Below are 72,089 nucleotides of genomic sequence, written 5' to 3'. Positions count from 1 at the left end.
TTGGAGTCCCCCGAGGCATGCTCCTGGGGTTCATCGTCTCCGAGCGGGGCATCGAGGCCAACCCGGAGAAAATCACGGCCATCACCAACATGGGGCCTATCAAGGACTTGAAAGGAGTACAGAGGGTCATGGGATGCCTTGCGGCTCTGAGCCGCTTCATCTCGCGCCTCGGCAAAAGAGGCCTACCCCTGTACCGCCTCTTAAGGAAGACCGAGCGCTTCACTTGGACCCCCGAGGCCGAGGAAGCCCTCGAGAACTTAAAGGCGCTCCTTACAAGCGCGCCCATCTTGGTGCCCCCCGCTGCCGGAGAAGCCCTCTTGATCTACGTAGCCGCAACCACTCAGGTGGTCAGCGCCGCGATCGTGGTCGAGAGATGAGAAGAAGGGCATGCATTGCTCGTCCAGAGGCCGGTCTACTTCATCAGTGAAGTACTGCCCGAGACTAAAATCCGCTACCCACAAATTCAGAAGCTACTGTACACGGTAATTCTGACGCGGCGAAAGTTGCGACACTACTTCGAGTCTCATCCGGTGACTGTGGTGTCATCCTTCCCCCTGGGGGAGATCATCCAGTGCCGAGAGGCCTCGGGTAGGATTGCAAAATGGGCGGTGGAGATCATGGGCGAGACAATCTCGTTCGCTCCTCGGAAGGCCATCAAGTCCCAAGTCTTGGCGGACTTTGAGGCTGAATGGGTTGACACCCAGCTTCCAACAGGTCCGGTCCAACCGGAACTCTGGACCATGTATTTCGACGGGTCGCTGATGAAAATAGGAGCGGGTGCGGGCCTGCTCTTCATCTCACCCCTCGGGAAGCACATCCGCTACGTGCTACGCCTCCACTTCCCGACGTCAAACAACGTGGCCGAGTACGAGGCTCTGGTTAACGGGTTGCACATCGCCATCGAGCTAGGGGTTCGGCGACTCACAGCTTGTCAACGACCAAGTCATGAAGAACTCCCACTGCCGCGACCCAAAGATGGAAGCCTACTGCGACGAGGTTCGGCGCCTGGAAGACAAGTTCTATGGGCTCGAGCTCAACCACGTCGCTCGACGGTACAATGAGACTGCGGATGAGCTGGCTAAGATAGCCTCGGGACGGACAACGGTTCCCCCGGACATCTTCTCCCGAGACCTACATCAACTCTCCGTCAAGACCGACGACACGCCTGAGCCTAAGGAGGCCTTGGCCCAACCCGAGGAGGCCTCGGCCCAGCCCGAGGCACCCTCGGCCGCCGAGGGTGAGGCACTGCGTGTCGAGGAAGAGCGGAATGGGGTCACGCCTAATCGAAACTGGCAGACCCCGTACCTGCAATATCTCCACCGAGGAGAGCTACCCCTCGACAGAGCCGAAGCTCGGCGACTGGCGCGGCGCGCCAAGTCGTTTGTCTTGCTGGGTGACGAGAAGGAGCTCTACCACCGTAGCCCCTCAGGCATCCTTCAGCGATGCATATCCATCGCCGAAGGTCAGGAGCTATTGCAAGAAATACACTCGGGGGCTTGCGGTCATCACGCAGCACATCGAGCCCTCGTTGGAAACGCCTTCCGACAAGGTTTCTACTGGCCAACCGCGGTGGCCGGTGCCACTAGGATTGTACGCACCTGCCAAGGGTGTCAATTCTATGCAAGGCAGACACACCTGCCCGCTCAGGCCCTGCAAACAATACCCATCACTTGGCCATTTGCTGTGTGGGGTCTGGACCTCGTCGGTCCCTTGCAGAAGGCACCCGGGGGCTTCACGCACCTACTAGTCGCTATCGACAAATTCTCCAAGTGGATCGAGGTCCGACCCCTAAACAGCATCAGGTCCGAACAGGCGGTGGCGTTCTTCACCAACATCATCCATCGCTTTGGGGTCCCGAACTCCATCATCACCGACAACGGCACCCAGTTCACTGGCAGGAAGTTCCTGGACTTCTGCGAGGACCACCACATCCGGGTGGACTGGGCCGCCATAGCTCACCCCATGATGAATGGACAGGTAGAGCGTGCCAACGGCATGATTCTGCAGGGACTTAAGCCAAGGATCTACAACGACCTCAACAAGTTCGGCAAGCGATGGATGAAGAAACTCCCCTCGGTGGTCTGGAGTCTGAGGACGACGCCAAGCCGAGCCACGGGCTTCACGCCGTTCTTTCTAGTCTATGGGGCCGAGGCTATCTTGCCCACAGACTTAGAATACGGTTCCCCGAGGACAAGGGCGTACGACGACCGAAGCAACCAGACCAGCCGAGAAGACTCACTGGACCAGCTGGAAGAGGCTCGGGACATGGCCTTACTACACTCGGCACGGTATCAGCAGTCTCTGCGATGCTACCACGCCCGAGGGGTTCGGTCCCGAGACCTCCAGGTGGGGGACTTGGTGCTTCGGCTACGACAAGACGCCCGAGGGCGCCACAAGCTCACACCTCCCTGGGAATGGCCGTTCATCATCGCCAAGATTTTGAAGCCCGGAACATACAAGCTGGCCAACAGTCATGGCAAGGTCTACAGCAACGCTTGGAACATCCGACAGCTACGTCGCTTTTACCCTTAAGATGTTTTCAAGTCGTTCATATACCTCGTTCTCTTTATATACACAAATAGAGTCTAACCATCAAGGAAGGGTCAGCCTTGCATCGACAAAGCCCGACCCTCCCTCGGGGGATAGAAGGGGGGAACCCCCTCTGCGTCAAAAATTTCCCCGGAAAAAGTCTTTCTGCCAGAACATTTTTCGCGCTTTTCGACTACTTCGATAGCGGGATCCTGAAAACGACGGAGTACATGTAAGCGGCAAGGCCGACCGAGCCGAGGGACTCCTACGCCTCCGGGATATGGATACCTCACTCATCACCTTCTGCGATAAGTAACTCACGCTCGGATAAGCGATTCTGCTGACCGAACAAGTCTTAACGCTCGAAAACTTTTCTGCCAAAACAATTTTTCGTGCCTTCTCGACTATATCGATAACAGAATCCTGCGGACGAGCAAGAGTACACGTAAGCGGCGAGGCTGACCGAGCCGAGGGACTACTACGCCTCCGGGATACAGATACCTCACTCATCACCTTCCGTGATAAGTAACTCTCGCTCGGATGAGCGATTCTGCTACCGACAAACAAGTCCTGATACTCGAAACAAGAGGAAAAGAAACGCAGCTTTATAACACAACAATGATATGTTTGGGCCTTGGCGGCCACAAAAAACATACGCACACTACAGACAAACTGTTCCTGCAGGTTCAGACATCAACAGAGGGAGCAGCAGCACCCTCGCGTCGACTCCACCTTCGGCGGAACCTGACCCGGCCTCGGACGGCGACACGGGCGGAGGATCTCCACCTCGAAGGAAGATGTCAGCACCGCGCCTGGGCCATCGCCGCCAGGGTCTCCTCCAGGAACCTGGCCCGAGCAGACGGCTTGACCGGCCGCTCCGTAACCTCAGTCAGCTGTCCCCCGAGGACATCAGCCAGGCTCATGGCCTCGGCAGCCCAACTCCGGGGTTGGTCCCGCCAGTGGACGACCTGGCCAGGTTCTAGCCGCCGCTGCTACGCCTCCTCGGCCTGGGAAGTCACCTGCTCCTGGGCTGACGAAGCTTCTTCTCGAGCCAACTCCGCCTCTGTCCACGACGACACCGCTGCCTCCGGCTCCGGCTCATCGCAGAGCGGCTGAGGGTTTCTTTAACTGAGCAAGAGAAGCCTTGGGTGGCAAGGCCGACTGAGCCGAGGGACTCCTACACCTCCGGGATACAGATACCTCACTCGTCACCTTTCGCATAGGGCAACTCACACTTGGTTAAGCGGTCCAGCTAGCCGATAGGCGAGTCCTGGTGCTCGAAATGAGGAAGAAACACGGTATTGCACTCAAATACCTAGATGTTCAGGCCCCGACAGCCACAATGAACAGACACCAGCACTCAAGGTGCCATTACAAACGGAACTCCGGTTCCACTCCCGCGGGTACGAACAACCCCCACATCGGAGGGCCTGCGGGACGACAAACTCCGGGTGACTCACCGGCGACCTCTGCAGCATCAGCGATGGTCCCAGGGCGAACGCTACCGCTGGAAGGCTCTCGTTCTCGTCCCCTCGCGGGGGACGAGAACCAGATATTAAAGCCAAAGAGTCGAAGGCCCAGAACGCAGATGGTGCCAACGATCTCGTCGGCGGAGAAACTTTCTCCAGCTGCCACCACCTTAGCACCGACGACGGCGTCCACCTACCCACCAACACCGCACCAGCGAGCGTCGGCCGCCCCAAAGCACACCGGAAGGTTCTCACCCCCGTTCTCGCCACGAAAACGAGAACGGGACCGTCCCAGAACACGAGTACCGCCCTCGCGACGTACGACGTGTTGTGAGACCCTCCGGTGCGGCCGACCACAGTCGCCCGGCAGAGGACGGAATGCTGCACCATGGCCGGGCAGCAGCAGTTCGCCTTCCCCCGCATGGCTGGAGGACGCCTCCTCCACAGAACTGGAGGATGGTTTCCACCCCTAGATGTCGGAGGAAGAAGCGGGACGATAGCCCACGCGAAGGCAGGCCCCGGCTCACCCCTCGCCCCAGCAAGGATGATGAAGATCCTTGAAGCTGAGGGCGGGGCAGAGGCCACAGCCTGACTTGTTTCTCCCCACCATCGAACTGGTGGTCACCGTCCTTGGTGACCATTGGTGAGGGGAAGTAGCCGGGCTGCCTAATGAAAATCCTTGAAGCCGAGCAATAGCTGAAAGGTGCCAACCTCCACGAAGTTGCGCTCCTCCAACAGCAGCAAGACGAAAGCAACACGGGCGCTCCCCATCCGGGGGCTCGGAAGGAGGAAGGGCGCAATGCATGAGGGGAGTGCGAAGGCGTGGCTACCACCCAGGGGGTCGATCCCTTTTTAAAAGGCGACTCTCCCCACATGCGTCCTCAGGCATCGCGGACTAAGTCTTCACCAACACGCTCCAAGGTCCTCCCCCTACGACACGGGGGCTAGGTCCCACGCGTCATGCGAGCTGGCCCAGGACAGAAGAAGCCAAACCGCCGCGCGTGGAGCGTGTAACCGCCCAGCGGTTACAAGCATTCCTCCATCTTCGCCTAAACCAGTGGGTGAAAGGGCGGACCGCCATGCAGGCGGCATGCAACTGCACCACGGGGATGCACCCTTTCGACTTCGACGCATCCAGCATGGAGGCCCAGGCCCACACGTCATGTAACCGGCGCGCCGGTTACTACGTGCAAAAAACTGCACCGCCACTTACGCCAATGCCGCGCCTTCTCGACTGCGGAACCAGTGCCGCGACTCGAGGCAACCTTGCGCATGGCCCAACAGTGCCAACCGAGCACATCGGTCACAGGTTAGTCAGCCACAGGAGAAGGCGCGACGGTCGATATGGCCAAAAGTGGACCGGCAGTAATGGCGGCGGCAGGCGGGCGGAAGCAGCAGTCAAATCGTCTGCAGGCTCACGTCCTCTCCTGGAGGAGCAGGGGAGCCCTCTCCCACGGTGTGAAGACGACGCACCCGTGTTCCGTCCCTCGAACGGCTCGCGCAATGGCTGCCCCGCGAACCACTCGTCCCATCGCATTAACTTCGCGGCAGGGCAGGCGACACCTTTGGCAGGCGAAGCGGGCGACGCTTCACCTCCGCCATGATGACCGCGTCAAAAAAGGTGCGCCACATCGTTCAATTTCGTATCGTTTTCCTCTTCCCCTTTCTCTCTCTTGCTACAGGGACCGGGAAAGGGGATACTCCGAAAGGGATCCTTCTCCGCGAAGGAAGCGGGCCCCGAGCCCTCCTACTGATCAGGGGTTCGAAGGCTGGCCCCTCGGAAGGGTTCGACAGCCACCCTAGAGCACTCGGGCCCCGCGCCCACTACTGATCAGAGGTTCGAAGGCTGGCCCCTTGGAAGGGTTCGACGGCTGCCTCAGAGCACTCGGGCTCCGCGCCCACTACTGATCAGAGGTTCGAAGGCTAGCCCCTCGGAAGGGTTTGACAGCCGCCTCAGAGCACTCGGGCTCCGTGCCCACTACTGATCAGGGGTTCGAAGGCTGGCCCCCCTGAAGGGTTCGACAGCCGCCCCAGAACACGCAGAGCGAGGGATGACTCTGGGTACGTGGCCGAGGCTCGGGCTATGCTCCCGAGGTACCCTACGACATTTCCGAGATCAGCAGGAGCGATTCTGTAACGGAATCCCATCAGAGGGAGGCATCGAGCCCTCGGACCCTATCAAACGGGACCGGGTCCGGCAAATCACCTGCAGGTACTTTTGGAGCGCGCCTCTGGGCCACTAGCCGACCCTTATCGAACGGGGCACGGGCGTCCACTCGGATCACCCGTTAGCAACTCACTGGAGACACCATGTTCGGCGCCCTCCGAAGGCAACATGGCGCTTTCCCCCCCTCCTCCTTGCGAAAAGGCGACGAAGGGGCGTATGATAAAAGCCGAGTCAGTCCTTGACCGTCCTCACACTCTGTGCGGAAGCTCGGGGGCTGCTCTCGCAAACCTGGCTCCGGCCAAACCGTTGACAGCGTCAACATACCAGCCCGAGAACTCGGAACCTGACCATGCACCCGGGCTACAATCAGATCGCATGAGGGAACAACCAGACCGGACGAGGCGTCACGAAAGGCACTAAGACCTCGGAGGAGTCAAACCACTCCTCCGAGGCCTCGGGGGCTACACCCGGCGGGTGCGCTCGCGCGCACCCACCAGAACAAAAATGTAACCGAGAAAGGCCGGTCCCCTTGCAAAAAAGTGTGACAAAGCCTCCAAGCGAGTACCAACACTCCCTTTGAGGCTCGGGGGCTACTGTCGGGGACCATAATTAGGGGTACCCCCAAGACTCCTAAACTCGGCTGGTAATCACCATCAGCACAAGCTGCAAAAGCCTGATGGGCGCAATTCAGGTCAAGGCTCCGTCCACTCAAAGGACACGATCTCACCTCGCTCGAGCCCAGCCTTGGGCAGGAACAGTAGACCCAGGCGGATTCACGCCTCGCCCGAGGGCCTCCTCAAGCAACTGGCGCACCTTCGACTCGCCCGAGGCCCAGCTCGGGCAGGCTTCACAGTGAAGCAACCTTGGTCAGATCGCCTCACCAACCGACTGTATCGCAGGAGCATTCAATGCAAGGATCGCCTGACACCTTATCCTGACGCGCGCTCCTCAGTCGGCAGGGCCGAAGTGACCGCAGTCACTTCGCCCCTCCACTGACTGACCTGACAGGAAAACAACACCGCCTGCCCTGCTCCGACTGCTGTGCCACCCGCTAGAGTGAGGCTGACGGCAGCCGAGTCCAGCCTCAGGCGCCATAGGAAGCTTCGCCTCGCCCGACCCCGGGGCTCGGCCCCTGCCTAGACCTCGGAAGACGGTCTCCGCCTCGCCCGACCCCAAGGCTCGGACTCAACCTCGACCTCAGAAGACGGTCTCCTCCTCGCCCGACCCTAGGGCTCGGACTCAACCTCGACCTCGGAAGACTGTCTCCGCCTCGCCCGACCCCAGGGCTCGGACTCAACCTCGACCTCGGAAGACGGTCTTTGCCTCGCCCGACCCCAGGGCTCGGACTCAACCTCGACCTCGGAGGAGTCACCGCCTCGCCCGACCTTGGGCTCGGACCGACCACGTTACAGGAGGGTACATCATTACCCTACCCCTAGCTAGCTCAGGCTACGGGGAACAAGACCGGCGTCCCAACTGGCTCGCCCCGGTAAACAAGTAATGATGGCACCCCGCGTGCTCCCATGACGACGGCGGTTCTCAGCCCCCTACGGAAGCAAGGAGACATCAGCAAGGACCCGACAGGCCTGACAGCTGTGCTTCTACAGGGCTCAAGCGCTCCTCCGACGGCCACGACATCACATGCACAGGGTACTAACACCTCTCCGACAGCCACGTCGGCATGTACATAGGGCTCTGGCTCCTCTCTGCCGGACACGTTAGCACATTGCTACACCCCCCATTGTACACCTGGGCCCTCTCCTTACATCTATAAAAGGAAGGTCCAGGGCCCTCGTACGAGAAGGTGGCCGCGCGGGAGGACGAGCTGACGCACAGGCTCTCACCCTCCCTCGCGAACGCTTGTAATCCCCTACTGCAAGCGCATCCACCCTGGGCGCAGGATAACACGAGCCGCGGTTCCCTTTTCTCCCCCTTGTGTTCCATCTTGCGCCGACCCATCTAGGCTGGGACACGCAGCGACAATTTACTCGTCAGTCCAGGGACCCCCCGGGGTCGAAACGCCGACACCTACCAATTAGAGCTATGTGATAGATTATCAGATGTGCATGATGTATTTCATGTGTCACAACGCAAGAAGTGCTTCAGAGTACCGGAGGAACAGTTACCCATGGAAGAACTAAATGTCAATGAGGATTTGACTAATTCGGAGTACCCTGTCAGAATTCTGGAAACATCTCGCAGAATCATGGAGTAAAGTTATTAACATGTGCAAGGTTCAGTGGAGTCATCATTCAGAAGATGAGGCCACTTGGGAAAGAGAAGATGAACTCAGAGCAGAATTCCCTCAATTATTCTCGGAAGTTTCTTAATCTCGAGGACGAGATTCTTTTAAGAGGGGTAGGTTTGTAACATTATAAAAGCCATCAACTACAAATAATATATTTGGTTATTATGTTAAATATGATAATAATTTTTTAGTGTTTAATTATTTATTTGCACTTTGAATCATTTTTTTTGTATGGGCATGATTGATGATCAGATGTTTTATAGCAATTCTTCTTAAAAGAAAATCTTAGTAATTAATATAATAATTAAATAATATAATAATTATTAGTCTAAAAATAAATATTTTATTTATAAATAATTTTGGTGCATTTTTTTATGAAATTTTTTAGCTCTTTCAAAATTCATTTCGAAAAAAAAACAAAAGAAAGACCTAACCTAACCTAGGCCCACTAAGGCCCATTTACCTAACCCTAGTCGCGCTCCTGGCTGGCTCCTAGCCACCGCACCCTCCAAGCCACCGCCCCTGCTGTGTCCCTCTCTCTCTCCCCTAATCTCTCTCCTTCTCTCCCTTGCTTCTCTCTCACTCGACGCGCCGCCAGGCAGCATCGACCGCGCGGTAGGAGGCCACAGTCGCACCCCGAGCCACGCCCAAGAGCCTTCCCCGCCGCGTGCCCCGACGCCGAGGTCCGTGCCCATCCTGCACCTCGCTCCTCGAGCCGACGTCACGACCCGACCGAGCGAAGCCGCGCCTAGGCCGACCTGCCCAGCTCACGCCCGGATCATGATGTGCCCGACCGTTTCCCTTTCTCTCGCTCTTTGCAGCGTAATTCCTTGGTTGAAACCGCCATTAATGAAGGATTGAAGGTGTCGTTCAATGGGCATTCATGCCGCCTGCGTCTCTTCCCATCCCTCTCTGCCTATAAAAGGATCACCTGGCCGAACTCCCTCCTCGCCCGTGCTCATTGTTCTCCCCTGCTCACCGCTCTATTGCCGCGCTCGCCGACGCATCGACTCTGTGTCTCACTGTTGCCTGGTTACTAGCGATCTGTCCAGCGACAAACTCCAGCACTCCCTCCCCTACCCGAGCTCACTCTCATTTCCTCACACTCTCTCGCTCGTCGTTGTTGCTGAAGTTCACCGTCATCGCCGGAGTTCACCGGAGTTCACCGGAGCTCGCCCCGCCGGAGCCCGCCCGACGTCGAGGACCCCTGCTCGCTTCTCTTGCTCGACCGACCTACTTGCCGAGCCTTCTCCATTTCCCCTGCGCAAGCGAGAACCCAAGGTGGAAGACAACCCCAAATTAATTTGTGTATTTTCAAAATACTTTTGATTCAATTCATGAATTGTATATTTAGTTTGTTGTAATATGAACATGTGTGATCCGCAATTCATACGTATGTGCGCTATGCGAATTTTTGGTAGATATATGCGATTATTAGTGCACCGTGATGGTTCATGTTAGTCAATGCGATGATTTTTAGATTAGAGAGAAATATGACGAAGATTTAGTAGTCGCACGTTGGTGATAAAAATACTAGATAGGAATTTTGTAGTTAAAATTGGGTCACAATGAATTTTAGAAACTATTTGGAGAATTATAGTCATAGGTTCATTTTAATGAATTTAGAAAAACTGTATAAAACTCATGTCATATAAACATTATAGGATTTTAGATGATTTATCACTAGGTTATTTTATTAATATTTTCTTTTTATAAAAAAGGGAGAAAATACCACTGGTAGTATGGAAAGTAGATGTTTATTAGCCAAATAAACATGTTCACAAGTATAGCACTTAAATTTTTAGAGTAAGCAAAATACTTGTTTATGTCAAAATAACCTCGCTTGTGTTATAAAAAGTTCAATTAGTAATTTATAGGGATTTTTAGAATATTAAATTCATTTTGGCTATACTCAACAATTCAAGTTAGGAATAAAAAGAATAAAAATTACTAGTCGATTTATTAGTATTAAAGACAATAACTACCATTTATTTTCATTGATGATGTTAATACGAATTAATACTAGTTAAACTATATTTATAACACCGACTCATAATTTCACCATTTATGACTCACAATAATAGCTATAATTGAATTAATAAGTATTTACGTGTTTAGGACGTATTTAAGGTGTGATAAGTGCGATGTATGTTTATTTGTGTAATGTGTATGTTTATGTAATGGTGTATGTTTATTTATTGGCGCATGTTTATTTTGTATGTGCGATGTGCGACTATAATAGAAGCCGATTGTGTGGTAGAAGAACCGAATACGTTCGAAGACGAAACACAGGACACATTTGAGCAAGGCAAGTGGATTCTCCCTCTGCATATTCTTTTTGTACCCAATCAATGCATATAATAATGTTTACTTTTTGATATACTGCATAATTTGATGGGTTTTACCTAATTAAGGATTTCCTAGATTTACCAACTGTATTCCTTGTTTACCCTGGGGAAATTATTAAGCTTTGCAAACTTGTGCTACCGCTCCACTTAATAACTTTTATGTCACTCATTAATTGATATTAATGTTCCGATAATGAAATTGCCAATTATGACATTAACACGATGGTTAAAACAACATTATTTCATATTAATTAGAACATGGAGTGACCACCCAGGATAACAGTGCAACCACGAGTGCTATCATGGCTCTGGCTTTGGTAATTAGCTTTATATGCTTAGTGTCTGGCAACCTTACCTGAAATATGGGCAAGAGGGGGAGCGGTGGTGTTGGCAGCCCACGTTATCATGGGGACGTATTCTTGGCTAAGGTACCTCACCCAGGGGGTCACCACCATCGGCTTTAGAAACCTTAGCGGGTTGCTTCGTATTAAGTGTATTTTGTGAAAGCCTCATAATGGATCCCTAGCCATTCACCTCAGCAGTGTTTAAGGGTCCGATCAACCCGGGCTAGATGGGATACATGGCTTGTGGGTAAAGTTGTACCACCTCTGCAGAGTGTAAAATTGATATATCAGCAGTGCTCCCGGTTAAGAGCGACCTGGACTCCTCACATGATAATTGAACTTGAAGATGGAATTAAATTGAGATCCGACGATCTGCCAATGATTTGCTTAAGTGGTTTCACTTAAGTGTTTTTGTTATATTCATATTCCTTTGTTTAAATGGGATACTTGGGATTCACAATTATTAGTAAGACAGGTGTTGTTACTAAAATGTTGACCAACTAAAATGCTTACTGCTCAACCTTAGCCTCACCTTGTTATAACTGCATTAATTTTTTCCCCACTTGCTGAGCCCCGACCATAAGTGAGCTCACCCTTGCTAATATTTTGATCAGAGGGTCATGCTGGAGACTTTGATGGAGATATTGACGACGATGAATTCTAAGTCTAACGATACGCCGGTCATCTTCGTGTGGGAGATTGCCCCTGTTATTTAAATTCCGCTTTACTTTGATGTGATACTTGTTAAAGATACAATGATTCAGATGATATAATAAAGTATTCTACTCTCTTTACGCCTTTATTGCATTGTCTTTTGATATATTACACTTGTGACGTCAACATATGTGTGGAAATGGATCTTGGCACACATATGGTATGCGCTCGGTTCTATAGAACCGGGTGTGACAACATCGCCTGCTACTCCATCAACCGGTTATATCTTCACTGAATCCTCAAGAAGACATCATATGAAATCCTCACTAGTAAAAAGCCCAATGTTTCATATTTTAGAGACTTTGGGAGTAAATGCTTTATTCTTGTTAAAAGAGGTAGAAAATCCAAATTTGCTCCTAAGGTTGTAGAAGGCTTTTTACTAGGTTATGACTCAAACACAAGGGCATATAGAGTCTTCAACAAATTCACTAGATTAGTTGAGGTTTCTTTGTGACATTGTGTTTGATGAGACTAATGGCTCCCAAGTGGAGCAAGTTGATCTTGATGAATTAGATGATGAAGAGGCTCCGTGCGTCGCGCTAAGGAACATGTCCATTGGGGATGTGTCTCCTAAGGAATCCGAAGAGCCCACACAAGCACAAGATCAACCGTCATCTTCCAATCAAGCATCTCCACCAACCCAAGATGAGGAACAGGCTCAAGATAGTGAAAATGAAGATCAAGAGGATGAGCCACCTCAAGAAGAGGACCATGATCAAGGGGGAGATGAAGATAATGAAGACAAGGAAGATAATCAAGAAATATAGGGTCAAAGACCGCCACACCCAAGAGTCCACCAAGCAATTTAACGAGATCACCCCGTCAACTCCATCCTTGGTGATATTCATAATGGAGTAACTACTAGATCTTGAGTTGCTCACTTCTGTGAACATTACTCTTTTGTGTCCTCTATTGATCCTTACAGGGTGGAGGATGCGCTAAGGGATCCGGATTGGGTGCCGGCTATGCAAGAGGAACTCAACAACTTCACGAGGAGTGAGGTATGGCATTTAGTTCCATGTCCTAATCAAAATGTTGTAGGTACCAAATGGGTATTCCGCAACAAGCAAGACGAGCATGGTGTGGTGACAAGAAACAAAGCCAGACTTGTGGCCAAAGGGTATTCACAAGTCGAAGGTTTGAATTTTGATGAAACTTATGCACCCGTAGCTAGGCTAGAGTCAATTCGTATATTACTTGCCTATGCTACTTACCATGGCTTTAAGATTTATCAAATGGACGTGAAAAATGCCTTCCTCAATGGAGCAATCAAGGAAGAGGTCTATGTTGAGCAACCTCCCGGCTTTGAAGATAGTGAGTATCCTAACCATGTTTACAAACTCTCAAAGGCGCTTTATGGGCTCAAGCAAGCCCCAAGAGCATGGTATGAATGCCTAAGAGATTTTCTTATCACTAATGGCTTCAAAGTCGGAAAAGCCAATCCTACACTCTTTACTAAAACTGTTGCAAAAGATTTGTTTGTATGCCAAATTTATGTTGATGATATCATATTTGGGTCTACTAACAAATCAACTTGTGAAGAGTTTAGTAGGATCATGATACAAAAATTTGAGATGTCTATGATGGGGGAGTTGAAGTATTTCCTAGGATTTCAAATCAAGCAACTCCAAGATGGCACCTTCATCAGCCAAACAAAGTACATTCAAGACATACTTAAGAAGTTTGGGATGAAGGATGGCAAACCCATCAAGACACCCATGGGAACAAATGGGCATCTTGACCTCGACACAGGAGGTAAATCCGTAGATCAAAAGGTATACCGGTCGATGATAGGATCTTTACTCTACTTATGTGCATCTTGACCGGATATTATGCTTTCTGTATGCATGTGTGCAAGATTTTAGGTTGATGCTAAGGAAGTTCACCTTAGGGCCGTGAAGAGAATTATGAGATATTTAGTTTACACTCCTAAGTTTGGGCTTTGGTACCCCCAAGGGATCCACTTTCGATTTAATAGGATATTCTGATGCCAATTGGGCAGGGTGTAAAATTGATAGAAAGAGCACACCAGGGACTTGTCAGTTTTTAGGAAGATCCCTGGTGTCATGGGCTTCAAAGAAACAAAACTCAGTAGCTCTTTCCACCGCCGAAGCCGAGTACATTGTCGTAGGCCATTGTTGTGCGCAATTACTTTGGATGAGGCAAAACCTTATGGACTATGGCTACAAATTGAGCAAAGTCCCTCTCCTATGTGATAATGAGAGTGCAATCCGCATGGCGCATAATCCCGTTGAACACAACCGCACTAAGCACATAGACATTCGGTATCACTTTCTGAGAGATCAGCAACAAAGGGGGATATCGAAATAGCTTGTGTAAACACCAAGAATCAATTAGCCGATATCTTTACCAAGCCATTAGATGAGAAAACCTTTAGTAAACTTAGGAATGAGCTAAATATTCTTGATTCTCGGAATTTTGATTGAAACATTGCACACATAGCTTATTTATATACCTTTGATCATGTCTCTTTCATTTTGGTACAAACGCATACTTCTTATTATTCTTGTACCAAGGCTACGACTAACATGTTTTCAAGTGTATTTCTCCACTAAGTCGTAGATTGAAAGGGAAATGGAGTTTTCGGCAAAGAACAATGCTTCCACTCCACAACTCTGACAATATCATCTACCCTTTGTCGTTGTTCCTCCATTCTCAATTGGTATAATCCTTCACTCTTATTTACTTGTACCAATGGGGAGAAAGTTCGAAAGAGCTCCAACGTTCTGTGTTTGTGGCGATTAATGCCAAAGGGGGAGAAATTATTAAGCCCAAAGCAAAAGGACCGGACCGCACCACCATTTCAAAATTTTCGAACTAAAGTTTTAATTGATGTTTTTCACATTTGTATCTAAGTGATGGTAATTTCTTCAATTGGTACCATTAAAAGTCAATCTTTGAATTAAGTATTTCATTTGGTATCCCAAAACCCTCTTGAAAGCTAAGAGGAGAATTTCATTCAGGGGGAGTTTTGTTTAGTCAAAGGAAAAGCATTTGAAACAGGGGGAGAAATTTCAAATCTTGAAAATGCTTCTTGCAATCTTATTCATATACCTTAGACTATTTGGAAAAAGACTTTTAAAAGATTTTCCAAAAGAATTTGCACAAACAAAATAAGTGGTGCAAAGGTGGTCCAAAATGTTAAATAAAAGAAAAGGCAAGTCATTAAAATTTAGTGAGATATTCAATTGGTTTAACTCCAAGTAACCTATGCACATTCTAAATGCAAACTAGTTACATTTCTGCACTTATTATTTGCTTTGGTTTGTGTTGGCATCAATCACCAAAAAGGGGGAGATTGAAAGAGAAATAGGGTTAACATTTTTCTATAATTAATTTTGGTAGCTGATCGTCAACACAAACACATGGACTAACTAGTTTGTCTAGAATTCATGTATTACAGGTGCATAAGGTTCAACACAAACCAATAAAATATTCAAGTTAGGGACTAAAATGAACTAGAGCAATAACTTAAGTGTGCTGTGGACTGGCGCACCGGACTGTCCGGTGTGCCAGCGGACAGTGTCCGGTGCCCCATGCCCGTACAACTCCGAAGCAGCCATTCTTGGAAAAACGCAGGCGCGCTCCACTATAATTCACTGGACTATCTGGTGTGCCACCGGACTGTCCGGTGAGTCAGCGGGCAACGGCTATCCAGCGCGCAACAGTCGACTTTGACAGCGGGAACAATGAGCTACAGTGCGTGGCAGAAGTTAGAGCCGCGAAGTCAGAGGGCACCGGACTGTCCAGTGTGGCACCGGACTGTCCGATGCCGCAAGAAGACAAAGCTCCAACGGTCAACTTCACTCTAAACCCTAACGGTTGGGTGATGTGGCGGGGCACCAGACAGTGTACAGTGCCTGTCCGGTGGCGCACCGGACTGTCTGGTGCGCCCATCGCCAGCAGCTTCCCCAACGGCTATGGAAGTGGTTGGGGGCTATAAATACCCCCCAACCACCTCATTCATAACCATCCAAGCATTCCAAACATTGCATTCAATACAAGAGCAAAAGACTCCACTCCAAGACACATCAAATAGATTTTGATCCTCTCCAAAGCCTCCAATTCAACTCAATTCCATTAGGGACTTGAGAGAGGATTTTCTTGTGTTCTTTGTTGCTCTTGTTGCTTGGCTTGGCTTTTCTTTTCTTTCTCTCATTCTCAAGTGCTTTGTAAGCAAGGCAATAGAAACCAAGTGTGTGGTGGTCCTTGTGGGGTCTTAGTGACCCGTGAGATTAAGGAAGAAGGCTCACTCGATCTAAGTGACCGTTTGAGAGAGGGAAAGGGTTTAAATAGACCCGGTCTTTATGACCTCCTCAACAGGGACTAGGTTCTTTGGAACCGAACCTTGGTAAAATAAATCACCGTGTTCATTCGCTTGATTCTCATTTGATTTGTATTCCTCCTCTCTCTAGGACTTGATTTTAGTTCTAACGCTAACCCCGGCTTGTAGTGTGTGTTTAAAGTTGTGAATTTTATATTACGCCTATTCACCCCCCTCTAGGCGACTTTCACTATCTTTGGTCGAAAAGCTAAAATCCAGTGAAGCTAAACTGTTCGCTCAATCAGAAGTGCACAAAGCTGAAGTGCAAGAATTAGAAAAGAAATTTGTCGAAGCAACTGAAAATTTTAATGTAGAGCTAACAAAACGTGAAATATCTGATATTGAGCGCTCAAGGGTACATAAAAATGTTGAAGAGCTTCATTAAGCTAAGGAAGAGTGCTATAATGTTGCTACAGAATGTGCTAAGAATTTGAAGAATAACTTTTCTAAAGTTGGTGCATTTTCCACATAACAAAATTTCATTCGCGGTGATCCTAATGGGGTTATCCGCTGGATTAACGGCGAAATCAAAGCTTTTGAAGAAATTCTCAGTGACAGAGGAGATTTTTGTGCCTTCGCCGGGGTCCGAGGGACCGTGTCAGTCCTGAAAAAGGTCGACTGTGAACATGCTAAGGCTGTGGTTCAGCCAGGATTCTTGCTTTCAGCTGATGACATTAAAAACCCTTCGGCCAACGCTACTGCATTAAGCGGAAAGTTCTATTCCGAAGTATGGCTGAAGGGTGGCTGAGAGATAGCTGACGAAGCTATTAGAAGAAACAAGAAAGAGTCTCACGATGCCTTAGAAGAGGCTAAGAGAGCTGAAGAAACTGCTGAACGCGTCAGGCTTATAGGTATATCCATTACAGCTTAGCTTCATAAATTATTGTAGCTTCGTTACTAATAGGTACTTGTATTTTGATGCAGCTGAGCTTCCCCCCCCCCCCCCCGCCAGAGCCATACGATTCTGAAGCTGACCCATCTCTGAAGGGGGCGCTCGACATAATTAGAATTGCTAACGAGGTCGTTGGCGAAGCTATCAATAGAATGTTGAACGAAGCTATCGATAAAGTCTTAAAAGAAGACTAAAGTTTGTATATTTGAGAGTTTAGGGTCTTCGTTCGTAGTTTTCGTTTTTGTAAGAAACAATTATCAAATATTTGCATATGTATTGATGTAATATATTTCTTTGTGATGCGTGAAACCTTTGTACGTACCGTTTTTTAGCCGCTAGCAAAAAAACACCTTCTCTTCTTTTCACGCTTCACGAAGAAAGAAATCCCTCTTCTTTTTGCAAAAGTAACTCTGAAGGTTTTGCCCTGAATGTTGCATAAGAATACTGTTGTCGAAGATATAAGCTTCATATGACAACACCTATCAAAAACATGTATCTTGTATTTTTGATATGGCTCTTTTGCCGAAATACGGTTAACCTCATGGGTTAAGCAGTATGTCTGAAGGAGCAATTTTCCTTCTTTTTGCATTGTTTCTGTTGATGCAGGATGATGTATGATGAGATGCTATGCAATATGATGTGATGATATGATGCAAATGACATTAATGCGCAAATAACACTATGTATCCCCTTAGGAACGACTTTGGAGTCTCTTCACCTTTTATTTATGTGGTATTTCAGCTCTGCATTCCCTTAGAAACGACTTTGGAGCTAAGCTCTGCATCCCCATAGGAACGACTTTGGAGCTTCTTCACCTTTTACTTAGATGGTATTTCAGCTCTGCGTCCCCTTAGGAACGACTTTGGAGCTAAGCGCTGCATCCCCTTAGGAACGACTTTGGAGCTTCTTCACCTTTTACTTAGGTGGTATTTTAGCTCTGCATTCCCTTAGGAACGACTTTGAAGCTTCTTCACCTTTTACTTAGGTGGTATTTTAGCTCTGCATTCTCTTAGAAACGACATTGGAGCTTCGTCACCCTTCTTGTTACACTCGATGGTGTAACCACAAATTTATTACAAAGGCCGAAGGTTGAACCTTCTTATATTGCCTTTAGAGGGGAAATATAAAGAAATAAAAGTAAAAAAATACATTGAACTTGGAAGCTTTCTGGTCAAGCCCCTACATTGTTTTAGTAAATATGTCTCGATTCGGGCACAGTGCTGTTGACTGTGAGAGCTTCGGACTCCTCTCGTGTGTCGCGCTGCTGCTGCGCCTGACGATGCCCTTCTGGCTGCTGATTGTGAATCAAGGTTGGTGCCATAGGTGGTGGTGGTGGTAATTGATCCCATGCAGCTTGAGAATGACTTGCCGAAGCAACTAATGTTGTGGGTTGCTGGTTGCCCACATACTCAGGGATATATGGCGAACAACATGAAGTAGTGTGCAGGACCTGCTTCGCCTGATTCTGCCGTGCTTCGGCTTGAGCTATCTTTTTTTCTTTTGGATCGTGACTTGGCACATCCTTGTTGTATGTCCCTTATCCTCCCCACAGAATAAAGAGAATAACCTCCTGGGTTGGGAGCTAAACCTTCCTCCAAAGCTTGTTCCTCCTCTGCCCCTTGGAGCTGGTGGCTTGTAAGAGCTTTGTTGCATTCCTGAAGATTGGGAGCTTTGTTGGTTGCCTTGAATGTGGTTTGCCCTATCATCATTTCAGCTGGGGTTGTGGATTGTTCTGACATGCCTAGGGTGTAGCCTTCCTCCGAAGCCCCTAGTCATCTCAGAATACCTGTAGGCCTCCTCCCTTCTCTGCTGAAAGTCATTATCAACCCTGATGTGCTCTTCCATCTTCTAGAGGAGCTTTTCCAGAGTTTGCGGTGGCTTCCTAGCAAAATACTGTGTTGTCGGTCCTGGTCAGAGCCCCTTGATCATAGCTTCGATGACAATCTCATTTGGCACCATTGGCGCCTGGCCTCTGAGTCACAAAAATCTTCGGGCATATGCGTGCAAGTACTCTTCATGGTCTTGTGTACACTAGAACAAGGCTTGGGCTGTTACTGGCTCTATCTGGAAACCCTGAAAGGTAGTTACCAGCATGTCCTTCAGCTTTTGCCATGACGTGATCGTTCCCGGGCGAAGGGAAGAATACCATGTCTGAGCTACACTCCGGACTGATATGACGAAGGATTTTGCCATGACAGCCGTGTTGCCACCATATGAGGATATGGTTGCTGCGTAACTCATGAGAAACTGCTTCGGATCTGAATGCCCATCGTACATGGGAAGATGCAGTGGCTTGTAAGATGGTGGTCATGGGGTAGCCTGCAATTCTTCTGCTAGAGGAGAAGCATCATCAAAATCAAAGTTACCATGATGAAAGTCATCATACAATTCATCATCATTGATTGGACTTTCTTTATGAAGCTCTCTCTGTTGAGGTCTTCATCCTTGGTCATCTCCGGTGATGTGACACATTTCTTCAGTAGCTTCGTCGATCTTCCTCTGAAGGTCAGCTAGCTGAAGCATCTTCTCTCTCTTCCTCTGCACTTATTGGTGTATGGCTTCCAGGTCTCTGATTTCTTGGTCCAACTCCTCTTCCTACGGTGTTGGGCTGGTAGCCTTCCTTTTCTGGCTCCGAGCTTCCAGGTCTCTGATTTCATAATACGCATATGAACATTAACACAATTTATATTACACTGATACCTTCGACTTGTTCAAAGGTGTTGATGCGAGAGCGATTACAATTCAACGTGAACTGTACGATGCTACTGTTCATCTATTTATAGGCACGAGACGCAGCCCGAGTAAAAGTATATTTGTGTCCTCAACATTTACTCATAACTATAACATAAATCATTATCTAGCTAGTCTTTTTCTCTTCGGGTCAGTATCATGTCTAGTCTTCATCATCATTTTAAGTCAAAGTTGTTACTCTTCAGCTATAGCTTCAGCGTTCATTCTTATCATCTTCAGGCTATATCTTCATCTTGTATACCTTTGTCATGGGAGAAAACCTCCATCCTAAAGCCAAAACTCCCTGTAACAATTCATGTTATGCTAAAAGCAGATGGTTAGTCATGTTTTTGAGGACCTTCGGAAGAGGAACGCCCCCAACAGTATGTATTCAGCTATGCACACTCATCTTTGAGAAATATTATAGAGCGATCATTTGGGGTGCTTAAGATGAAGTGGAGAATCCTGCTTAGTGTGCCTTCATTTTCACTGAGAAAGCAATCAAAGATAATTATAGCATGCATGACATTGCATAACTTCATTCAGGACAGTGCCATACACGAACGCGATTTCGATCAGTTTGTAGCCACCACATGGCATGTTGATGATATAGGGGCAGGTGAGAGTAGTAGCAGCCCATCAGATGAGTTAGAAATGGGTGCATTTAGAGATTTCATTGCTGCAGCGTCAGTGTTGTAGGTAACAATTTGTACGTGTAACCGAGAATGTTGATGTTGGGGAAAACATCCTCGGTCCCTGGAGCCCATCGATCGGTGAGGGCGCTAGGAAAAGGCCTCTAGCAACCAGGGCCCATAGGTCAGAAGGAGAAAGAAGGAAATGTCTACCCTCGAAGCACCCGTTCCGGATGAACCACAAGGCACTGAGCCCGAGGTTGGGTGTGGTGGAGCTAGAAAGGGGGGTCGGGTGATCCGAAGGGAAACCACTTGAGTGGATCCCTCGCTCGGCCCGAGACTGACCCGCTGTAAGTGATGGAACGCATTAACCATGCCTGGTGTCGAGCCACAGTAGAGGAGTCAGTTCGTCTCCCACTCATAACCTACGGGCCCCTCGGGCTGCAGCGCACTCATGACGTTCGAACCCCTCGGTTTGTGGTGCACTTATGGCTCGCGCGCCCCTCGACCTATGCGCGCACTCATGACCTATCAGAGCTAGGCCTAAGTGCGCAGGACGTCTACAGAGTACAATGGTACAAGCCGCACCGAGATCCAGGCTATGAAGGCCAGGGTCGGTGTAGCTCGAGGTGATAATAATGACACTTGGGCCCTACGATGTCCACGTTGTCTGCCATAAAGGATACAAGACAACCAAACGACCTAGACGCTCACGGACGAACACGACTTCATCCGTATAAGGACCAGGAGCGAAGACCAGGAGACCGGAGCCCCGCCGCCGAGGCAAGGCTTAGATAGGAGTCTAGCTCTGTAGCCTTTAGGTCCACATCCTCTGCACAAGAGACTTGGGAGCTTCTCCTCCGTCTCTCGCCCGCTTATAACCCCTGCTATGAGTATTGATCGGCAAAGGTGCGGGTAGCGCGAGCCGCCGAATACTGCATATAGGGACGTTTCGCCTGAACCAGTATAAATCTCGCGCCCACCGTCTGGAGCCCAAAACGCGCACACAAATTTACTTGTCAGAGCTAGGTTCAAAACACTGACAGTTGTAATGGACAAAGCATGTGCTAATTTCCAATTAGGTGCTCATTAGTATGACAATTTACTTTTTTATTTTTTATTGTTTGAAATTGACATTTGAAAATATGGCCATCCAAGCATGTAGATTCTAATCAGCAGCTTCTCCTTATAGCTAGGTTGTCAAACACCCCGATTCTTACCAGCCAACTTGTTTCTACACCAGCTTCTTAGAGAAGCTCGTCAGAAAAGGCCGATCCAAACAGGCCCACGGTCTCGACACCCGCCGCCCACATCTTGGTGGTTCTGCGTTCGTCGCCCACTCACTCAATGACTATGTCGGCAGGAGGCTGTGACCGCACCACCAATGGTGGCGATAGGGAGGGTGTTTGGTTCTAATAAGCTAAATTTTAGTCTCATCACATAAAAGCGAGGTCTTTGTCTTTGGGGCAGTTCAACAAGAAAGGGAAAGGATGGCCAATATGCTTAATTGTTCTCTAGGAACTCTGTCGATGAAATACCTAGGAATTCCTATTTCGGATGGTCGTCTGAAACCCTCTGCGTTTGATCATATTGTGGGAAATATGGAAAAAAGGATGGACTCATGGAAAGGTAAACACCTATCTTCTGGGGGAAGACTCATTCTGACTAACTCTTGTTTAAGTAGTCTACCCATCTATACTATGGGGCTCTACTCCTACCTAATAAGATTCACAAGAAAATGAGCTCAATTAGAGCTACCTTCTTTTGGCAAGGGGCTGAAGACTCAAAAAAATATCACATGGCGAAATGGGATAGTTTGACCAGACCAAAAGACCAAGGAGGTCTCAGGATCACAAACACTCTCATGATGAATGAATGCTTGATTGTGAAATGGATATGGAAATTATGCCAAGGACCAGATGAGTTATGGTACAAGCTGCTGCAAGCTAAATACATGTACAAGAATATTTTTTTTCTCTCTAAGAACAAGGGAGTTACTTAATTTTGGCAAGGCCTTCATGAGGTCAAGCATCTGTTTCAATGGGGTGCGACAAACAAGATAAAAATGGGGAAGGGACCCTATTTTGGAAAGACATTTGGATGGGAAAGGTTCCTATTAAAATCAAATATCCTAGATTCCTTGATATCTGCAGGGACAAGGATGTGCATGTTTCTGAATGCTGTGAGAGATGGGAGCGGAGTATAGATTTGGTGAGGCCCCTTAATGATTCTGATTGTTTCTTATGGGAAGAGCTTCATACTGAGCTTAGGGAGCATAATACCTCTCAAGGGAGAGACTTAGTGTTTTGGGATCTGGACAACTCCCGCAGATTCACTACAAAATCCATTTACAGATTTAGGACCGATGGTGGTGTCAAAAACCCCGTTTACAAAAAAAAATTGGAATTGCAAGGTGCCTTTGAAGATCAAGGTTTTTCCTTGGCAAATTTACAATGGAAAAATCCAAGCGGCTGCAATGTTAGAAAAAAAGGGTGGAAGGGTAGTACGTTGTGTTCTCTGTGTGGGGACAAAGAGATAGTTGATCACATCTTTATTCAATGTGACCTTCTGAAATATGTTTGGAGAAGAAATGAAAAATATTGTTGGTTGGGACCGTGTCCCCAGGTCCGTAGCTAGTCTGTTTAGCAATTGGGGAGCGGGCACTTCCCATGCTGCTTGCACATTTCATCTCTTTATTGTTGCCAGGCTGGTTTGGTCCCTTTGGTGTAACAGAAATAAGATGGCGATTATGAAAAAAATTCCTAACAATACGACAACGATCATATATGAGGTTGTGTCTTTCTTGCAGAGTTGGAGCGTGCTACTCAAGACAAGGGAACATGCGATGTTGGAAGATATACTGGACTCAGTGAAGTAGTTACAAGAGCAGCATTCGGTTGAGGAAAGTTGCAGTGACATTGGAGTGGTCTGAAGTGGAAGAAGTCCCTTCTTTTTGTTTGGAGAGATGCCCTTTCCAGCTTGCTTGGCGCTTTTTAGTCTGTTGCTTTATATTTCGGATGCTAGTTCCTGGTCCTCTGTGTGCCGGTAGCATGTGCTTCTTTCTATGCTGTTCCAGGTTGTGGGTCTCGTATGTGCTTAGCTGCAGGCTGACTGGCGTTGTGGTTCTCTGATCTGTGGTTGTAAACTGGTGTCCCCAGTGTGTCTATTTGAACTCTGTCATTTGCTTTCTTAAAAGCAGAACGTTGAAAAAAAAATATTATTTTGATACTAGTTAGAAATATTAAATATAGTTTAATTACAAAACTAATTACATAAACGAGTCTATTAAGACTACTTAATCCATGATTCGCTCGCATGATGATGCAGTACTTATTTGCTAATTATGGTTACCTATGATTAATAAATTCATGTCATCGTAGCATTAGTTTGCATGGTTCCACCGTTGTCTGCATAGGTCGCATGTTTACTTCCTTACACTTTCCCACATTTAAATGGTACACGTACCTGTTACCCGTGATGAGTTTAATATGCTACCTGTACTCGTGCCCGCAGACACGTAATTATATATCCACTGTGGATTTGCGGGCACGGGTACAATATTTTAATATCCACGAGAAAAAATTAACACGACGAGTCAAACCACTCTCACACTCGTGGATACAAACTCATACTTAAACCTGCACCCTATAGCAGGGGCGGCGCCAGGGGCTTTTGTTGGAGTCAGCTCACCCTATACAATTTAAAAAATACTATACAAATATATTATTATCTAGTGCATTTAAATGATGATTAGTGAAACTGACCCTAATGATTTTATTGTCTGGCTTCACCCCTGTCCTATAGAACTTTTATCCATGGATAAAATGTGTCCATTTGTTTTTATGCCCATTGTCATCCGTATATGCCATGATGAAAGCCGAGAAGTCAAAATCCGTCTCCCGTCGCCTGGCCGCATGGGCCTCGACCTCGCACGCGGTCATGCACGACATCCCTCCCTGGACCCTGGGTCCCCTGATACGGTCGCGGCCTGCCTCCCGAAGTCGCACGATTCAGGCACATGTTTTTTTTTTCTTCTTGATGAAAATACGTATTTGCATGTGTAGCTTCGTCCCCGTCAACATTATTGACCCGTTCTCCATTCATTTCGCGCGCTTCTGTCTCCTCTCAGCGAACTACACACACTATAGCAAACATATCCGGTAACGGAACGCAAACAAGGCGAGACCAAAATTTTATACCATCATTAGACGTTCTAACTTGTATGAGCTAGGACCGATCACAAATCCAAGTTACATATATCAGGCGCAAAGTTCGCCAGTGAACGTTTAAAGATAAAAATGGTTGATTCGCTCTTTAATATTAGATATAAATATATAGATATATAGCTAATACATGATGCATGTGAAAATAAGGAGAGAGAAAAATCACTTGGACTTGGGTTGTAGCTGCAAAGTTGTTTAAAATAAGGAAAAAGCTAACAGACACGCGTGTGTTTCTCTTGTTACTTACACGCGATTTGTGCACCGTTGGATCTGTCAGGTGCTCTTTTCTCGTCTGTTGGATATATTTCTCTGTCTATTGTCCCTGACAGATGGTCCATATTGTGACGGTGGGAGTGGAGCTCACTGTTTGATTTTTTTGGTACTCAAGCGTCGCTCCTGTTCACTTTCCTCAGCCCTTCCAGAAGCTGAGAGATTGAGGGCGGAGCGTGATTTTCGCGGTGATTTTCCTGCTCCCATATCGTTGGCGGCCGGTTGATAGCGAGTTGTGCTGGAGGGGGAGGTGCCTGTGACAGGATCTGTGGTTGCTGTCCGTGGGCAACAAGCTGTGTCGAAGGAGGTCGAACTCCCAACGCGATGTGTGGTGGCGGGGATAGTTCAATGACGTTTTCAGTTCCAACCTGTAGCGATGGTGCTCCAGCTCGTGTTGACACGGTCGATCTGGTGAGGGAGCTCTTCCTTTGTTTCAAGTCTTTTGTCTCCCTGTCACTGGCAACTGGTTAGTTGAGGCTGGCATTTGGACCTTGCCGGAGTATAGGATGCGTGGTCGGTTCTGTGAGGATCTGAGGGGCTGAATTTGTTGTTTCACATCGTGGCTAGAGTCGAGCGGTGCTGAGTTGTTGAGTTAAAGTAGTCATTTATAATTATGTGATACATCCACAGTTTTTGCTGTTGACCAGTGGGCCATATTGGCATAGTAGGAGTTTACTGTTTTGATTTTTCTAGGTATCGCACCTCTTCACTTTCCCCATCCCCTTATGGAAGGCGTGAGATAGAGTGTCGAACGGAGCTTCCCACGACGATGCTGCTGTTTGCCGGCGAGCTCTCCCCCCTACCCATTTCTTCTACTCCTTTGTAAGGCTCAGGTTGTTTGTTCTTGATCATCTTTTTTCTGTATTAGTTCGCCATTGTATATTTTTATCTTCAGTTTTTTCATTTGGTTGTTGCCTCAAATTTTTTTCTATATTTGTTATTCATTTTTTTATTTTTTTATATAGAGAGCTGCCTACAGAGAGAAGGTGCTAATTGAAGCAGAGAAACAGTTTCAGGACGATTTCAATTTTTTGAAGGAAAAGGTATTAGTTGATTTTGGCCAATTAGTGGATGTCCAACGTATTGACAGTATTTGCCAAGTTATGTGCGACAAGTTCAAGGGTTGTTGTTCGGTTTGCAAGACAATGTGTATTGAAGCTATAGTCGATTCTGTGAAAATTATGGTTGAAGCAATGTCTATCAAGCATCAGGAGATTTTGAATTCCATGAACCCTCTAGTGAAAACTATGGCTGTTAAGCAGATGAGAAATACACCCATACTGATATCAATGTACAACCAGCTATTGTTAAGTCGGATGAGAAAGTCGTTGTTGCAGACTTTGTTGAGTCATCTGATGGGAAAAGGTCTTGGTGTGGGTACTAGCAATCCTCTGGTAACAGTGCCCATACATCTGAACACATCAACACACCAGTCGTTTATAGGTCGGATGCAAATACTGCAACTTCTGTGAAGCCCCCAGCGGGTTAGCGTTTTAATCTCCATTTGTCTTTTTTGGTTCCATGCACTTTATTGTTTAATGCATCTAGACTCTATATTATATGCTGATTTTTTTTATTGTGTGTGTTCATAGCATTTTTAAAATCCATCTAGATGTTTTTTGTGCTTTTAATATGTTGAACATGAAACTATATTTAATTTCCAGCAGTCACTGCCCTACCACATGAACCTTTGTTTTTGCTCATAGCCTGCTAGCTGCTGGCCACAAACAAATGCATTTTATGTGCAGGATGACAATTTATATGTGTGGGATGTAGAAATTTGCTATTTTAGAGATTGTAGGCGAATTTTTATGCATAGTTTTTGGTATCGTTGTCTTGTAGTATTCATCCTAGTCTTTTTGTATGTTTATCCCTTTTTTATTTGCCTTTTTTTGTTTGTGGTTTCATGTTTAGTATCTTATATTGGTGGGTTATTATTGCACTATTTTTGGTTGTCATGTAAAATCTATCCTAATCTGATGTATGTATATTTTTCCTTAAATTTTTATTGTAGAGCGTGTTCATCCACTCAACAAGCGATTCCATTTCTCCAAAACTGACAAGTTGGGTCGCTTTCCACGTACAAGCCTCTTCTCACCTGTGGGTCTTTTTGACCTCCACATTTCAGATGATGAAAGTGACCACAAAAAAATACTGCACCTGCTAGTGCTATATGTCCACATGGGTCAGATGTCATTCCAATCGGGTTAGGTCATTCTATTTTGCCTACATGCACCCATGGTGTTCATCCTACTCCTCCCAATGTTGTATTACAACCTTTAATTAAGTCACATGCAAATTCCTCTAGAAGCCTTATTGAGTTGTGTCCTGAAAGTGCAACAGCAGCAGTAGCCAACACTGATGTACCAGATAAGGTTGTTTCTGTGCTAGTTTCTCATGCTCAAAAGGTCTGCTATATGCCTTTTTTCACTGTTCTTTTTGGTTAGCAGAGTTCCTATTTTTTACTTATATGTATTTCCTTTTTGTCCTCTATGTCAGTCTCATGTTGCTGGGGCAGTTCCTCCAGTGAATGACACATTCTTTGAGCCAACATTAACATGTAATCTTTCAACACTGAACTCAACAGAAAGGCCTAGGAAGTTCGAAGGGATAAGTGGCAAAAATCAAGATGTTATTGTTATTGACGATCATGTGAGAGCGGTTCAGGAGGTGATATTTTATTTTTCTTGCTACACTCCCCCATGTGGTCTGTTTTTGTGTTTGTTGTTATCTCCATTCTTTTAATTTTTTAATTTTATATCCTAAAACCCATGTTATGTTCTCCCATTTTTTATCCAGGTTCACAATGTTGCTGGTGAAATGGTTGGTGCTAGTTTATATGGCAGTAGAAGATCTAAATCAACAGCTATAGTTGACCAAATGTACAATGATAGGAATATATTCAATGATCCAGAAGCTAGGGGAAATTTGTTGGGATATCAACTAGAAGTGGCAAATTTAGTCAAAAGTGATATTCAGTATATTGGTGAAAATCGGTTACAAGCCCAACATCCTAGTGTCCCTTTACCATGTTCTGTTGTACAATTGCGATATTATTATATCCTTTGTGGCATGGGGCGTAGCCAATGGAAAGAGTAAGTGTATCTTGTATTCTTATTCCAATGCTTGATTATTTAGTATATTTTCTCTTCATATACTTCAAGCTTTATAATAAACCCATTTTTGTGTAGTTTTGTTGCAGTTCGGTTTTCAAAAACCACCACTATAAATTGGGAATATTTTGGACTGTCAATAGAACCCAATGGACATTGCGACAACTTTTTTATTGCTGGGTTCTGCCAAAAACATTTTGAAGATGTTCATCCAAGGATGTCAAAGAAACATTTCTTTTATCCCAAAGTTGGGGTAATTTTTTTCAACTCATTTTTTCCCACATGCAATATATGATGTTTTTTTATTTGCATGATTTTTTTGTATCAGTGTTTTTGTATCCAAGGCTGTTGTTGTTTATATTTTTTATTTATTTTTTGTTTTTTGCTATGTTTGTCTAATGTTTATTTTTAGTGCCCGATGTTGTTTTTTTGCTATGCAGTTTTTTGGATTTTTGTTTTTTGTTGGCTATGTTTTGTCTAATGTTTCTTTTTTGTCTGTCGTTGTTGTTTTGTTTGTTTTTTGTTGGCTATGTTTTGTTTGTTTTTTTGCTATGTTTTGTCTAATGATTCTGTTTTTTTTTCTGTTGTTGTTATTTTTTTTTGCCATGCTGCTGGTAGAACGTGTCGTGGGTATGGTGCTTGGTCATGGGAGCTTTTTTTGTACGTGTCTATCATTGGTTGAGATTAAATGCACTGAATCCACTTCAACATGTAGGCTAAGTGTTTGCAGACGGGAGAGACCTTCGTCATTAAGAAGTCCTAATCCTTGTCTCGTTGGCTCTTGTTTATACAAAGTCGAAATATATTGTTTTATGAACCTCTCATTATGTTCTATGATGCATTTGTTTTTGGTTACTGCAAGGGGGACATGTAATGTTTCTTTTTTTTGTTTGTCGTTGCTGTTTTGTTTGTTTTTTGGCTATGCTTGTTTTTTTGCTATGTTTTGTCTAATGATTCTGTTCTTTTTTCTGCTGTTGTTATTTTTTTGCTATGCTGCTGGCAGAACGTGTCGTGGGTATGGTCTCCAGGTATGGTGCTTGGTCATGGGAGCTTTTTTTTGTACGTGTCTCCAGGTCTCCAGGTATGATGCATTTGTTTTTGTTGGCTATGTTTTGTTTGTTTGTTTTTTTGCTATGTTTTGTCTAATGATTCTGTTATTTTTTTCTATTGTTGTTATTTTTTGCTATGCTGCTGGCAGAACGTGTCGTGGGTATGGTCTCCAGGTATGGTGCTTGGTCATGGGAGCTTTTTTGTACGTCTATATCATTAGTTGAGATAACATGCACCGAATCCACTTCAACATGTAGGCTAAGTGTTTGCAGACTGCAGAGACCTTAGTCATTAAGAAGTCCTGATCCTTGTCTCGCTGGCTATTGTTTATATAAAGTCGAAATATATTGTTTTATGAACCTCTCATTATGTTCTATGATGCATTTGTTTTTGGTTACTGCAAGGGGGACATGTATGTTGACTATTTTTTCTAAAACTCCATCCCTTGACTGACCTGAAATACAGTTGTGACCTCTGCTTTTTTTAGGGCTGTTACGTGTGCATTGTCATTGGTTTCTGTGAGGGAGGGGGTCATGTATGTCTATTTTTTTTTCTGAAACCCCACCCTCGACTGACCTGAACTCCATCCCTCACTTGTTTGTCTTGAATTTTTCTCACATCCAAATAGAAGTGCTTGTCATCATCTCATTGTCAACTGAAGCCTGTTTTATGAATCTTCGAAGATTGGTGTTCAGAAAAAGACAAAAAAATGTATGTTTGCTTTCTCAATAATTCTCTGTTGTATCAAGTTATATTTTTTTGCCACTGATGAATGAATGACCGAGTCATGATTTTCTTATTTTTATGTTGAAATGCACTGTGTCACATTAGGCAAATTGCACATGAATCGAGCGGGGAAATGTCGTTTGGATGGGGACGTCAGCCAGCTTTCTTGGGAACATTTAGCAAGAGGCTTAACAGGTTTGTGGCTGTGTTCAAGTGTTCACGTTTTGTCGGCAGGACCCATATACACGAATCTTCTAACTGTTTTTATTGTATTTTGCAGGTGTTTCAATGATGCTACAAATGGGGTTCCAGGTGATGGTTGGTCTCTAATGAGCAATGATGGTGCTGAGGATGTTCCTATTGTTGTCGACTCTTTCTCCAAACAAACTTATTGGTGCTCATGTCAACTCCTCCCAGATGTTTTTTGACTGTTGAAGGTGGTCTCCTGCGTGTTAAGGTATCAATGCTTCTTCAGGTTTAAACTATTATCCATCCAGTTTTAGTTTCAAGTTTGTGTGTATATTTGATGTTATAGACTTCATGAGATGCTCTTGTATATCCTGAGTTGTTTTATTTTTTCTAGTTTTTGTGATGTACTATCAATATTTTCTTGCTATTTGTTTTGATCTTTTTTTGTTTTTGGTGTTTTATAGGTCAATTCAAGGAAATATACTGAGTTTTGGCAAAATTTCAGAAGTTGTTGTTACGTTAGTTCTAAAAAAATTGTGTTTTTTTGTAAGTTTTTTTCTCATTTTCATCCATCCTTAAAAAAAAAGCAAGGCGTCATGTTATACATTAACACATATCTTTGTATAATTTTTGTGTATAATAGATCATTTTTTATTTTTAGGGTATTTTTATTTGTGACCATTAGATCTCGATCTAGCGGATATGAAATGTGTGTGTTTTGTGTTTGCAAAACACACAGTTTTACCTCAAAACATAATCTGTGTGTTTTTGCATTTAAAAACGCACATGTGTTTCTAGAGTATATAATGCCCATGTGTTGTATAGACAAGCCCTTAAAATAATCATAATGATATCAATTGGACTTGGGTTGCACTGCTGAAGACGACGACTGCACTTTCTTTATTGCTGTACCGTTTCTTCAGTTGTTATTGCATGGACCATGCGACCCTAAAGATCTTACCGCTAATCAGCTGTCGTCTTGCTCGCGTCATCAGGTATAAATTGGATGAACTTGCGGAACTGATCCAAGCTGAGCGGACAGAGATCCCGGCCGCCACTGATGATGCCTGAGTTGAAGAAGAGCAGAGGGATTCGTCGTCCTGGAATTGGAACAGAACCGCTCTGTGCTCTGTCAGTGTCATGAATTAATTAAGAGCTCCGCGTCTGAAAATTATTGCAGTATATATATCCTGGGCTGGGACGCATGCATACCAAGCGCGCCGGCCTGTTGTAGCAGCTTCGCTTTATACTGTGCGTAGAAGTTGATCTGTGTAGGAATATAAAATAATCCAGTGGCCACCAGGCGGACAGGAACAGCTTGTTGCTCCATAACACCATGATTATTAGCTACCTTGCTTTCAAGCGTTTCCTCTGTGGATCCCATATGGTGTCTATCTCGCGCCAGCCGCCAGGCTAGGCTAGTGTGTGTGCACGGTTGCAGGGTCCTCTCGGCACGTCGTGTCAGATATACATGGATCCGTCCGCAATCGCGTTGCTCGCCGTCTCTTTGCACGTCGTGTCAGATATACTGTTTCCACGAAGAAAATCTTTGCCTCCGTCCGTCGGTCGAGTTTCCTAGCTGGATCCCCGGCCCATTGGGCTGCCTGCTCCCGCTATATATGTGCAATACGTATAGTATATAAATAAATATCTGTCTCGGTCTCGTCGTCCCTCTGCGTCGCCATTAGACTGACCGCAGCGGTCTACCCTACCGCTCCCCCTCCCCTTCCAGCTAGGCTGTAGGGGGCACCCTATGGCCGCAGCGGTGCCCCCTACAGCGCCCCCTACGTGTCGGTCCCCTTCTCTCTCCCCCCAGATCTAGCGTGTCACTGTTCATCACCCTAAACACTGTGTTGTGGGTCCACGAGTAATTGTTAGTAGATAAAAAATTGATAGTTGGTATAGAAAATGATATTTTATAGTGGTAGTGGGGTATAGGGGGAGTATTTAGGGGGAACCGCTGCGGGAGATGAAAAAATAGGGGGGAAATAGGGGGGAAAAGTGATATAGGGGGAAAAATTTATGGGTAACGGTTGCGGATAGCCTTAAACCCTAAACCCTCTTGATCAGTGCCAGTGTGCAAGAAGACTCAAGAGCATGCAGATGCAGGGTCAGCCATCAGTGCCAGATCTAGCACGTAACCGATCAATCATATGCCACGCGCATGCGATCACCTCGGCACTAGACATGCATATGCATTATATATATACTACCATACCGTACAAAAAAATAGTATAAAACGAGTACTCAAACCCACACATCTTTGCTCCAAACATTTAGAAGTAGCCACTGAACCATACATAGCTTAGTGTTTATGTTTATAAATAAACAATCTATACTTACTACTTACTAATATGTTTTAATAACCTAACATGGACACCTGATGATACATGGCTTCACCCTCCGCGCTCGAACCCACACACCCTTACTCCAAACATGTAGGAGTAATCACTAGACCACACATACCTCCTATACCTACTAATCTATTAATAACCTAACGCTGGTGATACCACGGTTTCACCCTCTACACTACCAAACCGTGCAAAAAATAGTGCAAAGCAAGCACTCGAACCCACACCCTCTTGCTCCAAACATTGAGGGTAACCACTAGACCACACATACCTTAGTGTTTATAATAAAGAATATTTATATTTAAATAAATATCTCAATCCTATTTATCTATACTACTATATTATCTATACTACTATATTAAGAACCTAATGTGGGTACCTCGTGCTACCACAGCTTCATCCTCCATGATGACACTCTGGACCCTCTCTCAGCTACTGCCATGTGGACACACTGACAATCTAGGCCCGCCCCACGCTCTCTAACTGGTTCTCCCGCCCCTCTCTCAGCTACTGCCCTATGCATCCCAGCGCCCACACAGCCAGCTATTGCGCCTGCTCAGCACCCGACCCCACCCACACGGCGTAAAACGTACAGAGCGAGCACTCAAACCCACACATATAGCTCCAAAAATTTGAGGCTAAGGCTATGCGCAACGCTGCCCCCTTGGCAGCCCCCTCCCCTTGCGTGCGGCGCGTAGGGGGCACTCTACGGCCGCAGCGGTGCCTCTACGGCGCCCCCTACGCGCCGGCCCCCTTCTCTCTCCCCCTAGATATAGCGTGTCACTGTTCATCCTCCTAAATACTGTGTTGTGGGTCCACGAGTAATTGTTAGTAGATAAAAAATTGATAGTTGGTATAGAAAATGATATTTTATAGTGGTAGTGGGATATAAGGGGAATATTTAGGGGGAACCGTTGCGGGAGATGAAAAAATAGGGGAGGAAATAGGGAGATAGGGAGAAAAAGTAACATAGGGGAAAAATTTAGAGGTAACGGTTGCGGATAGCCTAACCACGAGACCACACATAACTTAGTGTTTAGAAATAAACAATAATTATATTTGAATAAATTTCTTAATATCTATTTATATATATATACAACACTCCTATTTTTCACGCTCTACTGGATACAACAGTCTAGCGGCTAGCACCACGGCTACACATTCCATTTTCTAACCGAATTTCGACCATTCCCTGAAAACGGGAAATAACCGAATTTCACACTTCTCTAACGGTTTATGTTTTTAAATTCAAAAAATCGAATTTCACCGTTTTTTTAACATGAATTTTTAATAAGAAATATATTTCTGAGAGCCTCTATTTTTATAGAATTTTTCCTCATATTTCTATGATTATTTTTTAAAAATTTCAAAAAAAATTAAGGACCGATTTGTTTCATTTCATTTTTGAAGAATTGGAATATAAATAATGGAATAGGCTATTTTTTGAATGTGACATTTCATAACTTTTCAAAGTGTATATATTAGTCTATCTCAAAGGGTGAGAGATGAAAATTGATTCTATAGATTTACATACTACTTTTCTAATATACAATTTATAACACATTTTTTATTTACTTCTCTAAAACATAAATGTAGTGTATAACTATTTCTCTCATATGATTTAGAATAATATACAAATATATTACATAGACAATTATATTAACTTAATTAGTTTTATCTAAATTATAATTATTAGCAACTGTAGAGGTTAGCATTGCGGCAACCTTTATCACCGTAGCACTGTAGAGGTTACAGTGCTCTGCCAAACCCTGCAGCGCTGCATCCTAAACTTGCTACAGTGCTAGTGGGAGAGCTCTGTACCTCCAGATCAAGGGCGCACCAAAGGATCCCTTCTTCTTGATTTTTGTGTACACCGGTATTTGTCAATTCAAGAAAAAATAATATTGGATGATAAATGTGTATGAAAATTAATATTTTATTGTAGTAGTTGGTATATAGATATTCAAATTTATTAGTACCCAATGGGGGTAGCCTTAACCACAGTCAGTGCCCCCTGCAGCATGCCATATCGAGCTCTCTCCTCCGGCTTTTAACTGCCAGTGTGCCGACGGCCGTATTGATCTTAACTGTAGCTCTACGTTTCAAATTTAAGATGTTTAAGCTGAATTGAAGGGGGCAGAATTAAGGCGCGGCGTCCTGCTCATCTTTTAGGCGAATTCGGATTAAATTTTAAGTACGAAAGGTACATATGAAAGAAGATGCATACGAGGGAGAGGTTAAAAAGGAAGGAAACATCTGTCGGCATGCGAGACAGGAGAGTGTGGTTACAGTGCGGAAACTCGTCGTCGTCTAATGCAAGCCACGGTGTTTAGGCCCCGTTTGGTTCGAGAGACTAAAAATTAGTCCCTCCATTTTAGTTTTATATAGTCTCTAAATTGTTAAACGGTAAAAGTAAAATAGAGACTAAACTATTTTATTCTCTACTCTCTCAAGGAGTTAAGTGACTAAATCATATAAATTCCACATTTTATCCTCTTTTATTTGAGTTGCACTAATGACGGAAGAATAGATTGTTAAGGGGTATTTTAGTATTCTTATGATTTATTTAATGTGTTTTGAATAGTTTTAGTCCCTAAAACAAACAAGATAGGAACTAAGAGCATGTTTGTTTACCCCCCAGATTATATAATCTGGATTAAATAATCCTAAGAGGCAAACAAACAGTCCAGCTTATTTGCCCCGATTATATAATCTAACCCCTTGGATTATGATAATCCATAAGCAAGTGAGGAGGTGCTTATTTCAGATTATTTTTTGACCACTTCCCCACTACCCTTTCAAGTTTCCTAGAAATTACCCACCATTGCCATTATAATTCACCGAATCGTTTTTGTTCCTGTCGCATCGGAGAAGCCCGCCGTCCAGATCCCGCCGCCTAGTCCCCGCCTCGTCCCGCGCGTCGGCGTCCCGCGCGCAGCAGTTGCCGCGCCGTGCCGAGGCGCCGCGCGCCACCCCAGCCGCGTCCTGCGCGCCGGCGTCCCGCGCGCATCAGGTGCCGCGCCGTGCCGAGGTGCGGAGGCGCCGCGCGCCAGTGTCCCGCGTGCCGGCGTCCCGCGCGCATCAGGCGCCGCGCCGTGCCGAGGTGCGGAGGCGCCGCGCGCCAGAAGCTCTTGGCCAGAGGCGGCGGCGGCGGATACGGCACCTTGGTCCGCGCCGTCGTGGTACTGGAAGACGTTCGGGGAGAGGAAGACGGCGAACTCATCTTGCCAGCATCCTGACGGAGATGGAATCCGGCGTTCGATCCTCATCTTGTATTCTTTCCTGTACGTTTTGATTTGTTCCAGTTATTAGCGCAGTACTCTGTGAATGGTTGTGTTCTCTGTGTTCCTTTCATCCACTATCCCGCCGCAGATCAGCTGGGGCGCCTAATTTTTCTCTGCATCTGTCCTGCCGAGATCCAGAGTGCGACCATTTAATTGCTACAATGCTACTCTATCTACAGGTGTATTGTGATGGATCCTACGTCCGAACCATCAGACATTGAATCAGGAGTTGGTGATGTTACGACACCTGTACGAGGCAGACCAACCATGGTACGTGGTTCCATGACGGCAGGTCATCGTGGCGCAGGATTTACACTGGCAGGGCGTAGTGCCGGTCGTGGCACTAGTTGTGTGATACGCGGTAGTAGGAGTGCCGGAAGGAGCATTCGTGGTGGCCGAAGTGTTGGTATTGACATCGATTTAAATGCTCAAGGTCGGGAAGATGATGAACCAATTGAAGTTGAAGCTGAAATTACTGCAAATAATTCGGTGAGTAATTTTCTAACACATGGCCATTGCTAATTTGTAGACATTTGTAATGTTCATATGTGATATGCTTGTACATATATTTTCGTATAGAAGGAGAAATGTGACAAGGCAGATTGGTCATCCATGAATACTAGAACTTTTTGTGAAATATGTGTTGAAGAGGTTGAAGCTGGTAACAGACCAAATGGAACACTAACTACTGCAGCGTATAAAAATATTTGTGTTAAGTATCGACAAAGAACTGGTTTGCTTCACAGCAAAACTCAATTGAAGAATAAGTGGGATTTACTGAAAGGGCTTTACAGTTTTTGGCTTGGTCTAAACAAAGATACAGGACTTGGATGGGATTCTAAGCTAGGGACTGTGATTGCAAGTGATGAATACTGGAAGAAAAATACAAAGGTAATAACATATTGCAGTGGATGGATCTACATCATGCGCTCCAGGTGAATTTTATGATGTGGAAAATCATGAGACTGAGGTTGATGGTATTGATGGAGTTGATTTTGGCACATTTGAGGCAGACTGTGATGCTCAATATGATGAATTTGCGTCTCCTTTTGCTAGTGGCAGCAAGTCAACTCAGTCGAAGAGAGGCGTCTCAACTCAGTCAAAGAAAAGAGCTAGTCCTACTGTTGTTAATAGCCCACTGAAGCGCTCAAAGAATCCCATGGTTAAGGTCATGAATAAGATTCATAATACTTTGGAGATCAATTGCAATATTTCAAACAAAGTAATGCTTGGTGAGTATAGGTATGAATCAATCAAGCAATGCATGGAATGGGCTGTTGAGTGTGGAGCAACTGAAGGATCACTTGAGCATTTCATGGCTACTCAGCTTTTTGTTAAGGCGGAGCACAGGGATGTATTTAAGTCATTCAAAACAAATGAAGGAAGACTTCTATGGTTGAAGAGGCACTGCGCTAAGGATGGCTTATGTTAGGAACATCTATTTATTTTCGTGTGTTAGGAGCATCTATTTACTTTCATGTCTGGAACATGTATTTATTTTCGTGTGTTAGGACCATCTATTTGTTTTTATGTGTGGAACACCTATTTATTGTTTATGTGTGGAACATCTATTTATTTTTATGTGTGGTGTTGGGGCCATGCTTCGTTGCGCCGAAGGTCTTGCGCGAAGAAGCAGCTTCGGCTGAAATCGTCCCCAGGAAATGGCCGAAGGTTCCTTTTTATAGAGCTTCGGCGTTACAAACCGACATAAAGATAGAATGACCTTTTTATCCATAGAGGTCTAAGATAATGTTGTAAACTTTTGTAAAGGACATAATTGTAATTCGTCACAGGCTGCGTCCTGTGTCTATAAATAGATGAACAGTACCCCCGTACTGTTCACACGAATCTGTCATTTGCCTTCGCATCACACTTGTATTCTTCAAGGCCGAAGGTACATTTGTAATTTGAAGTCATTTACATTCGTTTATAATAATAAAAATGGAGATGATTCTATGATAACATTTAAGTATTTTCATATCTCATGATTTATATGAATGCTTCGTTCCTCGTTGTCACGCTTACGAAGGTACGTCCTTCGTAACCTTCGTCCGAGATGCTTTATATCCCAATGGGATATAATGTTATGGAGGACGAAGGACTTTTACACTTAATATTTTCTATGTTGCCTTGTTCTTAATTCTTAGCATTTGAGAACAAGTCCCCAACATTGGCGCCCACCTCCGGTGAACTCACTTCCACTTTTTGAGCTGATGGCTTCGTTCAACAACCAAGCTGGAGTTGCTTCGGACCCGAAGCTGGTGCTCCCGATCACAGGTGGCTCATCCTCAGAGCCAGCTAACAAGAAGCAGAAGAAGGAAGCACAGAGAAGAGTACAGCATGTTGGGGTGCAAGGACCCTTCATCAAATCAAGATGGTCTCACATTCCTATTACCTTCTCCCAAGAGGACCTTCAGCTCAAAGATTACCCACACAACGATGCCATGGTTATCTCTTGTGTTATCAAAGGATTTCTGGTCCACAATGTCTTGGTTGACACAGGCAGTGCAGCTGACATCATATTTGCTAAAGCCTTCAGACAAATGCAAGAGCCAGAAGATAAGATTCATGATGCTACACACCCTCTCTGTGGCTTCGGAGGAAGACAGATTGTAGCATTGGGCAAGATCACCATGTCAGTGACCTTCGGATTCATCAACAACACTAGAACTGAGCAAGTTGTGTTTGACATTGTTGACATGGAATATCCTTATAATGCAATTGTTGGTCGTGGTACTCTTAATGCCTTCGAAGCAATCCTTCATCCTGCTTATCTTTGCATGAAGATACCTTCGGAACAGGGACCCATTGCTATCCATGGAAGTCAGGAAGCCGCAAGAAGGGCCGAAGGTAACTGGACTGACTCCAAAGCAATCCATAATATAGATGGAGCCGAAGCTTGTGAACAGTACAAATTCAGAAGGGAGAAGGCAGCTTCAGCAGATCAGCCGAAGCCCATGCTATTGTGTGAGGACATAGCAGAGCAGAAGGTGCTGTTGGGCTCGCAATTATCTGAAGACCAGGAGAAAACCTTGATAAGGTTTTTATTCAACAACAAAGATGTTTTTGCATGGTCGGCTAATGATCTCTGTGGAGTAAATCGGGATGTTATTGAACATTCGCTCAATGTTGACCCATCCTTCAGACCCCGAAAGCAGAGGCTTCGGAAAATGTCTGATGACAAGGCCGAAGGGGCTCGCAATGAAGTAAAAAGACTCCTCAGTGCAGGAGTTATCAGAGAAGTGAAGTATCCAGAGTGGCTAGCCAACACTGTTATGGTGAAGAAGGCCAATGGCAAGTGGAGAATGTGTATCGATTTCACAGATCTCAACAAGGCTTGTCCGAAGGACGAATTCCCGTTGCCAAGGATAGACTCTCTAGTCGATGCAGCAGCTTCTTCAGAGCTCATGAGTCTCTTGGACTGTTACTCAGGATATCATCAAATCTGGATGAAAAAGGAAGATGAGCCGAAAACTAGCTTCATAACTCCAAGTGGCACGTATTGCTATCTTCGGATGCCTGAAGGGCTCAAAAACGCTGGAGGAAGTTTCAGCAGAATGACTGCGAAGGTTCTTCAGTCTCAAATAGGCAGAAATGTGTTGACCTATGTTGATGACATTATCGTCAAAAGCACGAAGCAGGAAAATCATATTGCTGATCTGCAGGAGACCTTCGCCAGCTTCAGACAAGCTGGTTTGAAACTGAATCCAGAGAAATGTGTCTTCGGAGTAAAGAAGGGTAAATTTCTTGGATGCTTGGTTTCAACAAAAGGAATCGAAGCTAATCCAAATAAAATCGAAGCTATACTTCGAATGGAGCCACCAACTACAAGAAAAGGGGCCCAAAGATTGACAGGAAGGTTGGCATCTCTCAACAGATTTATATCCAGATCAGCAGAAAGAAACTTACCATTTTTCGAGGTGCTGAAGTCAGCCGAAGTCTTTCAATGGGGCCCAAGTCAACAAAAAGCCTTCGAAGAGTTGAAGCAATACTTGATAGATCTCACAACATTAACTCCACCAACGCCAGGGGCTCCTCTGTTGCTATATGTGGCAGCTTCGCACTCAGCAGTAAGTGCGGCACTTGTCCAGGAGAAGCTTGATGGCCAGCTCAAGAAGCAAGTTCCAGTGTATTTTGTATCTGAGGTCCTTAGTGTCTCAAAGAAAAATTATACAGAGCTGGAGAAGGTATTATATGCCGTTTTAATGGCTTCCAGGAAGCTTCGGCATTATTTTCAGGCATACAATATCATTGTTCCTTCTTCGCAGCCGTTGAAGGATATAATGAGAAATAGAGAAGCTACTGGACGGATTGGGAAATGGGCTGCAGAGCTCAACGAATTTTACATTGATTATGTGCATAGATCTTCGATCCAGTCTCAAGCATTGGCAGATTTCATTGCCGACTGGACGCCAGGGGCTCAGGATGAAGAAGCAAATAAAGATGCCGAAGTGTGGACAGTATTTTGTGATGGATCTTGGGGAATCTTCGGAGCAGGTGCAGCTGCTGTGTTGGTTTCACCATCCAAGGTCAAAACTTGTTATGCAGCAAGACTTGATTTCAGCTGCACAAACAATATTGCTGAGTACGAAGCCCTGCTTCTGGGTCTTCGGAAATTAAAGGCAATGGGAATCAGAAGGGCAATTCTTAAAACTGATTCCCAGGTGATTTCGGGTCATGTTGACAAAAGTTGCAAGGCTAAAGATCCGAAGCTTGAAAAATATCTAGATACGGTCCGAAGGATCGAAGCATCCTTCGAAGGATTCTCTGTCAAGAATATCCCTCGAGGACAAAATGAGCATGCTGATTTGCTAGCTAAGTCTGCGGCACAGGGGCTGCCGTTACCTTCGGATGTGTTCTTCGAAACAATAAAGGCACCTTCAGTGGAGCTCCTTGAAAGAGCAGTCCTCAACATATCTCCTGTTTACAGCGAAGATTGGAGAACTGAAATAATCTCTTACCTTCAGGGTAAGTTCCTTTCAGATGACGAAGCTTACAATAAAAGAGTAGAGGCAAGAGCTCGTCCGTATGTCATGATAGAAGGGGAATTATACAAACATGGAGTTTGCGCTCCGCTGCTCAAGTGCTTATCTAGAGCCGAAGGTATAGAGTTGATGAAAGAGATACATGCAGGCCTGTGTGGATCCCACATCGGATCCAGGCCGTTACTTGGAAAAGTGTTCCGCCAAGGTTTTTATTGGCCGAAGGCAGCTTCGGATGCAGCGGAGTTAGTCCAAAAGTGCGAAGGTTGTCAAAAATGTGCAAGAGATCAAAAGCAACCTTCGTCCTTGACACAGCTGATACAACCCATCTGGCCATTGCAAAGATGGGGCCTTGACTTGTTGGGTCCATTACCACCGGCCCAAGGGAATCTAAAATATGTTGTAGTAGCTGTGGAGTATTTTTCCAAATGGATTGAGGCGAAGCCACTAGCTACAATAACTTCGGCCACTGTTCAAAAGTTTTTCTGGCAGAACATTGTCTGTCGCTTCGGAGTACCGAAGGCCATCACTGTAGACAATGGAACGCAGTTCGACTCCGAAGCTTTCAGAAACTTTTGTGATCAAATTGGAACGAAGATCCATTTTGCATCAGTCAGGCATCCGGAGTCGAATGGGCTTGTTGAAAGGGCCAACGGCATTATAATGACAGGAATAATGAAGCTAATCTTCAATCAACCCAGGGGAAAGTGGCCAGACCAGTTAACCAAAGTGGTGTGGAGCCACAATACAACAGCATCAAGGTCTACAGGCTTTACCCCATTCAAGTTATTATTCGGAGACGAAGCAATAACCCCGGAAGAAGCCAAAGCTGGATCAATAAGAGTAGTAGCTTCGGCAGAATCAGGTCCCGAAGATGCTTGCCTTGTGGAAAAGGATGCTTTAGAAGGGATCAGGCTTCAGGCCGTGGAGAATATCAATAAATATCAGGCTGAAACAGTTAAATGGCGAGATAGAAAAGTCCGGCTAAAAAATATTGAGCCGGGGCACTTGGTGCTTCGGAGAGTGGCTAACCCAGATACAGTGGGTAAGCTACAGTTGAAATGGGAAGGACCATTCTTAGTAGTATCTTCGTCAAGGCCTGGATCGTACAGATTGAAGGACATGGATGGCAACGAAATTCCAAGGTCTTGGAATGCGGATGAGCTTCGGCGATACTATGTATAACATGATGTAAATTTTCATGTTTTTTCTTTTCTTTTTCATGGCACCCTTTTCCTTTCCGAAGGGGGAGAAAGGTTTTTAATGGGGCCATCATGTGTAATTTCCTTTTTTAGTCTTATAAGAGCAAAATCCCCCAAAAAATGTAAATGTAACAGCTGAGAACGCACCATCGAGTGCAGAAACTGAAAAAGAAAAAAGAGAAGAAGCTCCAAAGACGTCCCTAAGGGGATGCAGAGCTCTCAGCGAAAAGTCAACGCTGGTACCGTCTAAGTAAAAGACGAAGAAGCTCCAAAGACGTTCCTAAGGGAATGCAGAGCTTATACCGCCTAAGTAAAAGGCGAAGAAACTCCAAAGTCGTTCCTAAGGGAATGCAGAGTTTATACCGCCTAAGTAAAAGGCGAAGAAACTCCAAAGTCGTTCCTAAGGGAATGCAGAGTTTATACCGTCTAAGTAAAAGACGAGGAAGCTCCAAAGTCGTTCCTAAGGGAATGCAGAGCTGATGTGTGGTTGATTCCAAGGAAATAATGGTTGAGTGTGACTTCGGTTATATGTTTTGGACATTCATTCGCACAACACATTACATCATAGCATTTGCATTCATAAGCATTCATTCATGGCATCTGTGTTACTAAGTGGTTGCTTCGGCAAAAAGGAGAAGTATTCTTTTATGTTTTGGAGTGTACAAAAAAGAAAAGCTTCGGCAGAAAGAAGAAGTAGTCTTTTATGTTTTGTACAAAAAAGAAAAGCTTCGGCAGAAAGAAGAAGTAGTCTTTTATGTTTTGTACAAAAAAGAAAAGCTTCGGCAGAAAGAAGAAGTAGTCTTTTATGTTTTGTACAAAAAAGAAAAGCTTCGGCAGAAAGAAGAAGTAGTCTTTTATGTTTTGTACAAAAAAGAAAAGCTTCCGCAGAAAGAAGAAGTAGTCTTTTATGTTTTGTACAAAAAAGAAAAGCTTCGGCAGAAAGAAGAAGTAGTCTTTTATGTTTTGTACAAAAAAGCAAAGCTTCCGCAGAAAGAAGAAGCAGTCTTTAATGCTTCGTTGTGTACGAAAAGAAGGGAAGGTGTTTTTTTCGCCTTCGGCTCAAAATATTGATTTCGTCCACATCAAAGCGTCTTAATAAAAGGGTAAGGATATATTACAAGGTATGTACAAAGTTCCTTAAGAACGGTTTAATTGTATTTACAACAAGTTGTTACAAATTTTCCTCAGTATTTTCTAGCCTACTACTACTAATCCTCTTCAGGCTTCCGCTTCGGCGGCATATTCTTTAATCATCTTCAGCTTCGTCATCCTACATGAATCCAGGTATCCAGAGTAAAAATCAAGTATGAAGGAGAAGGTAAGTACAAAGAAGGATTTCTTACTGGTTCAAGATGACTTCGAGCTTCGTCTCCAGCCTTCTCCCGCCCGCCTTTTGTCCATATCATTTTTATAAATCTATTTGAGATACTTCGGGCGAGGTCAGGTATATCGTCCAGGATTGATGGAGACAGGGTGAAGTTGGGCCTGTTGACGATCTTTCCATGCTCGCAGCCAGCCTTCAGGAATGCTGCAGCAGTACCCCGAGAAGCTACCCAGGCACAGAAGTCACCGTGCCCAGCTATAACTTCGTCAAGTTCTTCAATTTCAGCTTCGATATGATCGAAGGCTTTTGGTAAATCTTCATCCGAAGGGGTAAACTTCCCGCTGCTGGCTCCAACTGAGTAAAAGATCTTCTTTAGTTGTTGGATACAATTGTTGCTAAAATTCAAACATTTATCCTGAAGGCTTGTTAATGATTTCTTCAAATTTGAGTTGGCTTGGACTTCGGCTTCAAGTTTAGAATTAAGCTCTAGTTTTTCTTGTTCAAACTGTTTTGATTGACCGATAAGCTTCGAATTCAATTCTGATATTTTAGCTTCGGTCTCTGCCAGCAAGCCTTCGGTTGATTGAAGTTCGAAGTCTTTCTTTTCGATGATGGCTGATTGTTCTTTTATTTTGCTCTCTAAATTTCCAATTATAGCTTCGTGTTTTTTGTCCTCCAAATCCTGCTGCATCTTCAGAGCTTTGCTCAGTAGCATGCTCTGCACAAAAACAGTTTTCGTTAGTAACATTTTCATTATCCAAAGCAATAAGGAACAGAGAAAAGATTGTTTACCTTGAAATTGGAATAAAATAAGCTGCCGACGATATGCTGTCGTCGGTAGCGGCTGATATCTGTCTCTAGCTTCGGAAAACCGATACTCTTTGACAGGGTACCGATGACCTTAGCTCCGGTTTGGTCTCGAATGCAGCCTAATTTTTCATCGTCCACACCTCCGAATAGAAGAGCTCCTGGCCTGTATCCGCAAGATTTGGCATAGTCTTTTAGCTCTTCTATTTCGTCCTCCGAAAGTTTTTGCCCAATTAAATTTTGAAATGTGTAGGCTTCGTCGTCCGAAGCGACTTCGGCTATTTCTTTCCCCTTCTCAGGCACTGCGGCCATGACTTTTTTAGCAGCAGCGGCAGCTTCTTCTGCAGCCATGACTTCTAAAATTTTGTCGATATTCTCAATGGTAGTCTCTAAGTTCACATCTTCGGTTGTAGCGGCTTCGGTAGCCGCGACCTCCGAAGGTGCGACTTCGACGTTTGTTGTGTCTTCAGTAGCTGCTGTTTTCTGAATTGATGCTCTCGGTGGCGTCTTGTCAATAACTTCTGTTACGGCAATAATTCTTTGCCTTTTTGCTTTGGTTATCTTCGTTTTTTCCGGCTCCGCCACCTTTTGAAAAAGCTTCGTCAGTCGAGGCCCTAATGGACTTAGCTTCGTGGGCATGGGTTCAGTCATTACCTTTAGAATTTCCTCCACGTCGTTGGTAGAAGGTGGTGTGGGGGTCCCCTCTTCTTCGGATAGTTTTCGCTTCGGAGTTGATATTTTTCTCTTGACAATTTTCTTCTTTTTTGGTGGTTGTTCTTCATCCTTGTTTAAAGCTTCGGCCGCTCTTTTTATTCTCTGGCCCTCAGCACCCTTGTTCAGCTGCGCATAGTCAGGATATTCGAAGCCCAGTGCATCAAGCACTCGGTTCAGCCTTCGCTTCGGACGGGTGCCGAAGGCTGCTGTCATCAGTTGATCTTCTTTTTTTGAATAATTTCCAAGAATTTCATTACACATCACCTCAACTGTGTCCAGCCACTCTTGGCAGGGCTTCTTAAAATATTTCTTGAATTTGAAATGGTAAGGAAGCCGGACAAGATCCCCTTCCTTCTTCTCCCCCTTTAATTTTGGCATTTCCCATTTTTTCAGAGTAGGGAAGACTTTGAATGCTAAGAATTCTTGAACCAGATCCCTGGTACCAATATGCTCTGCAATGATTCTGAATTCATCCATTGCCCGTTGAGTTTGACCCTCTGGTGTCATGTTGCAGTGGGGTCGGGTTTCTCCGAAAGTTAGCTCGAGTGGACTTTGCACAAGCTTCTCCTTGTCCTCATCAACCTTGACATAGAACCATTCTGATTTCCAGCCTGCCGGCCATTTGCTTCGGTAGCTAATTACAGGAAACTTTGCGGTTTTCCGGTAGGCAAAATTGTAGCAACCGAAGTTTTCATGAAGCCCATCTTTTCGGGCCTTTGTTTGATAATGCAATTCATGAACTCGACAGAAACTGTCAGCAAAAGGCTCCACTGCTTGGCTTCGGAGGGCCCAAATATAAACGCTAAGCCTAACGATAGCGTTAGGAGTTAACTGGTGAAGGTAGATGCCAAACCTCTTCAATATCTCCGCAACAATCTCGTGAACAGGGAATCTTAGCCCAGCCTTTAAAAAGCTTTTGAAGATGACAACCTCGTCCTTCTCTGGCTTCGGGGTGGTCTCTTCTCCCCCGAAGCGAAGTAGCTTCTTCTGATCTTCACTGAAAAAACCTGCTTTCACCATCTTGGCGAGATCAACCTTTGAAACAGTCGATTTTCCGAAGTCTAGGTGGCTGGGTTTGCTGGGCATGGCAATACGGTAGTCATCTTCGGAGTCGGTTTCTTCAATGTTCCCTTCTCCTTCGGCAGCTGTCGGGTTTGCTCCGGCAGCAGCTATTTCTTCCGTAGTCACCAGTCCGGAGCGCTGCATCGCTTCGGAGATGGGCACAGTCTCCGAAGCTTCAGTTTCGTCCCCCTCACGCTCAACCCTAGCTGTAGAGCGAACTTTGGCCATTTAATTATGAACTTGTGAAACTTTAATACTTTTTTCTCCGAAGCAGGCTTCAAGATGGAGCTTCGTTCAAACCTGACAAACAAGCTTCGGTGATGGTTAAAAATTTTGGCAGCAAAACAGTGCAAATAGCAGTAAATGCTGTGGTAACTTCACACCTACTCGTCTGTTTATATAGTGCTGCAGGTAAGAAGGCGAAGCGGCAGGGTTTTTACACCAGGCGGGCAGTAACTTGTACTCGCTGCGCAGTGGACCGCAAAGACCAAACAGTGACTCTGCAAGGTGGGACCGACACGATCTCGAGAAATGAATCGTTTCTCGGCAACGAGCTCAGGGAAGGTGTTTTTTGGACCTTCGGCTTCCCGAAGCTTGAGAGGATTTTTTCACGGTTCAAGCTCGTTACGAAAAACGATCTAGCGCCGCGAAAGGGGCTACTGTTGGGGCCATGCTTCGTTGCGCCGAAGGTCTTGCGCGAAGAAGCAGCTTCGGCTGAAATCGTCCCCAGGAAATGGCCGAAGGTTCCTTTTTATAGAGCTTCGGCGTTACAAACCGACATAAAGATAGAATGACCTTTTTATCCATAGAGGTCTAAGATAATGTTGTAAACTTTTGTAAAGGGCATAATTGTAATTCGTCACAGGCTGCGTCCTGTGTCTATAAATAGATGAACAGTACCCCCGTACTGTTCACACGAATCTGTCATTTGCCTTCGCATCACACTTGTATTCTTCAAGGCCGAAGGTACATTTGTAATTTGAAGTCATTTACATTCGTTTATAATAATAAAAATGGAGATGATTCTATGATAACATTTAAGTATTTTCATATCTCATGATTTATATGAATGCTTCGTTCCTCGTTGTCACGCTTACGAAGGTACGTCCTTCGTAACCTTCGTCCGAGATGCTTTATATCCCAATGGGATATAATGTTATGGAGGACGAAGGACTTTTACACTTAATATTTTCTATGTTGCCTTGTTCTTAATTCTTAGCATTTGAGAACAAGTCCCCAACATGTGGCTTCTGGTACTTTCTATTACTTAATTTGCATGAATATTATTTGTAGCTTGATGTAGATGTGAATGAGGATGAGGAGGAGGACGAGGCTTTTGTAGCTGCGCGAGATCGAGGCCACATGTTGAAAAGAGTTGGATCTATGCTCAATGCATTTGGTACGTATTATGGTGAAACTTTTCTTAACAAGTCAGTGAGAAGAAAACCTAGTTCAACTGGCTATGATTGGGTGATGACAACAATTAGTAATCCAAACGATTGCTATGATATGTTTCGGATGAGTAGACCTCTTATTGAAAAGTTGCATGACTTGTTGATTTCATCATATGGACTGAAGACAACTGAAAATATGTGTTCTTTGGAAGCACTTTGTATGTTTTTATGGACTATTGGTGCCCCTCAATCTGTCGTTCAAGTAAAAAATAGATTTCAGAGGTCAAAAGAAACTATTAGTAGAAAGTTCTCAGAAGTGTTGAATTGCATATTTCTCCTATCAAAAGATATTGTGAAGCCAAGAGATCCTCAATTTACTACTGTCCATGAAAGATTACTAGGCGACCGATTTCACCCTCATTTCAATGATTGTATTGGTGCAATTGATGGAACTCATATAAGGGTAGTTGTGCCATCCTCTAAATTGGTTCAACATGTTGGTCGACATGGATATCCCACCCAAAATGTACTGGCCATATGTGATTTCGACATGAGGTTCACTTTTATTGTTGCGGGATGGCCGGGTTCTGCACATGACATGAGGGTGTTCAATAATGCTCTAACAAAATATGCCACTATTTTTCCACATCCTCCACCAGGTATCATATTGTTTATAATATAATTTCAATTTATAAATTATTATGGTCTACTCTCATATGTCGGTGTATTTTTAGGTAAATATTATCTTGTTGACTCAGGATACCCTAATCGATCTGGATATCTAGCACCATACAAAGGAACAAAATATCATTTACCTGAGTATCGAGCGGGTCCCCGACCTAGCGAAAAAAAGGAGACATTTAACTATTTGCATTCATCTCTGCGTAATGTGATTGAATGCTCATTTGGTGTTTTGAAGATGAAGTGGAGAATTCTGTTACACCTACCCAGTTATCTTATGGCCAGACAATCCAAAATAATACATGCATGTATGGCTCTTCATAATTTTATTCGTGACAGTTCTTTGGCAGATAAAGAATTTGATCGTTGTGATGAAGATGAAGATTATATGCCAACGCCATCATCTCAGCCTAGTACTAGTCAATTTGGGGATGAAGAAGGTGACATGAATGCCTTCCGTGATAATATTGCTAATGCAATATTTGCCAATGTCAATTGAATTATTTGTTTCCAAATTATTTATGTAATAAATTATGAATACTCAGAAACGTTTGTTACATTGTTCATCTCATATATGAGTTTCAACCTAGTACAAATATAGAGGGCATTCTTGTCTTCCTCATACAAAATAGGGAGAATTACATGCCGCACCACTGCATGGCACACAACCTCAGATTTCACCTTAGCAATGAAAAATCCTCAGTTCTACCCTTGTATTCAGAGCAACGCATCGCTAAACCTCTCACCGTCAGCCGTTACCGTTTGCCGTCACCTGCAGTTGGGCCCCACACGCCACATCCCAAAATCCCCAATCGAACAACAGAATCCATCGCAAAAAGGGAGGCGCGCGGCGCTGCCCCTGCAGTTGTGCCGCCGCCCTAGGTTCCCGTCGCCGCTGGTGGTCGCCGTCGCCGTGGAGGCGCGCGGCGCTGCCCCTGCCGTGGCTCCAGACGCCCTCGGCCACGCGGCTGCTCCTCGCCCAGAGCCCGGTAGACATCGCCGCCGCTGGTGGTCGTCGTGGAGGCGCACGGCGCTGCCCCTACCGTGGCTCCAGGCGCCCTGGGCCACGCGGTCGCCGTCCCCTGCCGTGGCTCCAGAGTGCTTCGGGAATCGCCGTTGCTCACCGGTAAACACTGCTGCTGATCGTCGTCCCCTATAGAAGTGCTCCCCTCTAGAATCGCCGCTGCTCACCTTGGCCTGCTAGGCGCACGGCGCAGCTGCTCCTGTCGTGGCCCTCGGGACGAGCCGCTGCTCACCATGGCCTGCTAGGAGCGCGGCGCAGCTGCTCTCCAGAAGTTGCCCCGCGGAGCTCGCTCGTCGGCCACGCGACGCTCCTCGCCCTCGGCTGCGAACCTCCTCACTTTGGAGCTGCTTGAGCATATGGAGGCCTTTCTCTCACCTCCCGACGTTGCTCGAGAGGATGTACCGAGCCATCGCACAGGGTGAGTGGTGGTGGTCCAGATCCCTTTCCTATGGTCACAGTGGTCCCCTTTGTATTTGGCATGTTCTGTCTTGTTTTCTAGTGCCATCCAAGAATGAACTTGTTTATTGGGATCCCTTTGTTTAGTGAACAATACCCTACTTAATAGGATGGTTAGGACTAATACTTCTCTTTTTTGTGTCAAATAGGATGGATCTTCGTGGTGCGAGTGATGATGATTATGATTTTGCGAATGATGATGAGAGTTCATATCCGGAGTTTGTTCAAAATTGGGATACTCGTGGTGCGAATGAGCCTAACATGCTTGCTCAATTTGATGACACCGATGAAGAAGAGAGAGAGGAGAACATTGCTGTGTTGGTGCCTGAGAATGCAGATGATGTGGACATGCCGTTGATTGATTATGATAGAGAGAATCCTTGTATGGATGAAGGCAGTTGTTTTCCAACAATAGAAGATTGTAGGAATGCCCTTGCAACATATTGCATCAAGGGTGAGTATGACTTTGTGATTGACCATAGTGAGCCAGACAGGTATACTGTGCATTGTGCATTCTCTCGGTGTAAGTGGAGGATGCATGCCTCTAATATGAGAAATAGCAAAGTTATTCAAGTCAAGGTTAACCCCTTTCCGCATACTTGTCCAAGTGAAGCAAGGAAAGGGTCACAAAAGGCAGCCAAGGCTAGGTGGTGTTGTGATAAAATGTTACAGTGGGTGGCAGAGAATCCTTCAATTGGTCCAGCTGCATTGATAAAGAAGCTCAAAGAGAAATATAACATTACAGTGCCTTACATGAGGGTATTCTATGGAAAGGAAATGGCTCTTAACAAAATTAATGGTCCATGGAAGGATAGTTTTGCATTGTTGTACTCTTTCAAATCCGAAGTAGAGAAGGCTTCTCCAGGAAGTGTTGTGGAGATTGACAGGCATACAGTGGAGTACATAGTGAAAGGCCAAACTATGAGCAAAGAATGCTTTCGGAGGGTCTTTGTCTCATTTAAAGCTTGTTGGAAGGGCTTCCTAGAAGGTTGTAGGCCTTATTTGGCAGTGGATGCAACTGTTCTTACTGGGAGATTTAAAGGACAGTTAGTAGCTGCTTGTGCAATTGATGGACACAATTGGTTGTTTCCGGTTGCTTATGGTGTGATAGAGTCAGAAAATGCAGAGAGCTGGACATGGTTTTTGAATAATTTGCGCCAAGTTATTGGGTTTCCAAATGGATTGACCATACACACTGATGCTTGTAAAGGTTTGGAAGATGCGGTTGATAAGGCGTTTCCTGGAGTGGAACACAGGGAATGCATGAGACACCTAGCTGGAAACTTTACAAAAAAGTTTAAAGGAGATCTATTGAGTAAGCACTTATGGCCAGCAGCATACACATGTTGCATGGATGAATACAATGAACATGTGAGTGAATTGTACAAGAAGGCAGGTATGCAGGCATGGATGGCACAACATCACAATAGGGTGTGGTCAAGGAGCAAGTTCAATGAACACTGCAAGGTTGATTATTTGACCAGCAATTTGGCAGAGTCTTTCAATTCTTTGATAAAGGAAGTCAAAGGGTTGTACGTGGTTGATGTGTTGGACAAGATTAGGCGGATTCTTATAGCAAAGTTTTCGTTGCGCCGAAGAATTGCAACAGAAAAATTTAGAGACCACCTAATAATTCCACGAGTGATGAAGACATTGCATGTGAACACTAGAGGGCTGAGAATGGACTTGCTTATGCTACAACCTTATTTTGCAGAGGTGACAGTATTTGAGAAGGAGAAGGAGAAGGAGTTGAGGTATTCTGTGGACTTGCAAAGGAGAACTTGTACTTGTAGCCTATGGCAGATTCGTGGGTTGCCGTGCAATCATGCTCTTCTCTTCATCACCTCTTTGCCTAATGTTCACATTGATTCGTATGTACATGAGTACTACTATGCTTCCAAGTTTCATGCCGCATATGCCACGGATTTGCCTTCTCTAGCGTCAAAGCATCAATGGCCGAAGGTGGATCCAGGTTTCATGCTTCATCCTCCAGTTATGAAAAGAGCGGCAGGAAGACCAAGAAAGACTAGAATAAGATCAAGTGTTGAGGGTTTAGGTGGACTTGGGCCTAGGAAAAGGAGATGTAAAAGATGTGGAGGAACAGGTCATATTGCCAAGAATTGTAAAAATGCAGTTGATCCATCTTTTGGAGAAGATTTGGTGGTTGTGCCCTCTAGTCTTGGCTTGCAAGATGTACCCTCTCATGTTGAGTTGGAGGTTGTGCCCTTTAGTCTTGGCTTGCAAGATGTACCCTCTCATGTTGAGTTGGAGGTTGTGCCCTCTAGTCTTGGCTTGCAAGATGTACCCTCTCATGTTGAGTTGGAGGTTGGACCATCTAATGTTGATATGCAAATTGTGCCCTGTCATGTTGAGTTGGAGGTTGGACCACCTAGTGTTGATATGCAAGATGGGCCATCTAGGTATGTATATTCCCGATCTTGTTGAGTTTTCACTCTTGTTTCACTCATTTTATTGAGTTTTCATTCTTGTTTCTTTTGTAGGGAAAAGGCTACACCGAAGGAGAAGACTAGGAAGAGAAAAGCGACGACACCTACAAGGAAAAAGAAAGTGACAACACCTACACGTACCAAACGAGTACCTAAGCCAAGGGTTATCATGAACTTGTAGGAAAATTGTGAAACTTGGACTTGTATGTTGGAGACTTGTGTCTATGTTCATTTTGTGAAACTTGGACTTGTATGTTGGAGACTTGTGTCTATGTTCATTTTGTGAAACTTGGACTTGTATGTTGGAGACTTGTGTCTATGTTCATTTTGTGAAACTTGGACTTGTATGTTGGAGATGTGCCCATTTGTGAACCATGTCTACACGAATTTTCACGAAATCCTTTGAAATTTTTATGTTAACCTTCCATGACCATAATATGGAGCCACACCAAATTTCACGATTTTTTGAACACGTTTGGTATTTATTTATTTATTTTCAACTATAACTTTAAATTATGTAATATGGTGAATAATTCAAAAAAATTAAGTTTTCGCATGACTTAGGCTTCTACGTGTTAAAGGAACATGTGTGACAAATCTTATGTCAAAATAAGAAAAAACTTTTTGAGAGTAGTACAAACTACTAACTTCATGTAGGATGTGATGAAACTATATAGGAGATGTGCCCATTTGTGAACCATGTCTACACGAATTTTCACGAAATCCTTTGAAATTTTTATGTTAACCTTCCATGACCATAATATGGAGCCACACCAAATTTCACGATTTTTTGAACATGTTTGGTATTTATTTATTTATTTTCAACTATAACTTTAAATTATGTAATATGGTGAATAATTCAAAAAAAAATAAGTTTTTGCATGACTTAGGCTTCTACGTGTTAAAGGAACATGTGTGACAAATCTTATGTCAAAATAAGAAAAAAACTTTTTGAGAGTAGTACAAACTACTAACTTCATGTAGGATGTGATGAAACTATATAGGAGATGTGCCCATTTGTGAACCATGTCTACACGAATTTTCACGAAATCCTTTGAAATTTTTATGTTAACCTTCCATGACCATAATATGGAGCCACACCAAATTTCACGATTTTTTGAACATGTTTGGTATTTATTTATTTATTTTCAACTATAACTTTAAATTATGTAATATGGTGAATAATTCAAAAAAAAATTTAAGTTTTCGCATGACTTAGGCTTCTACGTGTTAAAGGAACATGTGTGACAAATCTTATGTCAAAATAAGAAAAAACTTTTTGAGAGTGCATGGTGATATAATAATTGTTGTGCCACTACTTATGAAAACATGTGGATGGTGTGTGATATAATAATTGTGGTGATATAATAAAGGTTCCAGGTTCGACTCCTTGAAGTCCTCTTTTTTCCATTTTTTTATTTGGGCTTGCTGAAGGTATTGTTCACACAGCATGCACTAGCATATATTCCAGACAACATGCCAACTCAAGTATTCCAGACAGTGCCAGACTCAAATATTCCAGACAAAGTGCCAGACTAGCATATATTATTCACACATCACTACAACACATATCACCAATCACTACATAGCATGCACTAGAAAAGTTCACACATCAATACAACACACAAACCTGCCACACTTCAAATTAAGTGCTTGCAATTACATTTCATCACAAAGAAAAGCGAGGAAATTAAAATTATAGTAGCGCAAAAAGCTCCAACAATCTTCTTCATCTCGCTCAAGTTGTGATTCACCTTCTTAACTTCAGCGATCAGGTCACTAATTGCTTTCGCGTTAGCAGTTGCCACATGTTGGTGCCCAATGTATTCATTTGGAGCGCCCGCCAACCCTTCTGCTTCTACCATCTTGATATAATCATCCAGCCACATGAAGAAGTCACATTTTCGCAAATCCTAATCAAAACAAACAAAGTTGAGCATAAATAATCCCAAATAAACTAAAGTTGATAGGGATGGCAAAATAAGGATCAACCTTCCATGGGCACTTCACGAACTCACGACCATAGTTGCCATTCTCAGTTTTCCTCGATGTGAGCCGCAAAAGAGGCTCTGGCCGTTCACACTCGGGGCAGCGCATAAGTGGCACTGTCCCATACTGAGGCCATTGATGTCTTCTGTTCGATGAACTACTCGCACGCGACATGTGATTCAGGCTACAACAACAGTAACAAACAACTTCAGGCTATTGGATGTTGAAATTTCACTGCGCAGGATGAGTGTCAAGTACTTTACTGGATGACAACTTCAGGCTACTGGATGTTGAAATTTCACTGCGAGAACCCTAAGATACCTTTCAGAGCGAGGGAAGGGAGATCCACGCCGCCAATCCTACGCCCTCGCCCTCTGCACGGAGACGCCGCCAGATCCACGACGGGGCTACTCCAGAGCTCGCCCTGCTCCTCTTCGCCCTGCTCCTCTTCGCCCTCGCCTTCACCCTGCTCCCTCCGCGCGCCGATCTGTCAACGGGGTTGAGGACGGTGGGGTTGCGAGGACGCACACTGAGCGAGGGAGGAGGGCACGACCCGTCGGTGGCGTGGGGGGGCGTCGCCGGCGGGATCTGTCGACAGTGGCCGACGGCGGGAGGACTGGGACCTCGCCCTGCTCCTCTTCACCTCTGTAGATGTGGGGTGTGGCGACGGGCCGACGGGGGGACAGTGGGCGGCGACGGCTGGACCCCTCCACCTCCCGGCGCGACGGCGGGAGGACTCCTCCACCTCCCGGCGCGTGAAGGTCTGGCGTACCTTTTCGATTGGGGAATTGTTGGCACAGTTGAGCACCGCTGGCCAGGCTGGGACCCACATGACAGTAACGCCAACACGACGTAAACGGCGCGGGATGGCAAAGTTGAGCACTGCATGGCACACCAAGGTGAAAAACGAGTATGGGTAAAATCTGTGGCTAGCGATGAGTTGCGCGCAAAAACTGTGGTGCGGCATGTAATTCTCCCTACAAAATAATCCTATTAACAACTTAAATAATCTTGGTAAACAAACAGGACTACTCAGATTATATAATCCAGATTATATAATCCTCCAAAAATAATCCAGATTATATAATCCATGGGGGTAAACAAACATGCCCTAAACTTTAGTCTCTTAACCAAACTTTAGTCTCTCTACTAACAAACTGATCCTTAGTTGCCGTCGTTAGCATTTGACTCGTCAAATTCCACGTGCACTGCGACGCCCGCCCACAGCTCCAGAAGTTGCACGACTCCCCAGTAGTTGACTTGCTGCGGATCCCTGAAACGGAGCTGAATTGATCATCTGCAGTTCTGCACTACTCTGACGAGCTGAGGTGCAGAAAAAAAGTTGCCATCCAGAATGAGGTCCATAAACGTATCCATATGGGTAGTCCATAGTAGATCACAAACGTTGCATTCTTCCTAAACACTCGATACCGACAACCGGCACGTGCAATAAGGATCCACTGGCCACCGTGGCCCCATTAATAAAAATCGATTAATATAAACCGAACTATATATATAGATTAGGCACTGAACAGTTTCCTCCTCCAGTCCTCCGGTCTTTCTATATACTGCTGTCTGTTTCGATAATAACCAGAGAGAAGGCGTCGCCGAACTATTCTACGGTTTAACTAAAAAAAAAAGTCAGGCCCAAGCTGGTCACTGAACAGTTTCCTCCTGCAATGCAAGCTACTGCTGCTTGGGCGGGCGCTTGCCTTTGCCTTGCCCGGAGTGAGAACACTGCCACGGGACATTCGTGCCGCAACTTGACAAAAGATCACATGGCGCCTCCCAATCATTGCGTAATCATCCGGATGATGGTTTGGAGACAGCTAACGTTAAGCTGGTCTGTGAAGGACGTCTGCTAACGTTTAGCTACAGAATGTTTTGTCTCTGCACCCTAGACTTTGCACGCAAATCTTCTAAACGCACTGTTGGTGCCTTTTTGGGCGGCAATCACTGCGTGAGAACCGGCGGCGGTGTCCTCTGCAGAGGCGTGGACGGTCCGCAGCCAGGGGCCGAACGGTCCGCGCCTACAGGCCGGACAGTCCGCACGTGCGCAGGGGCGGCGAAGGTCGCCGGCGACGCCTGGATCTCGCTCCCGGGAGGGATCCCATCGGGGAGGAGAGATCCTAGGTGTTGTTTAGTCTCGGTTAGTCTCGGTAGACCGACCTAGACTCCTCTAATCGACGTAGAGTCGAAGAGAAGCGGAGAATTTGAGGATTGTGATACTAAACTAGAACTACTCCTAATGCATAAGGTAAAAACGAGAAATATACTTGATTTGATCGAGCGTTGGGGGTTCAATCGGTCGTAGCCCTTCATCTATATAAAGGGAGAGGTCTGGATCCGTTTCAAACAGTTTCCCGAGCTAATCCCGCGGTTTTAGGTAACAAACCCCGCGAGAAACTAGGAACCCTAACTGACTTTGCGCAAGCGCGGACCGTCCGCGCCATCACCGCGGACTGTCCGGACCGCGGACCGTCCGGCCTCTGGGCCAGACCGTCCGCGAGGCTCTTTTTAGTTTTCAACATATGCCCCCTGCCTTTTGGTGAAGGTTGACGAACCAAAAGCATATGAACTAAACCTGATGTAAGTCACCGGCTTTTCAATATGGAGATCATTCAATAAAGCACCAATGTATAAAGGTCGTTTCAGATTGTATCTTTCTCAGCCATGACCATTTGATCAATGGATCAAAAGGAATAGAATGGAGGTGCCCACCAGTCTGGATAGACAAAGGGACTATACATGTACCAGAGATTCATCATCGTACCATTCCATGTTTGAACAGGATAATATATCGACGATGAGTAAACGGGTGGAAAGTACCCTGGTCTCATAGGATGAATAGGCGATGCTTGTTGTGTCGCCTTTCGAGCCGTTTTGTTTACCCGTTTTGTTTTAGCAGGTGACCGGGGTTTTTTCGTTGACCGACCACGTAGAACGTCCTTCTTGCTAGTATTCTTTGAGAGCAACTGATCAAAAGTAGGGTCAGCTTTGATCGGCCGACCATATGTGCTTTGCCATTGCGTCTCTTTCCCTTTTAAAGCTTTGTGTGGAGGCTGACGCCTTTTGCCATAGGCGGACCGTCCGGCAGAGTTAGCCGGACCGTCTGTCCAAGCACTGGACCGTCCGCACGTATGTACCAGACCGTCTGTGATGCTCAGGCCAAGCTATCGTGTTTGGCTCATTAATTGTGCCTGCCCCCTGGTTCCTCCAGACTTTTTAGCCTTATCGTCCGGAGCCTTTCGAGCAATCTCCTTTTGTGATATATTTGACATGCGAGGATTACCAATGATGCCTTTGCTTTTGCCTTTATCGGCCATTTCAGGCCAAACTAAAATCTTTTTGCATGCAATATCTATTGTATTAACAGGAAATGGCTGTGTGTCCACTTGCATCTCCTGAAAAGCCAACTGGCCCTCATTTATGGCCGGTTGTACCTGTCGACGAAAAACATTACAGTCATTTGTGGCATGAGAAAAATAATTATGCCACTTACAATAAGCACGTCTCTTTAATTCATCTATAGAAGGGATAGTATGAGTTAATTTAATATTGCCATTTTTAAGTAGCTCGTCAAATATCTTATCGTATTTGGCAACATTAAAGGTAAATTTAATCTCTTCTTGCCGGTTCTTTTGAACCGGCTGTAAGGAAGAACATGCCGAAGATTTGGCCTTTGTTGGCCAAATAAACTCAACGGTATATACATCTGTGGATTCATCATCTAAACTATCACGCTCTATTAGATGTATAGTACGGGTGGCCGATTTTGATGTCTCTTTAAATCGGCTTTCGCAGGTTAAAGCCCGCTGATGTAGCTGCGCTATCGAAAAGAATTGGGTCCCATCTAATTTGTCTCTTAAGTAGGATAGCAACCTGAAAGGGAATCAGGCTTACACCTATTTTTCTAATTGATCTTGGTGGTTGAATTGCCCAACAAAAATAATTGGACTAACTAGTTTGCTCTAGTGTATAAGTTATACAGGTACCAAAGGTTCACTCTTAGCCAATAAAAAGACCAAATATTGGGTTCAACAAAAGAGCAAAGGGACAACCGAAGGCACCTCTGGTCTGGCGCATCGGACTGTCCGGTGTGCCACCGGACAGTGTCCGGTGCACCAGAGGACTCCAAGTCGAACTCGGCACCTTCGGGAAAATCCAGAGGCGCTCCGCTATAATTCACCGGACTGTCCGGTGTACATCGGACAGTGTCCGGTGCTCCAAGGAAGAGCGGCTCTGGAACTCGCCAGCTTCGGGAATTCGCAACGGCTAGTCCGCTATAATTCACCGGACATGTCCGGTGTACACCGGACTGTCCGGTGTGACATCGAAGCAACGGATACTTCAGCGCCAACGGCTACCTGCAGCGCATTAAATGCGCGCCAGCGCGCGCAGAAGTCAGGCACGCCCATGCTGGCGCACCGGACACTCTACAGTACATGTCCGGTGCGCCACCGGACATCCAGGCGAGCCCAGAAGACAGAGCTCCAACGGTCGGAACCCAACGGCTTTGGTGACGTGGCTGGCGCACCGGACATGTTCGGTGTGCACCGGACTGTCCGGTGCACCATACGACAGTCAGCCTCCACCAAACGACTAGTTTGGTGGTTGGGGCTATAAATACCCCCCAACCACCCACCATTCATTGCATCCAAGTTTTCACACTTCCAACCACTTACAAGAGCTAGGCATTCAATTCTAGACACACCCAAGTGATCAAATCCTCTCCAAACTCCACACAACGCCCTAGTGATTAGTGAGAGAGATTTGCTTGTGTTCTTTCGAGCTCTTGCGCTTGGATTGCTTTCTTCTTTCTTTGATTCTTCATTGCGATCAAACTCACTTGTAATTGAGGCAAGAGACACCAATCTTGTGGTGGTCCTTGTGGGAACTTTGTGTTCCAAGTGATTGAGAAGAGAAAGCTCACTCGGTCCGAGGGACCGTTTGAGAGAGGGAAAGGGTTGAAAGAGACCCGGTCTTTGTGACCACCTCAACGGGGAGTAGGTTTGCAAGAACCGAACCTCGGTAAAACAAATCCGCGTGTCACACTCCTTATTTGATTGCGATTTGTTTTGCACCCTATCTTGCGGACTCGATTCTATTTCTAACGCTAACCCGACTTGTAGTTGTGATTATTTTGAGAATTTCAGTTTCGCCCTATTCACCCCCCCCCCTCTAGGCGACTTTCAATTGGTAACAGAGTCCGGTGCTTCATTAGAGCCTAACCGCTCGAAGTGATGTCGGGAGATCACGCCAAGAAGGAGATGGAGACCGGCAAAAAGCCCACTACAAGCAACGAGAAAGCTCTATCGGGAGAGTCCCGCAACAAGGAGAAGAGGAAGGAGAAGAAGAAGGAAAAGAAGACTTCTTCTCACAAGTCGCATCGGAGTGGCGACAAAATTAAGAAGATGAGGAAGGTGGTCTACTACGAGACCGACACTTCATCTCCATCTACCTCCAGCTCCGACGCGCCCTCCATAACTTCTAAGCGCCATGAGCGCAAGAAGTTTAGTAAGATTCCCTTACATTATCCTCGTACCTCTAGACATACTCCATTACTTTCCGTTCCATTAGGCAAACCACCAACCTTTGACGGTGAAGATTATGCTAGGTGGAGTGATTTAATGAAATTTCATCTGACCTCACTCCACAAAAGTATATGGAATGTTGTTGAGTTTGGAGCACAGGTACCATCCATAGGGGATGAGGATTATGGTGAGTACAAGGTGGCCCAAATCGAGCACTTCAACTCCCAAGCCACAACAATACTCCTCGCCTTTCTAAGTAGGGAGGAGTACAACAAGGTGCAAGGACTAAAAAGCGCCAGGAAGTTTGGGATGTGCTCAAGACGGCGCACGAGGGTGATGAACTCACCAAGATCACCAAGCGGGAAACGATCGAGGGGGAGCTCGGTCGATTCCGTCTTCGCCAAGGGGAGGAGCCACAAGATATGTACAACCGGCTCAAAACCTTGGTGAACCAAGTGCGCAACCTCGGGAGCAAGAAATGGGATGACCACGAGGTGGTTAAGGTTATTCTAAGATCACTTATTTTCCTTAACCCCACTCAAGTACAATTAATTCGTGGCAACCCAAGATATACAGTAATGACCCCTAAGGAAGTAATCGGGAATTTTGTGAGCTTTGAATTTATGATCAAGGGCTCACGAAAGATCAACGAGCTTGACGGCCCCTCCACGTCCGAGGCTCAACCGGTCGCATTTAAGGCGACGGAGGAGAAGAAGGAGGAGTCTACACCAAGTAGACAACCAATTGACGCCTCCAAGCTCGACAATGAGGAAATGGCGCTCGTCATCAAGAGCTTCCGCCAAATCCTCAAACAAAGGAGGGAGAAAGATTACAAGCCCCGTTCCAAGAAGGTTTGCTACAAATGTGGTAAGCCCGGTCACTTTATAGCTAAATGTCTTATTTCTAGTGACAGTGACAGGGGTGACGACAAGAAGGGGAGAAGAAAGGAGAAGAAGAGATACTACAAGAAGAAGGGCGGCGATGCCCATGTTTGTCGCGAGTGGGACTCCGACGAAAGCTCTAGCGACTCCTCCGACGACGAGGACGCCGCCAACATCGCCGTCACCAAGGGACTTCTCTTCCCCAACGTCGGCCACAAGTGCCTCATGGCAAAGGACGGCAAAAAGAAGAAGGTTAAATCCAAATCCTCCACTAGATATGAGTCTTCTAGTGATGAAAATGCTAGTGATGAGGAAGATAATTTACGTACTCTTTTTGCCAACTTAAACATGCAACAAAAGGAGAAATTAAATGAATTAATCAGTGCCATCCATGAGAAGGATGATCTCTTGGACTCCCAAGAGGATTTCCTAATCAAGGAAAACAAAAAGCATGTGAAAGTTAAAAATGCTTACGCTCTAGAAGTAGAGAAATGTGAAAAACTATCTAGTGAGCTAAGCACATGCCATGAAACTATAGACAACCTTAGAAATGAGAATGCTAATTTGTTAGCTAAGGTTGATTCAAATATTTGTAATGTTTCAATTCCCAATCTTAGAAATGATAATGATGATTTGCTTGCTAAGATTGAAGAGTTGAACATTTCTCTTGCTAGCCTTAGAGATGAAAATGAAACATTGCTTGCTAAGGCTAAAGATTTCGATGTTTGCAATGCCACTATTTCCGACCTTAGAAGTAGAAATGATATATTACATGCTAAGGTTGTAGAATTAAAATCTTGCAAACCATCTACATCTACCATTGAGCACACTTCTATTTGCACTAGATGTAGAGATGTTAATATTGATGCTATTCATGATCACATGGCTTTAATTAAACAACAAAATGATCACATAGCTCAACTTAATGCTAAAATCAATGAGCATGACTTAGAAAATGAAAAATTTAAATTTGCTAGAAGCATGCTCTATAGTGGGAGACGCCCTGGCATTAAGGATGGCATTGGCTTCCAAAAGGGGGACAATGTCAAACTTAATGCCCCTCCTAAGAAATTGTCTAATTTTGTTAAGGGCAAGGCTCCCATGCCTCAGGATAACGAGGGTTACATTTTGTACCCTGCCGGTTATCCCGAGAGCAAAATTAGGAGAATTCACTCTAGGATGTCTCACTCTGGCCCTAATCATGCATTTATGTATAAGGGTGAGACATCTAGTTCTAGGCAACCAACCCATGCTAAGTTGCCTAAAAGGAAAACTCCTAGTGCATCAAATGATCATGATATTTCATTTAAAACTTTTGATGCATCTTATGTTTTGACTAACAAATCCGGCAAGGTAGTTGCCAAGTATGTTGGGGGCAAACACAAGAGCTCCAAGACTTGTGTTTGGGTACCCAAAGTTCTTGTTTCTAATGCCAAAGGACCCAAAACCGTTTGGGTACCTAAAGTCAAGAACTAAAATTGTTTTGTAGGTTTATGCATCCGGGGGCTCAAGTTGGATTATCGATAGCGGGTGCACAAACCACATGACAGGGGAGAAGAAGATGTTCTCCTCATATGAGAAAAACCAAGATCCCCAACGAGCCATCACATTCGGGGATGGAAATCAAGGTTTGGTCAAAGGATTGGGTAAAATTGCTATATCTCCTGACCATTCTATTTCCAATGTTTTTCTTGTAGATTCTTTAGATTACAATTTGCTTTCTGTATCTCAATTATGTCAAATGGGCTACAACTATCTTTTTACTGATGTAGGTGTCACTGTCTTTAGAAGAAGTGATGATTCAATAGCATTTAAGGGAGTGTTAGAGGGTCAGCTATACTTGGTAGATTTTGATAGAGCTGAACTCGACACTTGCTTAATTGCTAAGACTAACATGGGCTGGCTCTGGCACCGCCGACTAGCACATGTTGGGATGAAGAATCTTCATAAGCTTCTAAAGGGAGAGCACATTTTAGGGTTAACAAATGTTCATTTTGAGAAAGACAGGATTTGTAGCGCATGCCAAGCAGGAAAGCAAGTTGGTGCCCACCATCCACGTAAGAACATCATGACGACTGACAGGCCACTGGAGCTCCTACACATGGATCTATTCGGCCCGATCGCTTACATAAGCATCGGCGGAAGTAAGTACTGTCTAGTTATTGTGGATGATTATTCTCGCTTCACTTGGGTGTTCTTTTTGCAGGAAAAATCTCATACCCAAGAGACCTTAAAGGGATTCTTGAGACGGGCTCAAAACGAGTTCGGCTTAAGGATCAAGAAAATTAGAAGCGACAATGGGACGGAGTTCAAGAACTCACAAATCGAAGGCTTCCTTGAGGAGGAGGGCATCAAGCATGAGTTCTCCTCTCCCTACACCCCACAACAAAATGGTGTAGTGGAGAGGAAGAATAGAACTCTATTGGACATGGCAAGAACCATGCTTGATGAATACAAGACTTCGGATCGGTTTTGGGCCGAGGCGGTCAACACTGCCTGCTACGCCACCAACCGGTTATATCTTCACCGAATCCTCAAGAAGACATCTTATGAACTCCTAACCGGTAAAAAGCCCAACATTTCATATTTTAGAGTCTTTGGTAGCAAATGCTTTATACTTGTTAAAAGAGGTAGAAAATCTAAATTTGCTCCTAAGACTGTAGAAGGCTTTTTACTAGAATATGATTCAAACACAAGGGCATATAGAGTCTTTAACAAGTCCACTGGACAAGTTGAAGTTTCTTGTGATGTTGTGTTTGATGAGACTAACGACTCTCAAGTAGAGCAAGTTGATCTTGATGAGATAGGTATTGAAGAGGCTCCGTGCATCGCTCTAAGGAACATGTCCATTGGGGATGTGTGTCCTAAGGAATCCGAAGAGCCTCCAAATGCACAAGATCAACAATCCTCCTCCACGCAAGCATCCCCACCAACTCAAAATGAGGATGAGGCTCAAGTTGATGAAGGAGAAGATCAATCAAATGAGCCACCTCAAGATGACGACAATGATCAAGGGGGAGATGCACATGATCAAGACAAGGAGGATGAAGAACAAAGGCCGCCACATCCAAGAGTCCACCAAGCAATCCAACGAGATCACCCCGTCGACACCATCCTCGGCGACATTCATAAGGGGGTAACTACTAGATCTCGTGTTGCACATTTTTGTGAGCATTACTCTTTTGTTTCCTCTATTGAGCCACACAGGGTAGAGGAAGCACTTCAAGATTCGGATTGGGTGGTGGCGATGCAAGAGGAGCTCAACAACGTCACTAGGAATGAGGTATGGCATTTAGTTCCACGTCCTAATCAAAATGTTGTAGGAACCAAATGGGTCTTCCGCAACAAGCAAGATGAGCATGGTGTGGTGACAAGGAACAAAGCTCGACTTGTGGCCAAGGGATACTCCCAAGTCGAAGGTTTGGATTTCGGTGAAACCTATGCACCCGTAGCTAGGCTTGAGTCAATTCGTATATTATTGTCCTATGCTACTTACCATGGCTTTAAGATTTATCAAATGGACGTGAAAAGTGCCTTTCTCAATGGACCAATCAAAGAAGAGGTCTATGTTGAGCAACCTCCCGACTTTGAAGACAGTGAGTATCCTAATCATGTCTATAAGCTCTCTAAGGCGCTTTATGGGCTCAAGCAAGCCCCAAGAGCATGGTATGAATGCCTTAGAGATTTTCTTATTGCAAATGGATTCAAAGTCGGAAAGGCCGATCCTACACTCTTTACTAAAACTCTTGAAAATGACTTGTTCGTATGCCAAATTTATGTTGATGATATTATATTTGGGTCTACTAACGAATCTACATGTGAAGAGTTTAGTAGGATCATGACACAGAAATTCGAGATGTCTATGATGGGGGAGTTGAAGTACTTCTTAGGATTCCAAGTCAAGCAACTCCAAGAGGGCACCTTCATAAGTCAAACGAAGTATACTCAAGATATTCTAAGCAAGTTTGGGATGAAGGATGTCAAACCCATCAAGACACCCATGGGAACCAATGGGCATCTCGACCTCGACGAGGGAGGTAAGTCTGTGGATCAAAAGGTATACCGGTCGATGATAGGTTCTTTACTCTACTTATGTGCATCTCGACCGGATATTATGCTTTCCGTATGCATGTGTGCAAGATTCCAAGCCGACCCTAAGGAAGCTCACCTTACGGCCGTAAAATGAATCTTGAGATATTTAGTTTATACTCCTAAGTTTGGGCTTTGGTATCCTAGGGGATCCACATTTGATTTAATTGGTTATTCGGATGCCGATTGGGCGGGGTGTAAAATTAATAGAAAGAGCACATCGGGGACTTGCCAGTTCTTGGGAAGATCCTTGGTGTCTTGGGCTTCAAAAAAGCAAAATTTCGTAGCTCTTTCTACCGCCGAAGCCGAGTATATTGCCGCAGGCCATTGTTGCGCGCAATTACTTTGGATGAGGCAAACCCTTAGGGACTATGGTTACAAATTAACCAAAGTTCCTCTTCTATGTGATAATGAAAGTGCAATCCGCATGGCGGATAATCCCGTTGAGCATAGCCACACTAAACACATAGCCATTCGGTATCACTTTTTAAGGGATCACCAACAAAAGGGAGATATCGAGATTTCATATATTAATACTAAAGACCAATTAGCCGATATCTTCACCAAGCCTCTTGATGAACAAACCTTTAACAAACTTAGGCATGAGCTAAATATTCTTGATTCTAGGAACTTCTTTTGTTGATTTGCACACATAGCTCATTCATATATCTTTGATCATGTCTCTTTCATATGAAAGAGACATGATCAAAGATATCTTATAAGTATTTATATTGGCTCAATTCCAAGCAACCTTTGCACTTACATTATGCAAACTAGTTCAATTATACACTTCTATATTTGCTTTGGTTTGTGTTGGCATCAATCACCAAAAAGGGGGAGATTGAAAGGGAATTAGGCTTACACCTATTTTCCTAATTGATTTTGGTGGTTGAATTGCCAACACAAATAATTGGACTAACTAGTTTGCTCTAGTGTATAAGTTATACAGGTACCAAAGGTTCACTCTTAGCCAATAAAAAGACCAAATATTGGGTTCAACAAAAGAGCAAAGGGACAACTGAAGGCACCTCTAGTCTGGCGCACCGGACTGTCCGGTGTGCCACCGGACATGTCCGGTGCACCAGAGGACTCCAAGTCGAACTCGGCACCTTCGGGAAAATCCAGAGGCGCTCCGCTATAATTCACCGAACTGTCCGGTGTACACCGGACAGTGTCCGGTGCTCCAAGGAAGAGCGGCTCTGGAACTCGCCAGCTTCGGGAATTCGCAACGACTAGTCCGCTATAATTCACCGGACATGTCTGGTGTACACGGACTGTCCGGTGTGACATCGAAGCAACGGATACTTCAGCGCCAATGGCTACCTGCAGCGCATTAAATGCGCGCCAGCGCGCGCAGAAGTCAGGCACGCCCATGCTGGCGCACTAGACACTCTACAGTACATGTCCGGTGCGCCACCGGACATCCAGGCGGGCCCAGAAGACAGAGCTCCAACGGTCGGAACCCAACGGCTTTGGTGACGTGGCTGGCGCACCGGACATGTCCGGTGCACCATACGACAGTCAGCCTCCACCAAACGGCTAGTTTGGTGGTTGGGGCTATAAATACCCCCAACCACCCACCATTCATTGCATCCAAGTTTTCACACTTCCAACCACTTACAAGAGCTAGGCATTCAATTCTAGACACACCCAAGTGATCAAATCCTCTCCAAACTCCACACGACGCCCTAGTGATTAGTGAGAGAGATTTGCTTGTGTTCTTTCGAGCTCTTGCGCTTGGATTGCTTTCTTCTTTCTTTGATTCTTCATTGCGATCAAACTCACTTGTAACTGACGCAAGAGACACCAATCTTGTGGTGGTCCTTGTGGGAAATTTGTGTTCCAAGTGATTGAGAAGAGAAAGCTCACTCGGTCCGAGGGACCGTTTGAGAGAGGGAAAGGGTTGAAAGAGACCCGGTCTTTGTGACCACCTCAACGGGGAGTAGGTTTGCAAGAACCGAACCTCGGTAAAACAAATCCGCGTGTGACACTCCTTATTTGATTGCGATTTGTTTTGCACCCTCTCTTGCGGACTCGATTCTATTTCTAACGCTAACCCGACTTGTAGTTGTGATTATTTTGAGAATTTCAGTTTCGCCCTATTCACCCCCCTCTAGGCGACTTTCACAACCCATTAAAAGCTAGCCCTGCTAGCTCTTTGTCTGCGACATGGATCCGAAAGCATCAGTTTCTAGTGTCCCGGAACCTCCGGATATAATCATTAACCGATTCTTCGCTTCCTTGTCGGACTGAAGCTAAGTCAGCTAGTCCTAATTCATATTCTCCGGCAAAGAAATGTTCATGAAATTTACTTTCTAACTCATTCCAGGAATTAACGAAATTAGGAGGCTGGGCGGCGTACCATGCAAAAGCGGTACCAGTAAGGGATAAAGAAAATAAACGAACCCAAAATGCTTCTCCATCGCCAATTCGCCTAGGTGTGCTAGGAACTGGCCTATGTGTTCGTGTGTGCTTCTTCCATTTTCACCAGAAAACTTAGAAAATTACGATATCCTTGCCCCTTGTGGATATGGGACAGTGTCAAACCAGTGATTATATGGCTTTGGTATGATTGCCCCACTCTGGCTACACTAACTCCGAACTTATCTCGAAATAGTTCAGTCATCTCTTCCCTAATTTTTTCCATTGCACCCGGTGGCAGACCACCGAATCCTGGGCTGTGGGGCTCATTTGGTCGGGCATTAGCATACTGACCTTCTTGCCGTGACCGATCAATAGTGTTGATTGGTCTGTGATTGTATGGTGCGTTATGGTTTAAATATGTAGAGGGCGAAACATACTGCTGCTGTGGTGTGTAATAATTTGGTGCATGGTGTGCAACAGCAGGTTCTGCATATGCATATCCGGTTTGTCCGGTGGTAAATCCGAACTGACCGGTTGCGTTCGCCATTATCGGGACACCACGTGGTAGTCCTGGTGTGGCCCCGGACTATCCGGCAGGGAAAGCCGGACGGTCTGCGTAAGGGGCGAACGGTCCGGGTAGAAGCTCGGACGGTCCGACTGCGTCCAGGGTCGCCGATCTGCCAATCAGGGACGGCAGTGGTCCTAGGGCAGCCCCGGACTGTCCGGCAGAGCAAGCCGTACGGTCCGCGTATGGGCCGGACGATCCGGGCAGAGGCTCAGACGGTCCGACCGTGTTCAGGGGCACCGATCTGCCAAGCAGGGATGGCAGTGGTTGTATTTGCCCTGCATATGAGTTCATCGGTATACCATATAAAGGTTGGGGATGCGAATCCCCATTTGTTGCTGATGCATCAGACATAAATACCCTATTACTAGTTTCATATGATGGAAAACTAGAAGCAACAGACTTTTCCAACGTACGCGTTAATTTTCTAATTGACTCTTCTAACCCTATAATCTGTTGTTTCATTTGATCCTTCCGCTGATCCACATAATATTTAATAGATGGAATATCGTCGCGTTTACTTACGTTGGGGACTTGAAGCGAAGATAGAAGAGATGCGACGTCGGTCTCTCCATGTTTGATAACCTTTTGGTGGCGATCCACCGTGTATTGTGATAAGAATTTCTCCTTCGCTTGACGTATATAGTCCTCATATTGTTGTTGCTCATCGACCGTCAGATTTTCAACGACCGTCTTTAGGATATTATATGGGGAGATATCAGTATGATCTTTAGAACCGGTCATTTGAGGGCCTGATTTTTAGTAGATCTAAACACATCTCCCCAACGGAGTCGCCAAAAGTATGTTGGTGCCTTTTGGGGCGCCAATCACTGTGTGAGAATCGGCGGCGGTGCCCTCTGCAGAGGCGCGGACGGTCCGCGACCTGGTACAGGGGCTTGGGCTCCCTGCCTGACGGCCGGACAGTCCGCGCCTACAGGCCGGACGATCCGCACGTGCGCAGGGGCGGCGAAGGTCGCCGGCGACGCCTGGATTTCGCTCCCGGGAGGGACCCCATCGAGGAGAAGAGATCCTAGGTGTTGTTTAGGCTCGGTAGACCGACCTAGACTCCTCTAATCGACGTAGAGTCAAACAGAAGCAGAGAATTTGAGGATTGGGATACTAAACTAGAGCTACTCCTAATACATAAGGTAAAAACGAGAAATAGACTTGATTTGATCGATTGTTGGGGGTTCAATCGGTCGTAGCCCTTCATCTATATAAAGGGGGAGGTCTGGATCCGTTTCAAACAGTTTCCCGAGCTAATCCCGCGGTTTTAGGTAATAAACCCCGCGAGAAACTAGGAACCCTAACCGCGGTTTCCCGAAAGCGCGGACCGTCCGCGCCACCACCGTGGACTGTCCGGACCACGGACCGTCCGGCCTCTGGGCCGGACCGTCCGTGAGGCTATTTTTAGTTTTCAACACGCACATTACTCCGACGATAAAGGAGAGATGTGCTACTTATTAGTTGATAATTAATACTCCCTCCGCTTATAAATATATGGCATCGTTGATTTTTTTAACTTTGGTCACTCGTTTATTAAAAAATTAGTTATCGTTTATTTTGTTATGATTTGTTTATCGCTTACTGTTTGTGTGTGACTTGAAATTTTTACTTTTCCAAATAAATATTTTGAATAACACGATTTTTCAATGTTTTGAAGAAAAAAAAGTGAACGGATGTAGTACTAAACTATACTAAATCAGGGAGCCACCCTACTCCTAGCCAATGAATACTAATAGTTGCGGTGTCATAAGACATGGGCAAGTTCAGAAGAAAAGAAAAGAAAAACTGATAGCTCCAAGCATACCTCCTTGGCTCCTTCTACCTTCCAGCTCGGTTTACACCATAGAACCTAGGTGTCGTTTGCTTCACGAAACGTAACGTAAATGATAATGGTAATGATTTTTATTCGAATACGGGCGGTAACAAATTTAAATAAGGCGTTATCCATTTATAGTGTAGTATCGATTACGGTTGGACTTAAACAAACATGATTTAACGTTATCGGTTACCCATTACGTTACCAATATGTGAACCAAACAACATCCTAGGTAGCGTTTGGTTCACATATTTGTAACGTAATGGGTAAGTGATAACGTTAAATCATGTTTGTTTTAGTCCAACCATAATCGGATATCATACTAAAAATTGATACCGGACTATTTAAACTTGTTACCAACAGTAATCGAGTGTAAATCATTACCATTACCCTTTACGTTATATTTCGTGAACCAAACAACACCCTAGTTTCTCTCCCACATGGTCAAGTGAAATGACACGACGGCTATCAGAGGTTCACCCTATAAATCCCTCTGTCGTCACTACACCCCTGCACAGGCCACACACCACACAAGCCCAATACAGATCAACACTTGCTAAAACAAACTAGACAGAGTCCATGGTGGCACTAGAGAAAAGATCCAGAATTAGCAAGAGAATGGTGTCGCGGCGGCGGCATTTCCAGCTCATGGTGCTGAGGCGGCTCCGGGAGCTCAAGAAGGTTATTGTGCCGGAGGAGGGCGCTCGCCGCAAGTGTTAGAAATATAGGCATTTTCCGTATTATTTTAATTCCATAAATTAACATTATGATGATGACATATAAAATATGTTTAATCATAGAAATCATTATCTCAAATATATCCATAACAATATGGATCAAGAGAACATGAAACATATGAATCATATAAATATAATAAGCATATAAAAATGGAACATGTATTATTATGGAACAACTGAAAATAAACAGATAGCAACATAAACAGCATGACTGTAAAATTAAGACAAATAGATTTATCATATTACTAGTATGATCAGGCATCAGACACGTCATGATATAATACGACAAAACAGATTGGATAAATTTATGGCTATAAATAAAACAGCAGGTATGAATATATATAATTTGCAGAATGAAAAACAGTAAGGAGATGAATTGATCATACCCTCCCATGCGCTCCGAGGATCTAGATCCTTGTCCAACTTCACTTGTCATGTCAGCAGGAAGAAGACTTTGGGCAGTCGCGTAGACGCTCCCCAAAAACCTAATTGCCGATCCCTCGTGCAAGGTCTCGAACGGCAAGGGCTCCGGAGGCACCTGCCCTCTTCTCTGTGCGCGCAGAGTCACGAGATGGAAATACCCTCACTCGGCTGCTGGACTGTGTTCTGAAAGTGCTTTCTCGCCTGTACCGAGTGACAGGGGTGCTCCTCTATTTAACCTCTCGCAGAGGGAAGCTGAAGGAGAAAGGTCGCCGAGTCACGCCAAGAGTCGGCCAGCTCTAGCCGAGTTATGCCATGAGTCGGCCAGCTCTCGCCGAGTCACGCCATGAGTCGGCAGCTGAAGGAGAAGGGTCACTCGGCTGGCTGACGAAGAGACAGGGTCACTCGGCAGACGAAGAGACAGGGTCACTCGGCTGACGTACGCGGTTCCACACCACACCACGCCCGCTCGCCTGCCTGCCTACCTGCCTGCCTCGCCTCGCCTCGCCACGCCACGCCACGCCACGCCACGCCCGGCCCGGCCGGCGGCGGCGGCGCGCGCGCGCGTGTGGCATGCCCTTGTCCATTTCTTGACTTCTCAAGTTAAGTGGAATAAATCCCACCATATAAGTCAAGGCAAAAGACCCTTGGACTTCCAATGTGGTACTATTGGCATTCTCCACCATTACACACCATAGAGTTTATTCAATAAATGGGCCAAGCCCATAAAAGATCCAACAATCCCCACCAAACTCTAGGGTTTGTAATGATGAAGTATCAGAATCACAATCCTTTGATATACCAGTGTTTCGATGGAGACTGTTAAGTTGAACATCCATCTAGAATAAGAGTTTCACTCATTCACAACTGAACAATGGACTATGCCTTGAATTGACAGTTTTGTGCGAAATAAGATTCACTCAAATCCTTTGCTGATACTAGGCTGCAGAAGGGTATTCCCGCTGTTTAGAAGCATATAAGTCACACTTCAGTGCCTTTCATGAGTATTTAGGGATTACCCAAGTCCCATAGACTGTGACTAGCAGTCTGACTCATATAGGTGTATTCCTCAAAAGATGTTCTGTAGGACAACATCTCACCTTTGTAAAACTCTTGGAATATATTAAGGTAAAAACCATCCTGCCTTACAGATAGGAAAGATGTGCATCAGAAATGAGTTAAGGAAGGGATCTTTCCTCACAATCTACTCCTAGCTTGTTTCTCCACTCTACTTCACGGGATCTCCGATCACATAGAGCAGGTTACCACTAGAGTAGATATCACATGGGTCTCATACCCATTTCCCTCGATGCACTTTCTATCACATTGCGTGATAGACCCTTAGTGAATTGATCTGCCAGATTATTCGATGTGTGGACATAATCCACCGTTATAACTCCGGAGTTTTTCAACTTTCTGACAGATTTCAATCTCCTCTTAACATGCCTTGTAGACTTCATGTTATTCCTAGAACTGTTAACCTTTGTAATCACCGTTTGGTTGTCACAGTTCATGGAAATAGCCGGTATCGGTTTTTCAACTACCGGTAAGTCCAATAGGAAATCACGAAGCCACTCGGCCTCAGCCCCAGCAGTGTCTAATGCTGCGAGTTCTGCTTCCATTGTAGACTTCGTTAAGATAGTCTGCTTGCAAGACTTCCAGGAAACAGCGCCACCTCCAAACAGAAACACATATCCGCTTGTGGCATAAAGCTCATCAGCATCAGAAATCCAGTTGGCATCACAATAGCCTTCCAACACTTTTGGGTTTCCGGTATAATGAATACCGTATGTCATAGTACCTTTCAAATACCGCAACACTCTCTCAAGAGCACGCCAGTGATCATCTCCTGGTTTCGACACAAACCGACTTAGCTTACTCACAGCATAAGAGATGTCTGGCCTTGTTGCACTTGCAAGGTACATGAGTGAGCCAATGATCTGGGAGTATGTCAATTGATCCCTTGCTATT

The 72,089-nt window shown here is 45.2% G+C and overlaps 2 protein-coding genes across 2 annotated transcripts; both read left to right on the top strand.

The window, feature by feature from the left end:
- Positions 1-27,055: 27,055 nt before the first annotated feature.
- On the top strand, positions 27,056-31,339 carry LOC103653317 (uncharacterized). Its single transcript, XM_008680251.3, has 10 exons — positions 27,056-27,319; positions 27,411-27,581; positions 27,711-28,006; positions 28,103-28,277; positions 29,028-29,105; positions 29,223-29,247; positions 29,703-29,785; positions 29,906-29,995; positions 30,081-30,257; positions 30,985-31,339. Exons 3-8 carry the CDS (start codon positions 27,732-27,734, stop codon positions 29,918-29,920), a joined length of 651 nt encoding a protein of 216 aa, XP_008678473.1. The 5' UTR covers positions 27,056-27,319; positions 27,411-27,581; positions 27,711-27,731; the 3' UTR covers positions 29,921-29,995; positions 30,081-30,257; positions 30,985-31,339.
- A 4,552-nt stretch (positions 31,340-35,891) lies between these two features.
- On the top strand, positions 35,892-37,102 carry LOC109945735 (uncharacterized). The gene is made up of 3 exons (XM_020552077.1): positions 35,892-36,113; positions 36,204-36,486; positions 36,524-37,102. Exons 1-3 carry the CDS (start codon positions 35,892-35,894, stop codon positions 37,054-37,056), a joined length of 1,038 nt encoding a protein of 345 aa, XP_020407666.1. The 3' UTR covers positions 37,057-37,102.
- Positions 37,103-72,089: the final 34,987 nt, after the last annotated feature.

The sequence above is a fragment of the Zea mays genome, chromosome 4, assembly GCF_902167145.1.
Source record: "Zea mays cultivar B73 chromosome 4, Zm-B73-REFERENCE-NAM-5.0, whole genome shotgun sequence".
Taxonomy (NCBI): Eukaryota; Viridiplantae; Streptophyta; class Magnoliopsida; order Poales; family Poaceae; genus Zea; species Zea mays.
Note: the sequence above shows the minus strand (reverse complement) of the source record. Positions and strands in the feature narration are given on the sequence as shown.

Coding starts and splice junctions, on each gene's coding strand:
- LOC103653317 (XM_008680251.3), top strand. CDS start 27,732: ATGGTTGGTGCTAGTTTATATGGCAGTAGAAGATCTAAATCAACAGCT. Junction 28,278..29,027: donor TCTTTTATCCCAAAGTTGGG/GTAATTTTTTTC, acceptor TGCTGCTGGCAG/AACGTGTCGTGGGTATGGTC. Junction 29,248..29,702: donor GTCGTGGGTATGGTCTCCAG/GTATGGTGCTTG, acceptor ACATCCAAATAG/AAGTGCTTGTCATCATCTCA.
- LOC109945735 (XM_020552077.1), top strand. CDS start 35,892: ATGGTACGTGGTTCCATGACGGCAGGTCATCGTGGCGCAGGATTTACA. Junction 36,114..36,203: donor AAATTACTGCAAATAATTCG/GTGAGTAATTTT, acceptor ATTTTCGTATAG/AAGGAGAAATGTGACAAGGC. Junction 36,487..36,523: donor GCTAGGGACTGTGATTGCAA/GTGATGAATACT, acceptor AAAGGTAATAAC/ATATTGCAGTGGATGGATCT.